Below are 67,654 nucleotides of genomic sequence, written 5' to 3' on the forward strand. Positions count from 1 at the left end.
AACTTTAAATCACAGAAAACTTTCTTCAGTTTTATATTGTCATTAATACATTATTTTACATGTTTATTAAGTTGCATGGCTGGCTGGTCCTCACAGTGTAGCTCTACTCAGTTCTAGATTTCTTAATTTAGTGGTTGTAGGCCTATCTCATTATTCATAAGCACCTGGGACCACCTACACTAAACCCCAAACAAAACAGGCTAGATCTGTGCCTGATACAAATGCTTTGTTATTCAAACATGTCAAAGTGTATGGGAAAACCAGGTCGAAAGAAGCAATGCAACTTATGTTCAAAGCGAAATTATACTGAAGTCGGTCTACATTTGTACAAAATACCACCTGGTATTGATAGACCACAATTGTGAGATATTGACCACAGCAAAAATATATCTCTGTCTAAAACAATATCTTCTAAAATTACGTTTTTCTGAAAAATGGAACTTTCGCCCCTGCTCTCCCCTACACCTTCAGTAGGCTAAAATAATTGAATGTGGTACTACAAATACAAAAATTAGCATAAGATCTTTTCACAATTCCTGTGTGGTCTAGTTTTTCATTCTCGTTCAACACATGCCTTGTGTGTGTTTACTCTTTTTTTTCTTTTCTTTTTCTTAAATCCAGAATGTCACATCTGTCTCCATGGCCGCGGAAAGCTCATCTCTCCTACGCTGATCCGAGACCAGCCTCTCCAGACGAACCCAAACAAGAACCATTGTGAAGGTAATCTCAAAACCAGTCTGAAATCAGGGTGAAAGAGCGATTTCCACCAATACCATCCCCATGGCAGTGGAAACAGGATCAGCACAAGAAAGACCCTTGTCCTGGCATATAAAAACGAGCCTTCTCGGCGCAAAGCAAAAACAAACACTCCCACCCTTTCAACGAGGCATTGAGGCACAGATTATGAGGCAGTGCACAAGACAAACCATGTTCCACGAACAGACAATCACTCAGAGACCACCCTGAGGACATTTCAACTCTGGAGGAGCCCCCGACAAGGCTTCTTTGTCGTGTTCACTCAGCCTCGCCTGATTTGAGCTCTTTTCCAAAACCTAGCGAGCTGCTTCCATTTTGCCGCCTTATGCAGTCTACGTTATGTTCATTAAAAAGTTTTATATGCATATTTTTTTTTTTTTTTTATGTTTTTGTTTTTAACATTTTAAATCAGTCACTTGATGTTCTGTTTATCTCTATATTTAGGCAACAACTGGCAGCTCACTAGGTTTTAGAACCGAATTACTCACTCCTATGTGATGTGTTCCCCCTCAGTCCTAGCGTGACTGACCTTCACCATCATGTGACTCAACCATTGTGGTCTTGTGGGTCCTGGTGTCATGACTAAGCTTGATTGTATGAAAAGAGAGCGGGCATCAGCATTGGTATTAGCAATGCCCTGGGCATCACACAGGAGCAGCTGGCCATGAACGCTCCAGCGAGACTCAGCCAGGCTCTGGAGCACATCACAAATGGACTGATTTGGAATGAATGGTCTGTTGAACATGTGCTAATTTTCCAGCAGTGCTGCTGCATGATCTGAGGCCTGGAGGTGAGGGACGTTGGGGTTTGTTTGGTTCATAAAGGGTGCCGTGAAAGCTAGAGATTCCAGATAAAGTCCACAGTCGAGGCAGACATGGGAACCTACCATACACCTGACGCAATGCAGTGCGGTCATTTTCACGTCCTGCGTCACGTTGTTTTAATAGTAAATGCATTTGTGCCCATCTGTTCGCCCATGGGCGTGCAGGTCCGAAAACAAGGTGTGTTCGGGTGCATTGTTGGCGCCTTGCTATTTTGAGGCAACTAAAATAGACTGCATCATTGACCAACTGACACCAGGTCTAATATTGGCAATTTTTTTATTTTTTTATTTAAAGAGCGTGTTAGTAATATGCGCAGCTATAGGCGGGTCCGCAACGTGCGTACACTTTGTCCCGTAGATGGTTAAGCAAGCAAGCAGATCCGATCCGTTCCGAGCAAGCAGATTTTTGCAAATTCCGCCATGTAAATAGCGTATCCGCCATGGCGCGAGCACAACTGGCTTTTAAAGGTAATGGGAGATGAGACTCTGATTGGTTTATTGCACGTTAAGCCCAAAACATAACCATTACTCATTAAGAGAATAGGGACAACCCTTTTAGACCATACGCTGGGCGTGCCAACCATTTTTCCCGTCGTTAAACTAGCAAAAGTGGATTCGGACACGCCCTAAGTGCACTTTAGACCATGCGCTTAGATCGTTAAAATAGGACCCATAGTGTGGCGTTCTTCTATAGGGATAGTTGACCCAAAAAAACTTTCTTCTGGGGAACATCAAAGAAGATATTTTGAGAAACGTCTCTGTGGACTTTAGTCTATACGGTGTGTCAAAGGTAACCAAAATTGTTTGGTCACCATCATTCTTCAAAATATCTTCTTTTGTTTCTCGCAGAAGAATGACATTCATACAGATTTTGAACGACACGAGGGTGAATAAATGATGACAGAATTTTCATTTTTGGTTGAACTATCCCTTTAAATTTAACATGAAAATTTGCATTTCTGAGTAAAACAGAATATTCAGCCAGAAAAAAAGTATAACATGCTATTATTATAAATTGTGCGCAATAAAAAAAAAAGATTAAAGTCAAATGTTCATAATCATTCATCAAATAATGTAACTTTTTTTTTTTTTGCCTCCGAAACATTATATATCATTTATTTTCTATTGATAAAGTAAAAAGTAAAATAATATTATCCAATAATAACATAGACAACTTTTCAAGAACCAATCAAATCCTGGTAGATAAAAAAGCATACAATCTCTCTCTCTCTCTCTCTCTCTCTCTCTCTCTCTCTCTCTCTCTCTCTCTCTCTCTCTATCTCTCTCTATCTCTCTCTATCTCTCTCTCTATCTCTCTCTCTCTCTCTCTCTCTCTCTCTCTCTCTCTCTCTCTCTCTCTCTCTCTCTCTCTCTCTCTCTCTCTCTCTCTCTCTCTCTCTCTCTCTCTCTCTCTCTCTCTCTCTCTCTCTCTCTCTCTCTCTCTCTCTCTCTCTCTCTCTCTCTCTCTCTCTCCATCCCCACCTTAGTAAAGACAAACTAATTTCCATATAAATGGAGTGTAGGCCTGCAGCCCAGGGACCAGGCAGAATTGCAAATATTTCATCTCTTGCCTGGAGAGCCCGCTGCTGTTTCTTAGTCGCCATCAACCATTGCTTCATTCCCAACTCTCTCTCTCTCTCTCTCTCTCTCTCTCTCATCAAGCTGCTTCATTGTCGTGCTGTTATGCACACCTGACCACATCACCCAAGCACCTGCAGGGGTCAAACCAGGCTCTTTGGCTGTGATCAGCCATCAGTTATTGTAGCCAGGTTTGAATACAGAGGACGCCGGGAGATCTTTGGCTAAAACAGGGGAGTGAGCAAACAAACTCTCTCTCTCTCTTTCTCTCTATCCTTCACCATCCACCCACAATGCTTTTCTGTTTTTATTCTACCCCCTCTACCCAGAGGCACCTGACATACTGATTTAAATCTTTTTAGGCAATATCACACTCGCAATCATGCTTGTAGTACTGAATTTCTGTGCAACTGTGATTCGGCCACAGGTCATTTTGCTTTTATATGACAGTTCAATAAATAAAGTTAATAAGAAATATTCCGGGTTCAACACAAGTTAAGCTCAATAGTAGGTTGAGTACCATGAAAAATACTTCTGAATTTTCCCTTGTTTTCTTTCAAAAAGAAAGAAAGAAAGACGTTGAAGTACTAAAATTACATATTATTTTAATATGTTTGTGGAGGTTCATTTATAATATGAAATAAAGTTTGTTGCATAAAATATATATATATATATATTAGTATGTGGATCATTTACTCAGGTTTCTGATGCTGCTGTCAGATCCAATACAGTTGGCTGCTTCATCTTTCAACAAAAGTTTCTTTACAAACTTTCAATTACATCGCTCACAAAACAAAATGCTCCAAACAAACATATAATTCTCCGACGTGATCCGCAACGCCACGCTGGGATCCTTCTGAAATCTGTACAGAGACACAAACGAGCTGTTTAAACTAGACGCGTCAAAGCTAACATTTATTCACTCTTCCAGTTGTCCTGTTGTTCGACAGATTCAAGTGCCAGTATGTCAGAAACTGAACGCACATCTGTATACTATATCCAGTGTAGACAGTGTCTGTGATTATAATGAGTTCTATTTGCTTTTGACGCAACACTCACATCCAGTATAGGCAAATGTCAGCTGTTAAGTGACTGAATGCCAGTGGGCGGGGCCTATGGTGCGATGATGTGTATTTGTCGCTCTGGAGGCGGGCATATGAAAATGTATTTAATTTGCCCACAGATCCCGCAATATCAAAACGAGCTGTTTTTAGAGCACGATTCAATAAATGCTTTGTTTATAATGAGGGTGACATTTTAAGCTATGAAATTTGCAGGATGTTTTAATGGTACAAAAAACTCTTATATGTCAAAAGATCAATGCAAATTTGACTTCTGATGTCATCATGAACCCTTTAAACTAAATCTGAAATAAAATAAATTAGCTAAATAGAAATATCTAACAAAAACTAATGGAAAACAAACAAAAATATTGACTAAAATTAAAATAAAAACTGAAAATATAAAAATTAAATCTAATTCAAAATATTTATGAATACTATATTAGTATATAAATGATACTAAAATAACACTGGACCCTACTTTATAAATAATCATCCATGGGATGATTTATCCATCATCAAAATGTAATAACTTTCTGTGACAACAAGTCAATATTATTACCGCAAATTTTTGTGGTTATCAACATGCCACAAATGCTGTCGATTGAGCTTGCATTGAATTTATTTATTTATTAATCCTTTATTTAAACAGGATAATTCCATTGAGAGCTTACAATCGCTTTTTCCATGAGAGAATTGAACCCAGAATATTCCTTTATGTTAAGTTGATACCGTTTAGCACTCCTGGAACGCTGCTTTGCCAATCAGATTAGAGGACTGGAACTAACTGTTGTATAATTGTTTTTGCCATAAACCTACTCTTCCAAATAACATTTTCCCCTTTTCTGTTTAGACATTAGTAAAGCGCTACAGATGGCCAGTGTGTAATATGGTTAGTTATAGTTACTCCAGTGCCAGCAGTTCAGATTACATGATCTAATTCCCTTCTCCGTGTGTGGCTCTTTGTCACACTCCATGATTTCCGACGGCACTGTCCACATTTAACCGCCCAGAGGAGAGCTGGATAGCCAGACCGCGGCAGAAAGAGGCAAGATAGCAGGATAGTGGGGGTGGAACACCATCTAATTGAGGAAGCATTATTTTTCCACCAGGAGAGTGCAATAAAAATTGAATGAGGAAATAAATAATTCAGTTTTAGTTTCCAGCAAGAAAACGGCTTTTCTCTGACTGATAGCACAGAAATCAATGCTTTCTTACTCCTCAAGCGCTCGGAGCTGAGGGCTGGTGGTGTGGGGGGCAACTTGAGTGCGGCTTTGAAATGGCGTGTGCGTGAGACAAAGCAAAAGTCTGTTATTAAACAATGTGTGTCCAAGTCGCTACAAGTGATTGATGACTAATCACATGGAGAAATATGATTGACTTGATTTAATATTATGTTTTAAATAATTAATAATATGTTTAAAATTATGTTAAAGGGACTGCATAATGTCGGGACTGTTTTTTATTTGCTTATATATATATATATATATATATATATATATATATATATATATATATATATATATATATATATATATATATAATTTATTACAATTTATTTCATTGCAAATTATTTTAAAAAAAATCCAAAAACTTTACGTTTTTCAAGATGGTCTCAGACAACTGTATTTTGTATATTTCAATAGCATTTAATTCTCCTTTATTGAAGTGGGCAGTTTGATAAAAATAATATTTATAATATTCATTTTTATCTAATTTCTTTTTTATCTAAACTCTTAAATCTTAATTCTAAAATTCTGATTTTCAATACAGTGTTAAAATTGACATTTGGGTACAAAATGTAAATACTTGCATTATACTTCATTTAATACTTACAAATATACTACATACATTTTTCATGACATCTTAGTTTTTGCATGGGATGCTGGTTGATGGTTTGATGTTCCCCATCATGGAATGCTGGTTGATGGTTTGATGTTCCCCATCATGGAATGCTGGTTGATGGTTACTGGTCCCCATCATGGGATGCTGGTTGATGGTTTGATGTTCCCCATCATGGAATGCTGGTTGATGGTTTGATGTTCCCCATCATGGGATGCTGGTTGATGGTTACTGGTCCCCATCATGGGATGCTGGTTGATGGTTTGATGTTCCCCATCATGGAATGCTGGTTGATGGTTTGATGTTCCCCATCATGGAATGCTGGTTGATGGTTTGATGTTCCCCATCATGGGATACTGGTTGAAGGTTTGATGTTCCCCATCATGGGATGCTGGTTGATGGTTACTGGTCCCCATCATGGGATGCTGGTTGATGGTTTGATGTTCCCCATCATGGGATGCTGGTTGATGGTTTGATGTTCCCCATCATGAGATGCTGGTTGATGGTTTGATGTTCCCCATCATGGGATACTGGTTGAAAGTTTGATGTTCCCCATCATGGGATGCTGGTTGATGGTTTGATGTTCCCCATCATGGAATGCTGGTTGATGGTTTGATGTTCCCCATCATGGAATGCTGGTTGATGGTTTGATGTTCCCCATCATGGGATACTGGTTGAAGGTTTGATGTTCCCCATCATGGGATGCTGGTTGATGGTTACTGGTCCCCATCATGGGATGCTGGTTGATGGTTTGATGTTCCCCATCATGGGATGCTGGTTGATGGTTTGATGTTCCCCATCATGAGATGCTGGTTGATGGTTTGATGTTCCCCATCATGGGATACTGGTTGAAAGTTTGATGTTCCCCATCATGGGATGCTGGTTGATGGTTACTGGTCCCCATCATGGGATGCTGGTTGATGGTTTGATGTTCCCCATCATGGGATGCTGGTTGATGGTTTGATGTTCCCCATCATGGGATGCTGGTTGATGGTTTGATGTTCCCCATCATGGGATACTGGTTGAAGGTTTGATGTTCCCCATCATGGGATGCTGGTTGATGGTTACTGGTTCCCATCATGGGATGCTGGTTGATGGTTACTGGTCCCCATCATGGGATGCTGGTTGATGGTTTGATGTTCCCCATCATAGGATGCTGGTTGATGGTTTGATGTTCCCCATCATGGGATGCTGGTTGATGGTTTGATGTTCCCCATCATGGGATGCTGGTTGATGGTTTGATGTTCCCCATCATGGGATGCTGGTTGATGGTTTGATGTTCCCCATCATGGGATGCTGGTTGATGGTTTGCTGGTTCCCATCATGGGATGCTGGTTGATGGTTTGCGGGTTCCCGTCATGGGATACTGGTTGCTAGTAGACCAGCATATGTTGTCTTCTGGGTGCTGGTATGATCCCAGAAAGACCGCAACAAAACTTATGTATGTGTTACGTCACGTTTCTTAGTGTGTGTTAATTAATCGTTAAATAAAGTCAATTAATTTGAATAGATTTTTTTATAAAGAAAACACATGATTCAGGTTACATGTTCATTGGCAGATCAAAACCCTCAATGTTAAACTAACACTGCTCAGTTTTCATATGGTCCCAATAAAAGTAACTGAAGCAGTGTTGCAGTTAGCAAAATAAAATAGATTAATTTTCTTTCAGCAATTGATGAAAGTGCATGCTATCACTATTGTCTGTAATATTTAATGCTCCTGACTGCAGTGACATACCTTTTTATATGTACACTTTTAAACATACCTTTTACTATGTCAGCTGGATTTTGACGCATGAGTTTCCAAATGAGTATGAAAGTATTTTTAAAAAACAGGACATTTTAAACTTTTATTATCTAGTTTCTATTAACTGCTTTTAACTTAACTCACACTCAACCCTGCAAGTATGCTGGTGAACCAGCTTCACCTGCTTCAGTTTGCATGACTATGCTGGTCCACCAGCTAGACCAGCACAAACCAGCCTGGACCAGCATAGAGAACATGCTGGATTTTTCATCAGGGTTGCTTTCAGTTCCTTAGGTAGGAGGTTATGGAATAGAGTTGTGTACAGTTAAATGAGCTGTGGTGGATTTCTTTTAGCTTACAGTTGGTATTCTCATGGGTGTTTCGTTATTTGTCAGATGTCATGCTCATAGAGTTACCCATGCAGGAGGATACACACGATAGACTGCCTAAAAATGGATTTTTAACCTCCTACATGGAAACAGCAATATCAATCTGTGTGTGGCACAAACATCAGTCAAATCAATTAAAATGACACTTCAATGAACAATTTTCAAACCAAACCAAAAATATGGCATGAATCAGTTAATTATAATGAAACAAAAAGTAGAATGAAGAAATATATAGAATAGTTCTCTCCTAACTTGCCTTTTCTGTTTAACATTTTACTGTAATATTTTTGTATTTTCTGTCAAATCTGTCAATTCTTGTTTGGAAAGGGCTCTTGGAAGTGGTAAATATTTGGTCTGGAATGGTGTAGTTTTAACATGAATCATGAGAAACCCACTGGAATGTTATTGAATTAACGAACGGCCTAAAAGATCATTCATAATGATATTACAGCCTCTTTTTACCACATCGATGTTCTGTGGTCCATGGTTTGAGTTGAATTATAGCTTTGGTTTACACCTACGAAGAAACATTAGTTGAAGCCATTTGATCCTACACCGTTTTGAGTGTGTGTTTGTGTAATCTGTCAACGCAGGGTTCGGTTTACCATTTGCAGACATCTACGATGTTGTTTAATAGCCTGTCTGTGTAACCCATGCAGGGAAAGACAATGCAAGGTTAATGAAGCGCTACTCCATCTCGCTGGCAGACGTAAACGCTAACTTCTGTTTATTTGGAAAATCCTAATTCCCCTAAGATAGACAATGCCGGACAGGCATATGGGAAAAAGAGGGGGAAGGATGGATAGCGAGCAAAAACACAAAAGAGAACAAATGGATGATGCTCTAATCCCACTCTGACACCCACTCATCCTGCTGAGGCATCATTCCATGCGCCGAGGGAAGCCGAGTCTGTTGTCCTTCCTCTGTCAACAGTTCCTTTCCTCCATCCCTCACTCTTGTCTCTCTCTCTCTCCCCCACTTTCCTTCCTACTCAACGGCTCAAAGCTCACACCTAAGCAACGTACCACAATGTTGTAAGATTTGCCCTTTATGGTGACCATGTGAAGAAAAAAAACCTTTCCAAATCAAACCTCAAACGTTATGAAAAAAGGGATATGCACAGAAAGCCACAGAGAACCACTTCCCCCAATCCACATAACTACTTCCACCAACTCACTGATAGTTTCGCAAAGCCAGGCTTTCGACTATTTGCATTAAGCTTTGTCAGCATTACATAATTTTGGCCAAGAACTGCCCATTTAGGAGCCGTTTACACGACACCATTTTCAACTAAAAACAAAACTTTTTATGCATTTCGGCCTAAAATGTTTTGCGGGCATGAAAACGCAAGCTTTTGAAAATGGGTTTCAAAGTGCAAGTTTTTGAAAATGATAACGTTATCGTCCCCTGAAAACTTGGGAAAACGGTGACGTCATATGCATGCATATTACATGTTCAGTCTATAGGCATGTAGAGTTTCTTTACAAAGGGGCATCACCAACACTGGCCTGGCATGAATAATAAAAATAATTTTAAAAAGTCACTTTTCTGGGTATTGATACAGATTTCATGATTAGATTCAGTTTAGAGGATGATTCAGATCTTGATTCGATTTTTCTGATTCAATTTTGATTATACTATTTAATTTTGGGATTTTTTTATTGTATTATTATTTTCATTTTTTATTTCCCCCTAAAAAAACCCCATTAAAACTCAGATTATCAATGTGGTCTCCGAATTTTTGGACCAAGCTATATTTTATATAAATTAATATTTAAATAATATTTAAATCTCCTTTGGATGTATACATTTGAATACAATTGCTTAAAGGTGACCTATAATTCAAAATTGAATTTACCTTGGTATAGTCAAATAACAAGAGTTTAGTGCATGGACATGACATAGAGTGAATCTCAAACTGGACTGTTTTCGCGTTCTCATTTAATTCACGTTTATGAAAAACACCCCTGAAAAACGGTCGGTTCTCCACACAATACCGACTGTGACGCAATAGTCGGGATCATTAATATGTACGCCTCCAAATAGTTGCATAATGCCAGCCCTCAATGCCAGGCGGAACTGCGCAGCCGAAGCTGTTTCCTCAACTTGGGCCAATACAGAGCTGGCCTCGGATCGAGCTACCAAGCAACACTTTCTGATGTGTAATTGTTCAAGTTCAGACAGGTAATCTTTCTCTCAAAATCGTTCAATACTGTTTATGCATCAGTAAGTCAAGCCAGTGACTAAAATATCAGCTTCACATCGTTTCTTTTAGTAGGATGAAAATAATCGTATTTAAATTGTGAACAAATTAAATACAGAAAGCGATCAAAGAACAATCTTTCCACACAGCGTGAGTTTATCTGGACACTTGCCAAACTCGTTATGAAATCAATGACGCACGTTACTGCACAACGAAGCTCTTACTGTATTTACATCATCGTGTTTGCATTGGTGAAAGCAGAGAGAGTGCAGAAACTGCTTTGCAATGATAAGATCTTCATTCTCGCGATCAACACACTGTCATCTGCTCAATGCTCATCACGGCAACATTTTATGTGATGGGAATAGATCTAAATACTTTAAAAACATCTCACGATTCGTTAATCTCGATAGCTGTTATAGTAAAAACGTATAATAGCAGTAGTAAAAGTATTGGGGAGAGAGTTTCACATGTAATGCGTTGCTTTTTCATATGCAAGCATGTCAGCCAATCACAGCAGTGGCCGCGGTTACACTGAATCCCACAGCAGACACGCCCCTTCAAACAGAGTGTTCAAATCAGAGGCTAAAAGCAGGCTAGGAAAAATGCCATTTATTTCAAAATTATGATTATTTTTTATCTAAAAAACATACTAACATTATAAGGGTAACCCAGGAAACATTATAAAATAATTTAAAAAAAAACATTCTAGGGCACCTTTAATTATACTATTGGATTTTTGGGTCATTTATTTATTTATTTTCCCCCAAAAAACTTTAAATCTCAGATTTTCAATGTGGTCTCCGACTGTTTAGACCCAACTGTATCGTTCAATATTGTTTATATTCAAACAGAATGTTAAATCAAACAGTCGTCACTCTTGAGTTTGTGAGTCTTTTTGCATGATTCATTAAAAAAAATTGGTTCTTACGAGTCATTTGTTTGTGAATCAGATATTAGTCTGAATAAAAACTGAATAGAAAAAGGTGCTTTCTTGCCATTATCTTATGATAACATGGCCCTTATATCTTGTCACATTCAATCCAGTTTACAGAAAGTACAAGATCGATTGATAAATCAGTATTTTTACCCAAACTCTGAGAACAAAACATACGTGGACACAATATATGAATCTACAAATGTTTACAATTCTAAAAATTGAGTTGTTTTCTGTGTTCCAGAGAATCATTGCTCATATGAGTAACTCCCATGATGCATCAGGATGAATCATGCCCACACTGGTGATTGGCTTTGGCTTAGTGTCTTGCTTCTGTTTCCACTATAGGCTCTTGTGGTTTCAGATGATCTCGGTAAAAGACGATTGGACTAACACCGTTAGCCGTAGCACGTGGAGGGTGCTGCGAACTCGCACCATTATTCACTCTTGGAGACCCATAATTAATCTACTGATCTGTGGCTAATTGCCGTTTCAGGGTTGAAAGAATCCGCTGAGCTGCAGCTTTTTCCCTAAAAAGAGTGTCAACCACAGCAGAAAGGAAGCTGTGCAATCTTGGACTTCACAGAGAGTTGAGAAAAGTTGTGTTATCCAGAAAAAATAAAGAAAAAAAAAAACCCGTCAAAATAATTGGGAATCATCTGCAACATTGAGAAGAACTGTGAAAAAAAAAAAAATGTTTGTGTCACTAAATCTCAGCACAAGGAAACCGAAGAAAGTAAATTGTTGCGCATTCAGTAACAATGACATCATATTCCAAGTAAATTTCTGGGAAACTTATCAGTGTTGTTTTTTCCCCCCCATTTCTTTCCAAGGTGTAAACGGGGTGAGCGTGTCGGAGCATGCTCTACATGCAAAGAACATGGGAAGCAGGAAGCGCTGCATTCAGACCACCCTGTGGTTGATGTGACTCAAAGGAAGAACATGTTCCTCTCAAAATGAAGCTATACCCTACGATGACCAAACCCTTTAGAACTGGCCCTCTCATGCCCCTTATACAGCAAGTCCTGTCATGAGCAAGCATTTTTCCTGGAACACTTCACCACAGGGACGCACTGAATCCAGAGCAGTTAGGAAATAAACATTCTGGATCCTAAAAAAAATAGAGCGTGAACTATAAGGAATTCATTTAGCCAGCTGTTACGTGATTGTGAATTCTCAAAGGGTGGCAAATTATGCTCAAAATACACACATGCATGCAGAGACATATTCCGTATGATAAACTAGCGACTTAAATAAAGCGAGACAACTGCCATTTTTTTGGCGACACAAAGGAAAAAGCAATTTGCTGCAGAAACGAGCCTTCATTAAGGTCAAAACAGGGTCTTTGGGATGTTTGTTTATGCCTCACAGCTTTAAATACGGATGCATTTATGGGCAGAAATAGACTCTGGTAGGTGTGGTCGCATTTGTCCTTTGACATTTGTCGACGTAACTGCTTTTTCACAGGCAACATGAACATGCAGCAAATGACGATATTCAAGCTTGTTGAGTAACTAAACAATAAACCCATACGTGCAACACATTAGCTCTATTACGAAACCTGGTGAGCTGCCTGTCTGAACAAATTTTGGTCGAAGTATTAGGCAGCATCACACGTGTCCTTTGCGGTACAGTAAATCTCAGTTTGCACTGTGGAAAGTTTATTGATGAGAAAAAAATCCATTTAAGATGGCAGACAAAGCAAAAGTATTGTCAAAATGTAGAATAAAGTTGAAAAAAATATATAAATTAAATTAAACAATGCACCATTTTACAAGATATTCGTGTAAGTGTAGTACTCCCAGATTATTTATTTTTATGAATTTATTTATTAAATTGAATATAGTAAATTTATTAGCAGCTGGAATACACTTTTATTTGTTGCTAAAAGCATTATGCAAATTTGGTTAATTAAATGTATTAAATGAGAGTACTACAGTCTTACTTGTAGCATTAAAACCATTTAACACATTTGTTTAATTTATTTAAATGAGAACACTAAACTCTTATTATTAGCCAAAATCATTGATAAAATGTACTTTTGTTTTGTAATGGAATGTATTTAAAGCTGCTGTCCGTAGCTTTTTTTGGGTTAAAAATTATCCAAAATACATATTTGATAAAATACATAACCAGCCAGTGTTCAAAACTATCTGCTTGCCTTAGCTCGATGCAAAACGGTAAGCTTGTAATAATGTTTTTAATTTTAGTGGTACTGGTGGATTTCCGCGGGAGATTCGAGCATGTCTTTGCGTCATTACGTCACATCTGTACACATAAAGTAGGAGTCTCGGCTAGTCGGCTATATTGCGTGTGAGGATGTTGGAGGTAGAGATTTATAGCCTTTTCTCACAGCACTTGATATAATTAAACTTATCAATTTGATGGCGGATCCAGAAAGGTTCAAACGACGATCATCATCAGTGACAACTGGAGATTCACGCGCTGTAAAATGCAAAAGACTTCGTTCGGACTTCGGAGTGGCTACAGAAAAAAAGAGACTGCAACCGGACCCATGCGAAAACAAGGATAATATCGGAAGGACATTACATGATGTAGTCACGCAATGCTTGCTGACGTTGTTAACATTAACAATTAGAGAACATAGTATAGCTACTTTGCACGGTTTTGCGTGAAATGATAACTTATAAGCAATTGTTAGATTTAATCAGCGCGATTTACTGCAATGTCAGAACCAGAACAAAAGTGAATGTTTCTTACTAGTTCAGATGACATTTCCCGGTGAAAATTCTTATGTTGGTCATACTTCCAAAAAGAATAATCTGTGATTCTGAATGACAATATCCACATCGGCGCGGTGACTGACAGCCGCACACTCTCCTCAAACACTGTGTTCCTCCGCGCTGTGAGGTGTCGAGGGTGTTGAACTACAACCCACGTAAAGTTGATAATTCCGCGAATGACTGCAATTGCAGATTTCGAACAGAGATGGCGACAAAGAGGAAAAATGCCGGACTGCAGCTTTAACAAATAAGAGTGCTGTATGCTCACCTAATAAATGTAAATAAATAAATTGGATTAATGCTTTCAGATAGAGTGTAATACTCTCGCAAGTGTAATACATTCACGTTCTCTGTCTGGGCCTACTTTTTTAGATTATTGTGTTATTTGCTTATTAACATGCTAGCTTCCAATGCGAGTCGAGTGTCATGCAGAGCGCTATATGCATTGTCGCATGAATTTGCTGCCTGTATAGAGCAAGCAGCAGGCGAGTGCTCAATAAGGGTTTACGCGATAACGATGTACTAAAAACGGACAAGTTTTTCCTTAGCTTTTTCCGCGTACAGACGACAACGCTGTCAAAAGATCCCCATTCACACGGATCTACAAAAAACGACTAAAAATACTATATTACGCTGCCAGGCCAGTGGTTGGCGATGTCACTTTGTAAAGAAACACCACGCCCCTATAGACTGAACGCATAATAAACATTCACATGACGTCACCGTTTTCAAAAACTTGCACTTGAAGCCGTTTTCAAAAGCTTGCGTTTTCAGGCCCACAAAACGCCGTTGCCGTGTAAATGAACGGCCAAAACGCATAGAAAGTTTTAACAGCTAGAATCAAAGCAAAAGCTTCTCACAGATTAAATCTAGACAAATTTTATTGCTTCACACTAATGACGTGGTAAGAGTCTCTCATGCAGTGTCTATATATGAAGAGTCAAGCACTTCCTGTCTATTTAATGCTGTATGTCCTAAAGAAGGTGTTTCAGTGTGGGAGTGCTCCATGACTAAAAGCTTTATATGGGGAATTCACAATGGCGGACGCCTCGAATCAGGCATTTTCCACAGTGGATCACTTAAACACGACTCATATCTGAGTTAGCACTCATTAACATATGAACTATCATGAATGAGGCAATTAAAATGATGTGCATGTGAGGTCCGTTCCTATCAGTCTGCTGCGCGTCGGTTTGTTGCTGTTGTGTCAGACTGAAGTGCTGTGAGTTCTTGGCACGAGATGCCTATAATCACAACCCACACCCATAACCCACACAGTACAGAGTAACACCCACCCACACACACACAGCAGTCACATGAACATCCTGTCATCCCCCTGAACAGGACTGGACAGACCACAGGCATTTACACCCTCTCACACAGTGAAATTCTCGCAAACAAAGTGTGCCTGTCCTAAACACACAATGGACACGGAAACACACATGGATGTGAGACATCCAACCCACTCACACAATGCTACACCACCTACTTAAACGGATAGTTCACCTAAAAATGAAAATTATGTCATTATGTATTAATACATTAATTTTCATTCTTGGGTGAACTTTTCCTTTAAGCTCTTGTTTTTATTCCTCTTTGACTGTTACAAAACTTCCTCCCCATCTTCCTGTCGCGGGACTGCAGGAGGAAAAGGGAATGAGTTAATTTTTTTTCTTTCCCTCTAAGTTAATCACGTTCACTCCCCGACAATGACTAAACAGCTCAACAACTTTCACAACGCATGACTCACAAACGCACAATCAAATCTGTTGCCGCCGAGGGCGCTCTGATACTCTCGCACACTTTTAGTCCTTACACGTTTGAGGCCTCGCTCACATTTTCCTGATTTTCTTTTTATGAGCTGGCCGACTCGGTTTATGACTCGCCACTGCCAATCATGCTTCCCATAGTTTGGAAAATAGCTGTCTGCCTGACAGTGAACTCAACTTATGATATACAGATAAGCTGATAAATGGCTGAGATTAAAATTCTTAGTCTGATTTTTTTTTACAGGCAAAAAAAGAAACTGAGGAGACAAAACAACAGAAACAACAAACAACTGGAGACACAACAATAATAGAACGATTGTTTAACTCATTCCCCACCAGCGTTTTTATTCAAAAATTGCCAGCCACCACCAGCATTTTTGATCATTTTCACAAACTTTCATGGCCCTCAGAATATTTTGTTGTATAAATACCTGAACATGCAATATATCAAAAGAAATAACAGAGTCTCTGCTTTTAAAACAGAAGAAAAAAAAACATTTTATTCTATCTTCATGCATTCTTTTTTTTATCAACACTTGAATGTGGGTAGGTTTCATGAAAAAAGAAACATTTTAATCAAAAAGCTGAGAAAATCGTGTTTTTATCAAAGACTACAATGTGTATAATGCTTCTCGCTTGTTTCTGCTTCTCCTTCGCCTGTGTTTTGATCTGGAGATTCTGTTCTCTTTCAGAAGATGCGTTCTAGCGCCCCCTACCGCATAACAGTGAAAACATGGATTGCTGGAAAATTCTGTAAATAGCGGTTAAAGAGCAAAGACAATTTTATTGTCCATAACTTCTGGAGAGAAATAGCAGAGACACTGGGCAAGGACCGAATTTTCTAGTTCACAAAAAGTATCCTTTAAAGATTATTTGTTCAGCTGTATGCATACGCTAAGCATTTGTTTCTAAACTGAGGAATACTTTGGCTTCTAGTTGCTCCACAGGAACTGAGTGGCCTTCATATTCGAAAATTGGCACAGAATCTTGACTGCCAAAGTTCATGATCCTAACAAACCTTCCCATGAAGATCTAACTATTTTGTCCGTATGGTCTGACGCTAAACCACTGCTTATGGAATGGACCAACAGGCAGTTTCGTGCAAAAGGTCATGTTCTTTTGCTGGATGCATTTCCCAGGCTCCTGCATCCCGGGCATGTCACCGTGATTTTGCCAAGTAGGACATGTTCCTGGATCAACAAAATACATTCCTGTCTGGAATGTTAAGGCCTGTACACACCAGGACGAATATCGGCTTGCGTTATTCGTCAGCGTTTTTCAACGCGTTTTTTGTGTTCACACCCAAGCGATTTTCGCTGACGATGAGCCGAGTGAACAGGCAAATTCATTCCCTGACATTAGATGGCGCTTAATGTAAAACAGAAATACCCCGGTCCACAAAGTGGCGCTGCGCAACTACGCTTCTGACACTCGCTTGTCACTCAGAAGAAGAGAGCAAGTTTGTCGCGTTTGTCATATAGTTCTTTATTGTCGTTGGTGTCTCTTTATAAAGACACCAACAAGACCAGCAGCTCTACATTCATCTAGACTTGCATCTTCGTCTTATTTCTTCCCGCCAGAGTGTAGACGCTGTATATCTTCTTCGCCATTACGTATGTGTGCTCGGCAAGACCGTTTTGTGTTTGAGCGCCCCCAAGTTGTGTTTTACTGTAACTTCAGAAGCTCCAGACACGTGAGCAAAAGCGCCAATCTCATTGGTCGGATAGTTTTTGACGCGGCGCGTCAAACCAAAAAAACGAACCCGAGGCGTTTTTTAAAAAATGACGCTTTTACGCGTGGCGTTTTACGCGTCGGTGTGCACACTCACATAGGCGCCCTTTGTTTAGTCACGAGGCGTTAAACGTCGGTGAATAACGCGCGCGAAATTCGTCCCGGTGTGAACAGGCCTTTAGTCCTAACCCTATCCCTACCCCAAAACATAACAATATCCATAACTTATCCCTAAAATCAGAGGGAAATTATAGGTGAATAAAACTTGACAAACTGTAAACTTGTCCCTTAAATTTGATTGGTTGATTGGAATGTTGTTCCAGGATCAACAGAGATTTTGATTCGGGAACATGTTGTACTTTATCCATCATGGGCAACACAAGGCCTGACCTGGGATTTGCTGAAGGTCTCCTTTAATTGTTTTCAGCAGGCCACAGAAACTAAATAATTAAAGCGGCCCTATACCTCTCCTGGCGTTTGAAGTTTAGGGCCTCTTCCTCAACCTTCACTTGGAATCTTTTTTCCTCTCGTTTCTTTTTTCTTTCTTTCGAGGCTACCTCTTCACTCCTCCGCGTTCCTCCCCATTCGCTCTCTCTTTTTCTGCCCACAGGCGCTACACCCCCTCTTCTGTTTGACAGACTTCCTCCTACTCCTTTGCCCCCTGGCCTCGTCCCCAGGGCCTCGTGCACCCCCTACATTCTTCCACACTGACGTGCCGTGTTTACACGGACGTCGTACTGGAAATGCGCACTCACCAAGCTCAAGAATGACATTCAAGCATGCAAAAATTCCTTTTTACTGCAATTTTGCCATTTAAGGTTTCAAATTTGCTAATTAAAGTCAGGGAGTTAAAGATAGAAAGGACACTTTGACTTTATAAGTGCACAACACAATAGCAGCCTTTGTGAAATGACATTTTGGAGCTCGTTTTATTCCTTCTTATTGTTCATTCATGGCAAGTCGTTCAGAGCATCATTGGCTGTTTTTTTGTGAAGTTTTGAGTGATAACAGACTTTCAAAAAAGCAGGTTTTAGTTTTTAAGACATTTGTGACTAATTAAAATGCTTAAAAAGGCACGTTTTGGCAGCTAGCAGGATTGCAGAACATGCATTAGCAGTGCTCCTATCGAGAAGGTCATCTTTTTCCATCGCATGCACGTGCGTGCTACCTCCTAGACAGTCAGCACATTCAAATGTCATTGTCTGCAGACCTGTTGCATAATTCACACTTCGAAAAAAAGGGTCATAGAGTTCTAACTGCTCCTGGCCTCTGTTTGCTTCCCATTGTGCAATGTCTCCCAAACTTGTTTCTTTAAAAACTGTCATTGGGGTATAATTTGTAAGGAACACTGATTTGGAAACCAAAAACTATATATTAGAAGGTCATTGGGCCACCTTTAAATATGCAGAAACCACACCATGACCTTCTCAAGTGTGTAACCACACTTATACGCACGTGAGTTTCACACTTGGTTCAATTGGTTGGTCCAAACAAGCGTTCACTTTCGCCTCACTCCCTCTGCCCTCGCAGATCTCCAAGCCGCCATAGCATGAATATCGCTGTTAGACTATAGGCATTGAAGACCGTATTTGTACCTTTTGACCACCAAAACTTTACACTGAAGAGCAGTTGACATTCTTTCTTGTTGCACTAAATTCGCAAAGGCAATTTATCCAGAGACAAGCTGCTTTGAGAATGCGTTAAAGTTGCCCGAAGGATTGCGACCGAGCAAATTGTATGTCATCACTAGCGGTTCACTTCCGCAAAAGTTTGTACGAATTGCTTTCATACCAATTGCAAACCGTATTGGAGTTCAGATGAACCGAACCTTGGGTGTTTGCTTAAAGTGTTTAAAAACCAAGTCTAGTGTGTGAAAGCGGCCTAAAGCACAAATGCACCAACAATTACAGCAATTGTAAAGCGACTCGATTTCAATCAGACGTTCAGTTTTCTCTCGCCCAGCCAGACATGCATTCTGATTCCAGCAGCCTCTCTGGGGGCGGTTAAGTACAGACACACACATTCATTGCCCGAGTTGGAGTGTGAAAACAGGGGGTTTGCGAATGAGGAGTGGGAGGCAGCCACAGTGAGCGTCCGGCTCAAAGGTGACAAGGCTCAGGGCCGCTGAATCGGCTCTGCACAGACGTTGCCCTTTGCACAGAAACGCCCATGCACCACCATCCCGCCTACACCCAGCGCTCTCCGCTCTAAACGGAGCGCTTCTCCCTCTCTCTCCCCTCGTTAACCGGCGTCGCCTGTTTTTTGAAAGCCAGCGTCTGGCTGAGGCGTCCGGCCTCCGCCAAAGAGACGCGCGCAGTCCTTAAAGGCACTTTCGGTTTGAGTAGGCATGAAGTAAGTGGGAAATATAGGCTCTCTCGAAACATGGATTTATGTGCTTGATGTTAATCAAGGGCTCAGCGTGTGTTTTGCCAGCTTAGCTTTGACTCATCGTTATGTCGTATTAAAGCAGCCGTAAAAATCCAACTTGGCAGAGGGAAGGAGGAGGATAAAGATACCGAAGACAGTGAACTTACACTTGCTCCGATATTAACTCATATTATCGTAGTAACAGTGCAAAGTTCATTTTGCCTTTTTCTCATTTAACACTATTTTTATTACAAATTATATGAGCATAACTGTTGAGTTACAAGTTAAAAATTAATATGAATTTGAGAATGACTTGGTATTTGTTGCTGATTATTTGATAAGTCCCCTAGAAATAGTGCAAAATCTTATTTTTATAATCTTCCTTTATTAGAATATTTTATAAAAAGCTAAAATCTTGTTTAATTCCAATTATATTTTGAACTCCATATTTTCAATGTGGACTCAGACTTCTAGATCCCATTGTTTCAAATATACCTACCTTCAACTGTGGAACATATGTCTTATGCTAAATATGCTAAATGCTAAAGGTTCTTTAATACGACTCTTTCCCATTAAGAGGCGTTAACACTGACAACGATTTGCATAAGACAATAAAAATAAGTCATTTTAATGACAGCTAGCAATTTGTATATAGATAAGTGACAGAGACTGTTAGAGTTTAGCAGAGTTCAATGTTATGTTATGTAAGTGCAATGACATAATGAACAGCTGTTTTTTAAAGATTCCTTTAAAGTCGGCGTGAAGTTGCAACAGTCTTTTCTTCTCTATATTGTGACGTATATCTGAGTAAATTGACTTCTCGAAAAAGAGCAAATGTGGGGTGGGACTTTGGAATGACAAGATTGTGAGTAAATAATGACTTAAATGTTTTGGTTGAATGCTCATTGCTGACTTATAGGGCTAAATTACTTGTTGACTGACTCACAGGCTGGAATGTGGGGACAAAAAATTGGTGGGCTACCCTTCCCACTGAATGGATTACTGGCAGTATGGAACGTCCTAGAGTGGTCAGTACTAAACTTGAAATAGCAATGCTTGCGTGTTCCACCTCTATTTCGTAGGATACCTCAGAGAGGAGAGGCCTTGCTCCAGGCCACCTGTGCCTAAAGAGAGGTCATTATGTCCTCTGTCAACACCACCTGCCCTGGCTTGTGTGGACTGAGTTCAAACGACTCCCACACAGAGCCGAACCCTTATACCTCATACTGTGTGTAGGTTAGTTAAGTGTGTGTGTGATTCCCATTTGCAAATCACCAGCATTGCATACCAAATATGGCCATTCCTTAGTATTTCTTGCATGAAAATAATTTACACCCAGCGCCAGCAGGACACAAATTATTACAGATATTCCCAGAGATCCTTGAGCTTTAGGGTTGTACTGCATGTCAATGAAGACTGAATTTCAATAATTACAATAAGGCTGCAAAAAATGACTTTGTGAAAATAATATTTCGTGAGGTTTATGCTTGAAACAAGTGCTTGAAAACTCCCAGTGGAACACGAAAAATATTCAAATATTCACAAATCTTAATCTCTTATGGTAAACTCAGTCATTTTTGCATGTATAAGGATGCAGAGTGCTTAAATCTCACTGTAAAACAATGGCTCTTTTTCTGCCAAAGTATCTTAATGTATTTTTCCGATTAATTTTCTTCTAGACATTTAAAAAATTGTTCATTATAGAGTTTTCATCCCGAGATGAATCCCAACATTTATTTCTAATTAAAAAAAAGAAGGGTAAGTGACAATATTGTGTGGGGAGTGAATGAACAACAAACAAAAGAAAAAAACAACAAAATGTTATTTTAAATACAAAAGCTTTGCATATTTGCTTGACATTGTGGGTAGACAGCTCTGTTTATGTCATTTTCAATGCTTTAGGTGAATATGTGGGGTATTCAGGGTTCATGAACAATTTGAGGGTTTGAAAATGTTTCAGTCACCCTTATACAACTTTCAAATGCTGTACCACAATAAAGCAAAAGCTAAAGTGACAAGGAAGAACACGTATATTTTTAAAGTGCTTTTTATGATTGTGAATTATCATCCAAAACTAAAACTAAATCAACCATTTTCTGTTTAGGAAGTTTGATCAAGGTGAAACGTTCAGCTGAGGCGTAATACAATACTTGGTTTTGAAATGATTCACGGCTCACTTGACATCAAAGGAATGTTCTGAATGCACATATCGCTTGGCCTTCGAGAACATATATTGTTCACAATGAACTCTCCTTGCAGATAGTGAGAGCCCTGATGCTGTTTTCCATCTGCAGACAAAAGCATGTGTGTGCGCTGTGAAGGCATGCAGCATGACCTGAGGGTCCGTTTCAGCGCATGACAAAACAAGCTCGAGTGCTGGATGAGGCACAGAATGGGGATCTAGCGCTTGTTCCATGACTTCAAACTCTATCCTTTCCCCTCTTCTTTTTTCCCCTCCTTTCTGGTCCCATCTTTATTTTTGTTGCATCGTGAGTTTCTTCCAGCATTTTTGCTTGGTTTTCCCGGTCCCCCCTCTCCGAGCATTCCTTTGTGAGTGGGTGGAAGGTTGAATGGGCATGTGTGAGTCCAAAGGGGGCAGATGAAGGAATGACTAACACACGGTGAAGGGGGTTGAGGGGGGAGGGCAGCTGCTCGGCCTTTCCGCGAAAGAGGGATGCCGTGCAAGGTACCCGAGGTGGAGTGAAGGCCCAACCACGGTGGGGGGGGGGGGGGGGGGGGGGGGATAAAGAGGAAACGTGCCTTAGACGGCTGTCCTCCGCTAGATCAGCTACTCTATCCAAGAGGCCGTCATCCTTTCCTCTTGCCCTAGAGGTGAGCTGATCAGTGGGAGACCCCTACTGGTGTGTTTATGCCACTGCAATGTCTTTACAGCACTTTCGTGCTCCAACGCACAGTACAGTATCATGTGTTGATGGATATATTAAATCAAGGCCGTAACCCTATCTTGAACACTGGGTTGACCAAACCAATGGCCACTCCAATGTTCATGGTCATTTTATTTAAAGAAAGATTTAAGGGGATAAAGTGAAAGAAAAATGTCAAAAAGCACTAAAAATTGATTGTAATCTATTTGAACTATTTGCATATGTAAACATTTTATGTAACATTAATGTTGCATTTTATAAAACATTCAATTAATAATAACATGAAAATGTAAATGGTAGCCTACATTTCCAATTAAAAACACAAGATATGACATAAAAGCCAAGTAGTTTGCATCACTGTCGGTCGATTAATTTCTATTGTCATTTCTATTGTCAAATAATAAATGTTTAGCTATACTTTCATCATAATGGTGTGTTTATGTGTGTGTGTGTATATATATATATATATATATAATTTTTTATATATATATATATATTATTATTAACATGATAGGCTAAGAATTTGAAAATGTATAAATTCAAGGTTTGATTTACACCTGAGGTCATATTTTATTTTATTTTACTTTGCATTATATATATGGTTTTCGATTATGAGGGCATGTCACGCAACCTGTTCATGTGGCATCTGTCTACTCCGGCTAGATAAATACCAAATAAATATATATATAGTAAAAAATACACCACCATTTTGATGTTGATTTCACACCAACAGCAACAAATAGGTGGCATCTCAAGTTAAATCTTGCACAATTATATGATAAGTTGCATTAGTTCCATTTTTGCACCATGACCCACCAGTTCAGAGCCTCTGACATAGTGATTTCCTCAAAAGAGTTCCTTCCACTAATATGTATTGGCTTTCTCCGAAGTCATGATAACTATATCAGGTCAAACATGCAGAACTCATATGTTGCGCAAATGAAATTCACGGCAGACGTTTGGCACGGGCTCAGGGTGCTGACTCAAGTGCATTATCTTATTGTGCGCAGAACAATGGCAGTGAATCAGAAGCCGAAATGAATTCTGGTTTGTTAAGCAATTCAGGAGGGTTAGCAAACAAGGCGGTGTTGTTGTACCAAGGTGTCAGTGTGTGTGTGTCACCCAGCATTTCCCATCAAACCTTCTTTATTTACGGCTAATTTGCACCCCTCCATTTCATCGCATGTTTGTTTGGTTTCATGTCCTCTCCCCAATCAAACAGGTTTTTTCGAGGCCGAGCTGGTCTGTGGGCTGCTGGTGAGGGGGCGGGACAGGAAGAGGTGGGCGACCAGAGAATTGCATTTCCTTGTGCGTCTCCACTCCCTGCCCTCAGGTTATCGATTCAGCTCCTACTAAAACAGCACACACCCACGTGGGCTGGCGCAATACACACACGTTTGTTTGGCCGTGGACTCACACATGTACAAGAAATACACATGTACGTAATGCACTTGATCCGCCGAGCTCTACAAATAAAAAGCTTTTTGCGTTTTTGGCTTGTTTGCGGTTGTTCATTTTACACCATTTTCTCTCCCCCAGCTCACACATTAGAGCCCACACAGATATGATACATGCACACACACACACACCTCTACATGCCTCTTCACTCAGACAGCTCATCCAAAGGGACAGTACTGAAACATTATGACTCACACAGCCTAATTATCTAAATCAGCGAAAAGGTGTTGGATCAAATCAGGACAGGGTCTATTTATAACTCTGTGCCCTTTTATTTTTCTCTCAAAATGTCTTGAGTGCGTTTAAACATTTCCAGAGGACTGTTGCACAATGTCTTTGTTCATGCTGTTTGCCAAACATGGTCAGCAAGTCAGGTGTGTTATGTGGTAAACACTGTGTAACTGCTTGAAGAGATAATTGCATATTTGTGTGAATGACCGTGCAAGTGTGAATCTCACATAAACACAAAACCAGGTCATGATGACATTTCATAAATGGCACCATGGGGGGGGAAAAAAGGAAATATTTTTCATTAACCCCAAAAAAGGGGCCTATTTTTTTGGACCACTAATCTTTTTTTTTGTTGCTTTGTGACATTTCATGACAATTAAGCACATTTACCCCTCCAATTCTGAGTTCATGGTTTATAGTTTTTTTTTTTTTTTTTTTTTTTTGGTTGCTGTATTACAGTAAAAAGGCTTTAATACAAAGATTGTATTATTTATGAACACATGCATTTATACTCATTTATATAATTATATATTATTTGTATTATGGTAATGACATTACAATAGTTTACAATTTAAGCAATGTATTATTATTATTATGTGCATTATGTTAATGAGAAATTGAGAATTTTTTTCTTTTGCATTACGGTAATGAGTTTAACAAATACTAACATGATTTGTAAATACTTTACAATTTAAGCAATATATGTTTCTTTGCATTACAGTAATGATAATGAGATTAACAAATACTGACATGATTTATGAGTACTTCATAATTTAACTCAGGCATGTTCTTGACAGGTTTCATGAAATTCAGTATAGGTGAGAAATGAATTTTTAAACCTCTCTGGCAGGATTTTAATGTTTTCTTTTCTCCACCCCCAGGTAAATTATCAACCATCTCCTGTCATCAAAGCAGCTTTCATCATATTATCATTCTCTGAGGCGCACACATCTTGAAAGCCTTTCGGTAAATACTTGATTAATATCGCGTCCATCAACGTGATGATCAGCAACTCTCTGAGCGCTGAGAGAGAGGAGGGCAGACACGAAAACAGTAATGTTTCATTGGCACCAGCTAGTGTATAATTGGCTTGTAAAAGTCTAATTAGTCTTACAACCTGCAGGAAGGCAGAGAGCACAAACAAAATTATAATAAGCAATGCACTATAGCTGATGGGCAAAGTTGATTTTCCATCAGCATCTGTCAGTCATGTACTGCAAGTTACATATGCTTCGATTCGCTCAAAGGAAATTGTGTTTGACAAGGGATTCCGAATGTTTAATCTGTCCCTCTATTGTTTCATATTTGTTTTTACACTGTTTTTTTTTTTTTTTGTGTAAATAATGATTTGGGAAGTTTGTAATTCCAGTCAGAGCCATCATTATTCCTCATGTACGATGACAACGCACAATGTCTGTTGGTTGCCAAGGCAGCGGCATGTTCTGTCAGCCGCGCGCTCACCTTGTATGAATGGAGACCTGTGGGATTCGCGTAACAGCCTTTAGAGACTGCAAAAGGAGGGTGGAGTGGAAGTGCGTCAATCACCAAGTGTCGGTACACCCCCACGGCAACGAGCGTTGTTTGTGTACGGCCCAGGATACAGAAAGACACAGCAGCTGCCTCTTTCCCAGGTCTCACATCAGCGACAGCTCACAACAAACCAGCAACCTTCTTTTCAGAGCGTATTCTTATTAAGGATGACATGTTCTCGTTTAGTTTATGTCCTACATATCGTATTCCAAGTGCCTCATTTGGGGTAAGGCCCGTTTACACCATAGATAGCCTATATAAACCAGAGATTCCTCATTAGTGGCCGTCCGCCATATTGGAACAGTCAAAACTCTATATCTGCAATAGACTTCAGCAGATGATTTTGCTAAACTAAAACAATAGAGTGGTGAAGGTATGACATCACTTTGTAGGCCAACCGGCAGTTAGCATCACACTTGTTCCCTCGAGAAAACCCCAATAGGATTTTCCCATAGGCTTTTGGATTAGGCTATCCCAAAAAAAAAAACTCTGTGATCAAAAAAAGTTTATGATACCTGCACGTTTTGTCCATCAAGATAATTATCACAGATGATATGAACACAACTTTTATGCATTTTGATGCCTAAATGCAGTTGCCAGAAGTAAAAAGCTTAAGGTAGGCTATAAACAAACTACACCACGGTCGCTCGACCTCAACGTCACCATCACTAAGCTTCGACAACTCTTTCAGTTTTTATCTAAAAACATTTTCACATAACATTTGAGTTAGAATAGTTTATAAGAGCACAATTATAAGCATACCAAGGCTGTAAAAGCGGAATGTGTTTACCTGTTCAGCGTGATGATGTTTAATCTCCTCGACTGCCTCCGTAGTCCCATTTAGCCACTTGTTAGCAACCACCTTTTTCAAGACACATAACAGCTTCAAAAAATCACGAGTGGGGTAATATTGAGTTTATGTCATAGAATAGAAAGTAAAAGTGTCTTTTTTACCACAGACCTTTTCACCCCATTCAAAAACCCATGGACATCTGGACAATGAAACCGGAAGTGCTAAAATGCTAACTCGATTCCGCGTTTTGGCCTACAAAGTGATGTCATACCTGCACCACTCTATACAACAAGATGTTGGCGTCAGCTAACACGACATTAAAACGTTACGACGGTATAAAAACCTGTAATAATGAGTTATACATTTAAAAACAAACACATTCTCACCTGTAGAAGGTTATCCCATTTCTTCAGGAATTTAATTCTCGACAGTTTCACAAGCAGAAGCTACGCAATGTTGTGGCATCATTGATTCTTACTGTGAGTGACGACACGCTGATCGTTCCATGATGGCAGGCGGGCGCACCTACCTTTTTAGCGGTCGTGAAGTAATTACTTATTCAAAATAAGTACCTATTCAAGAGATTATAATTTCGGACGCAGCCAATGACTTGGTGTCCACACCAACTTTTTATAATAAGCGTGCGCCATAGTTATCATCTGCCGCTTTAAATGCTTGCGCTCTTTAAAGTTGGGTGGATTCTGATTGGCCAGCAATGTTTTTATTGTTTCATATACATATATATATATATATATATATATATATATATATATATATATATATATATATATATATATATATATAAAATCGTCCTGAAAGTGATTTGAACGACATTGTTCCTCTGTGGCGTATGGTTTCCTAAAACGATTATCAAAACTTTATGGTTATCGTTATAGTTATCGTCCTTGGTGTGACTGTGAATAGGCAGGTTTGATCAGTTGCTATGACAACAGCATGTACTTCTCTTCGGTGGTGTTAGAAAAGGTCTCTCGTAGCCGGGTAGGGGAATCGGGTTGACATGATGTTCAGCTGGACAGGGAAACAGCTTGTCGCACAGAACAGCTTGTCCTCTCCATGGATGGGAGGATATTTAGAGCTTGGCTGCGAGACTGACGCACAACTGCTGCGTTACACCTGCACAAGAGAGTAATCATGGACAAATATGCCCTATCAAGGCATTGTCCATCAAGGACATTTTTCTGAGGCGGATATGATTGCTAATAGTTTCCATCCAACTACTTATCAAAGAGAAAGTGGTTACATCATGATTAAGCAATCGTGTGAATGTGAAACAAGGTCACTTCTTTAAAGTAATACCAGCTTTTACAATGCTAGATATGAGGTTGAATTGATACAATAAACCTGGATCTGGATTGTTTTGGACTTTCGTGGTAGCATCTAACATAAAAGTTTGTGTTAATATATATATATTGTGTTTGTGTGTGTGTGTGTGTGTGTGTGTGTGTGTGTGTGTGTGTGTGTGTGTGTGTGTGTGTGTGTGTGTGTGTGTGTGTGTGTGTGTGTGTGTGTGTGTGTGTGTTTATGTAGTAATAGGCTATTTGTTTATTTTGAAGGGTTGGTCAAAATCCCTTGCCTCTTCAAATACATATATAATCATATATCATTTTGAATGGTTATATACTTCCTTAATAAAAATCAATAATCAAATATATTCATTATCACATAATAATTTTTATATTCTTGTGCTTGTGAAATTATATTTTCTTAAATGCATGGATGTAAGTAACCAGTTTCTTTTAGGTGCATTCCAATCTTACTTTGAGATTGCACGTAGTACACGCAGGACACGAAGGCCACGTGACCCACAAGGCCGTTTGTCTCTTTCTCTGGGATCAGTAGAAAGGTTAGAGGGTCCTAAAGGCAGCGTGGGCACATATGATCCTTCGCTGGACATATGGTCAAGCTATATTGAGCGTTACTATCAAACTTTAATTGTTGTATTAAAATGTATTCTTTCCAGTATATTTCCTTCCTTGGGAGTAAATGCCAGTGATCTGTTTTTCTCTTAAATGAGTGAATGTTTTAGCAGTATGTTTTGGTATACTTAACTGATAATAAGGAGCTCAGACTCTCTTCAGCCTTGATGGGAGCTGTTATTTGCTAGTGTCTGTTATTTGTGTGTGTGCGTATGACATTCTATGTAGGTTCTGGACGGTCGGACCAGACACCCCGGCGCCCTTCTCTAACCTGCGAGGCCACCACAGACCTAAATCTAATGAGTGGACGACAACTATCTTGACTAATGGCGATAGGCACCCCTATCTCCTCACATGTGTTAAATTGTTTAGGCTTTCATGTTTCTTAGCCAATGAGAATCATTCAACCTGTAAGCAATGACGTAGCTTAGACCTTGGAAATGGTATAACTGCTGTGATCTTTGTAACTGTAAGCGGGGCGGCCTACGAACTCCTGTGTGAGTCTTGAAGCTGACTTCTGCTGATGAAAATGCAAACTATCTTCAGTAAAACTTTTCTTTAATTTTTTATAATTCTGACTCCGGGTCTTCATTCTTCATATCTGGTTCTGGGTCTTTGACTGTTTACCCCTTACAGTTATGGTGGAGGATGCGCTGGCAATTATTCTCGGTGACACCCCTGGCAAATCAACAAACAAGGTAGTAAGCTTTTGTTAATTGTTAGGGCTGTCTGACTGGAAGAGATTTTGAAGGAGAGCGGGAGAGCTTCACTCCGATGAGGCGAGTGAAGCTTCACTCCGATGAGGCGAGTGAAGGAGTAAGTTAATTATACTGCTGACAGTATAAGAAGTCGCTGAGAGCGTCGTTAAGGGTAACGGCAGCAGACAGCGCAAGCGAAGCGTGCTCTGTGGGGGCCCCGCTGGGCATTACTGGTGTAGCACCACCCCAGCAGGGCACGTCCCTGGGCTAGAGGTCCAGTGGCACCGTAAACCTGCTCAATCTCTTCCATCTCAGATAGGGGATCCCCGAACTTAGTGAAGTGAATCAGGCAGTTAGGGATACTAACAATAATAGGGTTGTTTGCCAGGGATGCATCAGGAACAATTCCGAGAGAAAATTAAAAAAAAGTTGTGACCCAAATTGGCATGGACCAGTATATGTAACTGTGATTTTGGAGTATACTTTGCAGTTTCATCACGCAGAAGCCAAGCTGTGTTGTTCAAAGATCGCCGCCTCCATTTCTGCAATAACTTCAGGTGAGTATGAACCATGATTAAGATATGGCAGAAAAATGTAATAACTTAATCAGTAACCTGAAGAGTCCTGAAACAAATAGTGAGACAGGAAAAGCAAACGCTGTAAGCAGCTGTGCTCTAAAGCCCTCACTTTAAATAAATTTGCAGAAATGATTAAGTAAATGGTAGTCAGGATTTTGATTCTGATTGGAAATTTAAAAAACTTGACTGGCTACAAACAAACTGAAAAATTAAAATGTTTAGCCTCGTATTGCTTACGATGATTACAAGAAGCAAGTGAAAGAAATTCTGGGTCAGGGATAATTTCCCTCGACAAGCGACTAAAGTTAAACAGACACTTTGTGAAAACAATATTTTGCAGCTTATGAAAATTAATGTTCTGCCAATAATAATGATGAAGATTATGATTGGGCTATTATGATTAAATCCGCCACTGGTGGACTGTAAAAGAATACAGAGAACTGCTTAATCAGTAGCTCTGTTTACATTCCTGAATGGGACACACACTGCTTCAAGGGCGTGCACTAAGTTGGAGCCGTTGAGGCTGACACATGAATCCTTTTGAAGAAAAGATCTATAATACAAATTTTTATAAGTGAATTGATGAATACAGGTTGATGTAAAATTAATGACTCCAACAAATGTGAGTTGCAAAATATATCAAAGTAACTAAAAGGATGATTTTGTTGTAATTAAACATGTTAAAAAGGTTTTAGATGATATAGAGAGACTAATCTCACAGATGATTTACCATAACTGCAAAAGTATCACAAGCAGAGAGTGCTTGCCTCGTCAAACTTAGTGTGAATCCTAATTGGAGATTGATAAACTCCAAGAGAAAACTTAAGTCAAATATTAAACTATGGTTGAGAACTTGACAATTAAAATTGAGATTGAGAAATGTGAAACGTTATTGAGAACTAGAATAATTATTTTTATGTAAAACAAATAAGCAGAAGCCGTACTGGATTAACAGTTGCTAAATGCTGATTAAACAAACAGCTTGAAAAGTTGACCATGAAAGAACTAGAAGCTGATGTTTTGCTTTCAAAAGATAAGTTTGTTATTGGCTGTAATGAAACAGTTTGCTTATCTGAATCTGATGTGTGCTGTGGCTGAAACTGCCAGTGCAACAGACTCAATCTGAGTGGAAATTTGAAATGCCTAAATTTCCTGATGTGTGGGCAAAAGACAAATATAAATAATATGTTTATTTGAAACCGTATGTAATATCTGGCAAAGATGCCTTAAGCTGGGATAGAGTTAAAAGATGATAGATAAATGTTTGATGTTAGAAGTATATGAGAGAGCAGTGTACCATCCAATAGAGTCTCAGAGTCTCTCTCATTCAATGAGTCAGCTAAAAGCTGGTATCTGTGATAATGTGTAAAGCACAGTGTGTCAGTTGAAGAATCATAGACACAGAGATGGTAAAAGAAACCATTTAGAGAGCAATTTGTTTTAGAAGTAAAACTGAATGACTTTTTAAAGAAGTATTTAAAACAATAATACAGATAGAGATGACATTTTGATTAGCTTATTTTAGGACAGTAACTTCTCTGTCTCATTTAGTCTCCACCATTCAGGACCGATGGCTCCGGCTACAGATGAAGTACACTGAATGTACGGTTGTGATCTAAATTCACTGAGTATAATCCAAGTAGCTAGGTTGCTGCTTTTAAGATAGTTAATGGATTTAAGTGATTAAATACTGTTGTTATTGAACTGTCTCCCCATGTGAACACTATTAGGCAATCCGAATGGCTCTGGATGACTCTTGAACGTGCCTTTCCTAAGCTCCAGAAAACAGCTGAGTTCTGTTGAAGAGAACTGATTGTGTGATTGGAAAGAGCGGTCACCAGTGGGCACGAGTGGCTACTCAATGACGGGTAAGACCTTCTATTGGCCTGACAGGGGGCAACCCAAGCCAGAGTGGATCACGTAAAGTCATTGGGCATCTCCTGAATGGAGGTGTGTTATGTGAGACAGGTATGAGGGTTGAGCAGGAGCTGTGAGGCCAGCAGCGTCCTTATGGCGTTAAGGGGAGATGACGCGGTGACGAGTCACGGCATGTCTCCCCAATAAAGCAAAGCTCCTCGATATATACCACTCGCCAGAAGAAACCGCATTAGTTGTATGGCTTGTTTTTTATTGTGACAAGCGTCTGCAAATATGCCAGGGGAAAACACCCTGATGGAGATTATAGATAAAGGGCGAACAGGAGTGGGCTTTCAAGAGCCAGCTGAGGCCATGAAGTGATTCCCATTAGTTGTTGTGGAGACAGTAATACATTTTTTTTATGTACTGGTTGCCTTATGGGCAAGGAAAATCATAGTGTTGATTTTGAACTAATATGTTATAACATAGTTTTAACTCTTGAAGGTCGTTAGACATGGTGGTGGCTAAAGATGAAGACAGCTTTTGATTTAAGGAAAGTCTGGATGACAAAGGTGAATGGTCAAAGGTTATTGTAATGAATACAAATTTTGACTAAGTTACAGCCTTAGGAGGCTGGTGAAAAATATTATTTGTTTATAGTGAGAGAGACTGCCTGAGTTGGAGGAAGGGATGGTAACTGTGTCTGTCTTTCTGTTATCGGCCTGCTAGAGCAAGCTGAAGCAAAATAATGATAATGAAACAAAACAACCCAGCTGACCTTGTTAAATTCTAATGAATAATGAACAAGACATGCTTTGAAACTGGTTGGGAGACCATGTAAAATTAGGTAGAAGCTACCGGAAAATGGGAAGTTTAAAATCTTATTTAAAATTTAAATCTTTTAGCAATAATATAAAGAAAAATGAATATTGAAAATGAGCAGTTAACATATGTGTGTCTAATATGAGTGCGTGTGATGGTGACAGCACTTTATGTCTTGTATGTATTAGTTTGGGGTACTATTATTTCCTGATTTTGAGGATATTGTGTCATTAACCTCTGGAATTAGTGTTTTATCATTACAGATGGGTTAAGTTAAATGACCAACTTTAAAAAAAAAGTTGATAATTCTAAGACAATCTGATGAAAAGACAATGCAGAACATGGGACGAGCTTTAATTGGAGTGGTTTTCCAGCTCTGTCTGCTATTGGTAATTATGAATGCTTTTGTCATTTATGATATTGAACTGAATTACTCTCTGGATTAGTATTTTATATAAATTGGAATTGTAAAGAAGATTGCCGTCCATTCTGGGGTAAAACTCTTGTCTAAATTCAACTGAGGGTCTAAATTTAAATAGACAACTAGGTGGGATCATAAGGTTAAACGTAGGAAAAAAAAAATATATATATATAGACTTGACGGCAGAGAGACAAAGTGGCACATTGGCTAAGTCACTATCCAAATTATCCAGAGTGAGCTCCCTCATTTTATTGAAAGGCCGGAGGGTGAATAAAGGAGGAGTGAATATAACTTCTAAAAAGAAAAGGTTTTATTTCTCAATCCATTAAATGTATGTATGACATTAGATGTCTAAGAAAACTACAATTTAATAAAGGTAAAAAGAGAAAGCAGCTATATGGCTGTGGGCTGGGATCTGAGTAACATAATATTTTGGTTTCTGTAAAACTGTAAAGATAAGCGGAACTGAGACAAATACTGTGAGAAGTAGTTATAATGAAAAATAAAGTTGAAGTTAATGATAAGAAAACAAGAGTATTGAAGAATTAATAAAATACCATGATTCCCCTAACGAGGGAACTTTAAGTGTCACTAGGCTGACAGTGGTGAGAGACTCGGATGCAGAAGGAACTGGCATGTAGGGCAAGATGGAAGAAATATAGTAGAAGAAAATGTATGTTATGAAAATACAATTTCTGATAGGATTTATGGAAGTCAAATTAAGTTTAAATGGTATGAAAAAGGTTAGGGTTAGACATTGTATGATTGACAGGGATTCAAGTGATATAAGGATAAGGAATGAACAAAAGCTTTATTAAGCAGAATGGGGAACGATCCTATATTTTAGTGGTAAAGTAATGACTGAAATGATGATGTGAATTTGTTTTATTTTATTTCTATTTTTGAAACAAACAAAAAAGGGTATAAGATGTTATACAATTAAAATGGTACATGCTATGTGACCGTAAACTGAAGGATGATTTCAGTAAAGACTTAAAGTGCTTACATCGATTATTATGGGCCTTAATTATTAATATTCTATTGTTTGTTGTTTATTTTTAGTTAGACAACCATTGTGTTTTAAACCTAAAGGGTCTATAAAAGGGGTAGTGAAAATAATGGATTAACCATCCAACTTTGTTTATAATAAAAGGATTTGGAAATCATAATTTTATAAATAAAAAAAACTAGTGCATATATTCTGGTACTCATGATTATAGACAATGTCTTTATTTAGGATCTGAGTAGTGACTGTGGATCTAGCCCATGCTAGGAATACAGCAATAGTGCTTGCTTATTTAGCCTGGCTTCCAGAGAACAAATATGTACTTGTTTCGTAATCAGTTATGTGTTTTATAAAAATTTTAACCTGACTGATAAACTGAGGAAGAATGACATTGATGTCCTGTTGTGAGTGGAAGGTGGGAGAGCCTCTTAATGGGGACTGGAATTTTTAGTATCCAGCATGTCCGTGACGAGGTGAAGAGACAAGTGTGACCCGGCAGGGGAGCATGCGTCACCACTCCTCCCTTCCGTAGTGACCTCACTGGTTAGACCAGACGTGGCGGTATTGGACCCCACATTGGTCTAAAATGGGGGACTGAAGGGTTGGTCAAAATCCCTTGCCTCTTCAAATACATATATAATCATATATCATTTTGAATGGTTATATACTTCCTTAATAAAAATCAATAATCAAATATATTCATTATCACATAATAATTTTTATATTCTTGTGCTTGTGAAATTATATTTTCTTAAATGCATGGATGTAAGTAACCAGTTTCTTTTAGGTGCATTCCAATCTTACTTTGAGATTGCACGTAGTACACGCAGGACACGAAGGCCACGTGACCCACAAGGCCGTTTGTCTCTTTCTCTGGGATCAGTAGAAAGGTTAGAGGGTCCTAAAGGCAGCGTGGGCACATATGATCCTTCGCTGGACATATGGTCAAGCTATATTGAGCGTTACTATCAAACTTTAATTGTTGTATTAAAATGTATTCTTTCCAGTATATTTCCTTCCTTGGGAGTAAATGCCAGTGATCTGTTTTTCTCTTAAATGAGTGAATGTTTTAGCAGTATGTTTTGGTATACTTAACTGATAATAAGGAGCTCAGACTCTCTTCAGCCTTGATGGGAGCTGTTATTTGCTAGTGTCTGTTATTTGTGTGTGTGCGTATGACATTCTATGTAGGTTCTGGACGGTCGGACCAGACACCCCGGCGCCCTTCTCTAACCTGCGAGGCCACCACAGACCTAAATCTAATGAGTGGACGACAACTATCTTGACTAATGGCGATAGGCACCCCTATCTCCTCACATGTGTTAAATTGTTTAGGCTTTCATGTTTCTTAGCCAATGAGAATCATTCAACCTGTAAGCAATGACGTAGCTTAGACCTTGGAAATGGTATAACTGCTGTGATCTTTGTAACTGTAAGCGGGGCGGCCTACGAACTCCTGTGTGAGTCTTGAAGCTGACTTCTGCTGATGAAAATGCAAACTATCTTCAGTAAAACTTTTCTTTAATTTTTTATAATTCTGACTCCGGGTCTTCATTCTTCATATCTGGTTCTGGGTCTTTGACTGTTTACCCCTTACAATTTTTTGATTGACTTTTTTCTGTCAAGAAATAAAGAAATGCTGGTTATGTTGACTAGCATAGCTGGTTGATCAGGAAAGTGATCTGCCGGGAACTCACCAGTTCACCAGCATCCAAAACACAACATATGCTGCTGACAGCAAGAAGGGAGGACTTTCACGGCTTTAGAACATATAGACTGAAAACAAGTGGTGAGTCATAGGTGTGTGTCTGAATATATACAAGCACACATTGCATGAGTCATACGCATCCAATAATAATGTGTGAGAATTATGTTTTTCTTCTTTTGCAGGTGGTGTTCAGGGCATAAACTTGACAGTATCAAAATGTCCTATTTGAAATATAGCCTCACCTAACTGAGCTATGAGTCATCCTCCACCAACACTGATAAATCTGTGCAATGAACCTGCTGTAAAAGTTGCAATGTCCTCGCTTTTTCCCAGAAATGGCACAATAGCAGCAATCACTTATGATTTAATGATTTTGAGGATGTAAAATGTAAGTCAGAGCCAGGAGTGTGAAGCTCGGAAATGCTCATAAATTTCATTCTCAGAATGTTATGTAACCCAACTTTTCAATGTGAATGAAGATAGCTTGTGCTCATACGCTAACACGCCATGGTCTTGCTGTGCAACCAACAAAGGCAGTAACCACCGTCAATCCACCCCCACAGTAAGCTTGTAAACAAAACATGAGCTCATGCCTTACAAGCTGCAAAATGTGTGCTTACACAAATGTCAGACAAAATCTTACCAGTACAGTCAATATATAACTGTGTAAGGAATTCATATTTCATAAAGGATATTTAGTGTTATATATGTAACACTAAGTATATATATATATATAACCTATTTAGGAACTATGAATTCCTTACACAATGTTATATATTGACTGATATGTTTATAGTACACACACACATGTGTGTGTGCGTGCGTGCGTGTATATATATATATAATACTTAATATACAGGATTGATCAACATGTTGACAGGATCAGCATGTTGAGTGTCTGACTACAGTGGTAGAATTTTTATTATGGTAGTGGGGTTGTAATAGATGTATAGCCTATACGTCAACAAACAATAGGCCTATATTTTGAATATAGGCATGTATATATTAAACACATACAGTCAATACATCTCTTCTGTTCCATATATAGCTATAGACATACAGTCAACCGGCTGATCTAAGACATGCAATTACTGCCCTCCACTGGTCAAATAGCTAAATGCGATTAAAACAACAAATTTCTGATATCTGCGATGGCAGCCCCTGTATCCAATATTATCATTGTAATACAATGCATGATGTTTTTATCTCTGTGTGTGTGTGTGTGTGTGTCTGTGTGTGTGTGATTCTTGTCATTTAAGGTAGTAAGCTATATTTTGATATTGTTTTATGTATGTAACCATGTCATATCCTCATATTGACCGTGCTGATTGGCTGGGGAAGGGCTTATTCGAGAAATGGAAAGTTGTGGTAAGGTGCAGGAAGCGCATGCGTGGGTGTTTGAAGCGGAGGACAGTTCTCAAGGTCCCAAGGCTACGATATTTATAACTCAGCTTGTTCACCCTTGCTCTTGCTTTCTCTTGCCTTATGAAGGAACATCTTTATCCAGGTCACTGCACAATTCTGAGAGAAGTTATTTTTAGCTTCTTGGCGTTCTTGCATGAGCAGTTAAGGTGCTGTGCATTTTGCGTGTGTAAGTTGGGCCTACCTCAAAGGCTGATTTGCAATTTTTCCATGACCACGAGAAACCTGATATAGGGATGTGTTTTATAATTGTTGTACTTCACTGTATGTTTGCTATAATTTCTTTTCATTATAATGTGTAAAAAAAAAAAAATGCGGTAGGGTTGCCACCCGTCCCTTAAAGTAGGCTACGGAATTGTCCCTAGATAGCCTAAAATCCGTCCCATATCAAATGAAAACGGGACGGGACCTCTTTTACTGTCTATGGACGGGGCGCGATTTGTCCAGTATTTTACATAGGTCCATAGTTGAATAAAAACATAAGGATTTTGCAGTGTTAATAGCAAATATAAAGAAATCAAGTAGGCTAGCCTAGTGGAAAAGCTCATTTTCGCGTGATGTTGTTTCCATAGCGACGGAGTCTCGTGAACATGCGCTGTAAACCTGCTCGGTTTTTAATCCCTTGAGCGTAAAAAAAGTTATCTTTGTCCAAAAGATACAACAAAATGTAAAAAAAAAAAAAAAAATTAAACAAATGTAATTTTACTCCGTTTATTAATGTGTTGTGTTGTGCAGGTCTCCACATTTTAATTTTATATAAATAAATATATAACAAAACAAATATTTTTCTGTAAAATTCACTTTATAAAAGACACATTTCTATCTTTCATTCGTGGGGATAACATGGATAATTTGACATGGTTTAATGTACGAGTGTCGCCCACCTTTTGGAAAATGGCGTTTTAAAAGTAAAAAATTATCATTTCAACCAGTAGATGCAGCCACTATTTGACTACTGAAAGACATCTTTTCACAAGTTTTTCTTGTTGGATTCATATCTACATTTTATGAAATCACAATTATAACAATAAAAAATACTTTTTGTCAAAGTTTAGCATTTTTCGTGCTAAAAAAAATAATATTGTTTTTCAATAATATCATTATGATTAGAATCAACTGAATTGTGCCTGACCCCGCTTCTCAAAATCAGAAACAACACAGAATACACATAGACATAAATTAAGTGGCACACTTTAAATTTGTAGAATTGTATGAAAAACAGATGTTTGAAATAAATGATAAACTGTAAAGACTCCAACTTTTCTCTTTGTAACATCTTGTTCAATTTTGATTCTAACAAGGGGGGATGGGGTTTGGAATTGGGAGCCGTGAATGGGTGTCCCTTATTTTGGCAATCCTAGTTCGGGGGCAGGGTGTCCCCCGGTAAAAAAAAAAGGGTCTCTGGCCGGTACAAACCTTGTTCCATGGGGACTTAAAATACCACGGCAACAGTAGCCCAATTCCGTGTGAAAATTTAAAAAGTAGTCTACTAATAATAATTTTGCAAACAAAAAAGTAAGAATGCGTTTTGACTATTCTTGAGCCAGCACATTCTGTTGTAGGCTACTTGATTGTCACACATTAGCACACGCAGAACTATTTCATTGTCCTACCGAAAGAACCGTGAGTAGCAACACTTCACTATCATTCTGCCAATCTGCACCCAACTGTTTCTGGGTGGGGTCATCGCCGCCCTGCAGGGGGCCTCAGTCTGCCGCATTGTTCAGTATGCTAAAGAGGAACATATGGTGATAGCACTGTTGTGCTAATGTACTGAGCACTACTGAAAGCACGTGATATTCTTTGAGGAACCATTAGCAAGTGATACCAAGACCAGTATCTTATTTGCACAATCGTTGCTGAATGCAAAGGTAAAATATTGTATTCAATGCTAATAAATTGAGCACTATTCTAAGTTAAATACTTTTAGACCATAGATCTTATTTTATGGGATTGCATTAAATTTAAAAAGAGAGCAGAATCAGTTGAACCTTTTCAACTTCTCAATAGCACAAGTTAAGCGTGTTTTTCAGCCTTTTGAATTTTTTAAATCAAGAAACAGCCTTTTAAACGTTTTACATTCATTTTACTCATTTACTCACAGTGTTCACCCCTTACAACACTGAAGCAGGATTTCAAGACATTTTAGCAAATCTGCATGTGAACCTAAAGTATGGGGTTTGAGTTCAATAAAGATTCAAAAGTTGCAGTCAGTTCATCAGAAGCATACAATTATAATCGCATGTCTAATTGTATCCTCAAAAGGAAACATGAATTATAAATAGGTTTCAGAATAAATCAACTTGTCTGCTATATTATTGAGAACCAAAGAAATAGTTAAGCCTAAAAAGGAACAGTAGAGTGGATTCAGCATTAAAAAGTAGCCTTGAAAGATAATCCATTTTATTTATTGTGTGTTGTGATTTTTGCAAACAATGCAAACACTACTGAATTAGAAGATGTTCCTCTTATTGACGTAATCAACCTCTAATGTTACCACTATAGGCCTATTGAAAAAAATATATATGATTACCACAGATTGTTCCTTATCAGTTAATAAAATTGCATTTTATCACAAAGAAGTGGCATTGATTCGTTAAGGTTATTTCATTAGGGTTGTTTGTCTGTGGCCTACTAGGATTTTTGATCATACAATGCTATATTTAAACAGATTCTAGGCTACTAGTTCAAATTACAGCAAACATATCATACCAGTAGCCTATAGAATAAACGAGCATTGCAAATTCAGTTTTTTTAAATATTGCAAAACGTTTTTAAACAATATATAAAATGGAAAGGATTAATTTAAGACCTTTACGTAAGATTATATAAATCTCTCTTTGAGATCAAGTAATATATTTTAGTGTAAGAGTGACAAAAGGTTATTCTTTATTCATGTGACCTGTGACGCGCCGAGATTTGACACGCCCCCAGTGATCTGCAGTCACGTGAAGCATTTAAACTGGCGCCATTTTCTGTGCCCGGTCTCATTCTGCCGCAGTCGGCGTCGCGTTCAGCAACCTTCCTGTGTGTTCGAGAAAAACTGTGAGGTAAGGAATACAGCTTCTTCTTTTTTCTTCATCAAACCTTCTTTCTATGGTTAAATGAAGTGTTATATCCTGTTGTTGCATTATATTGGTGTGTAATTTGTTATTCTGGTTTATTTGTCGTATATACACGGTTTTTACGTATTCTTAGTCTTTAAAAATACTTGTTTAAAGTGGTTTATGTTGTAATTGCTGTCTTTACTTATAATGGCTCACATGTTGTATATAAATCGTTTTGGATTAGTCGGATTAGATGGCTTTCTTTGTTCATGTTGTAGCTCAAAAGCTCTTCGTCGTGACCTAGTTCCACTGACCTACTTTTCATAAAGCTAGCGCTTCTAATATTGAATGGTTATTTTCATTTCGGCTTTACAAATGAATTTAGTCGAAAATCTAAAACTTTACAGTTCAAACGGGTTTGAAAAGATTAAGCGTTTCTTTGTGGCAAAATGGCTGCAGCACGCTGTGAGGAAGAGGAGGGGGTGGGTAGAAAATGGCGCTTCCTTGTTGCGCACTTTGAAACACGATGCGTCTGAGCAGCTCGACGAATTTGCTTCCATTTTACTTCCGTTCAGCCCTTATTTTATTATTTTTATGGTTTTGACTTTTTTTCTAACCGTTTTTGCGTGGCAGTATTGTATAAAAATATCTATTTCTCTGCAGAATATTAATCATGTCTGACGAGGGAAAGCTCTTCATTGGTGGTCTGAGTTATGATACCACGGAACAGTCTTTGGAGGAGGCTTTCTCCAAATATGGAACCATTGCCAAAGGTATGTGTTCACTTCTATTTAATTAGTATTGTGTTTTTAAAATAACTGTTACAGCTTTATTCATGATTATGCGCTGCTTTTGTTGTTTTAGTTGATGTCATCAGGGACCGTGAGACCGACCGTTCCAGGGGATTCGGCTTTGTTACGTTTGAAAATCCAGAGGATGCAAAGGATGCCATGGCTGCAATGAATGGAAAGGTGAGGAGATTGATGCATTTAACGACTATAAAACCTGAATTTTAGCCAAATGTTAATTTTTTTTTAACTTTAATGTTTGATTTGTGGCCATTTTGTTGCCTGTTGATTTTAGTCTATTCAACATTAAAGTTGTAGTTCATCCAAAAATGAAAATTAGCATTACCCTCAAGTTGTTTCAAACCTATGTTTCTTCTGAACACAAAATAAATTAACCAGGCAGTTAATTGTAGCCACCGACTGCCATAGTATATTTGTTTTATACTATGGAAGTCGATGGCTACCCTCAACTGTCTGCAGTTACCGACATTCTACAAAATATCCTCTTTTGTGTTCAGCACAAGAAACTCATGCAGGTTTGAAACAATCTGAGGATGAGTAAACTATAACAATCTTAATTTTAGGCCACCTATACCTTAAAGACCAAGTAATAAGTGACATGAAATTCATTAACTGGGCTGGAACCTAAACCGCATTAACCATAAGATGCATCTTTCTTGCAGTCTGTTGATGGCCGCATGATTCGTGTTGATGAAGCCGGCAAATCTGGTGGACGGTCTGGTGGATTCAGAGGCGGTTCTGGAGGTGGCAGGGGATTCTTCAGGGGTGGCAGAGGAAGAGGTTTGTATTAAACTTGGATAAGTTTGCATTTGAAGTGGTCATGGCGCTATGTAAATATCATGACAAAGCTGATGGTCCACCTCAGTGGGTGCATCTTGAATGTCTTGTTCATGTCATGTTTATTTTCTATGCTAATTTTATTTTTTCTTGGTTAAACAGGTGGTGGAGGATACAGTGGAGACAGAAGCTACGGTGGCGACAGGAGCTATGGTGGAGACCGCAGTTATGGCAGTAGTGATAGAGGCTATGGTGGAGGGGAGAGAAGCTATGGCGGAGGTGACCGTTCATACGGTGGTGGTGGTGGAGGAGGATACTCCAACAGGAGTGGAGGATACTCCAGCGGTGGCAGTGGGTACAGGGATAACAGGTGAGGGATCTCTTACGGTTGGAATGGTTGTGCAGGAGGAACAGTTTTTTTGGTCTTGTAACCGTGAACCCCTTAAATATGGCAAATATTACTTTTGGTTTTAGGAGCCAGGGGGGATATGACCGCTCTGGCGGATCCTACAGAGACAGTTACGACAGCTACGGTACGTATTGCTTGATTGATTACTAATTTTACTATTCAACTGCACCAATAGAGTTCAGGCCACTGTGATCTTAGAATAATGTCTAGACCTAAGCAGAATGAGAACTGCCACTTCAACTTTTGAGATCAGTCAACTTGGTTGCTTTATCATGGAATTGCTGACCACAATCCTAGAAGTCATTTTTCAATATTAGCGACTAAAGTCGGTTTTGTGCACTTGATCAGAATAGTCAATAAGACCTTGTTCGAAAAGAATCATATCATGGTGTCAGATCACTTTTTGGAAAGGATGTTCACAATGCTCCAGTGCCTTTACACTCTTGCCTACTTCTTGTCCTCAGCTTCACACGAGTAAAAAAAAATCCTGATTCCAAGATCCATCCCTACTACGCTGGCTGTATTTAAAAAGATGCGCTCTTCGAAGACCTTTTTTATTTTTACTTTTTTCTTTACGTTTTGTGTTCTGGTTCAAATGTTCTATTAAAGACAGACTCCTTTTTTACCGTGTCAAGTATCCGCAGGATGTTCCTCTCATTGAGGAGCTGCCTAAAATCCATGAGCATTCAGTTACTATAAGACTTTCAAGCCTAGTGAGGCTTCCTGTATCTGCCATTTTTTTACCTTGCGATTGTTATAGATGCTCACAGGGGGTTGAAATTGTCTTTGTTTTTCTTTTAGTATGTGTTTAAGAAATTTGTCTCTGAAACCATGCGTGAAAATTGAACTGTCCAACACAGCCTGATAGCTTCTAAGACCAATTTCCTCAAATATCTTTGGACCAATTTCTTAATATCGGCTCACTGAAAGTGCTAGGGGCATTTGCATTTAAACTGAATTTTAAAGCGGCAGCTTCGCCATCAGAAAATATTCTAATCCGATCCTCCAGTAGAAGCTTGATAAGCTGTGATGTGCTCTTTATGGCTCCTTGCCACCTCCATTTTGTGATGCATTCCTTTAGTGAAGCAAGGCAGGCATGTTGCGTTGGAGTTGTCTCCGGCAAACCTCCTTGATGTTGCTAAAGATTTGTAAATATTCATTATCCAAAGAGTAAACCACTTCAGTGGGTCATTGAGCCTCATGTTAGGACTAATGACCCATGGTACTTTGCTCTTTGCACAGTCTAAATTTATTTTTAAAAGTATGCTCTACTGTGGACTGAACTTATCCTCTTAAATGTCAAGGTTTTGTTCCTTCTTGGAAAGAAATGTGCTCTGTTTCTGTATATCAACACCTCAGAATCCTTTTTCTTTTTTGTATTAATCTGGCTTCATGAAGCCCATTAAAAAAAATGGTTGGAAACTGCTCTGATTTCTTTTGCCTCCGATATTAATCTCAATGCAAGCCAGATGAATGTTTTGGAATGGCTAGCTGGGAATTTAGCTTCTGGGATCTTAAGTGTTCATCTAGGAAAATAAAATTTAGTATTTGTTCAGCAAACAAATATGAAGATGAAACGTTGCTGTTATGGTATAGCAAGCAATGGCTCTGTATAATGCTTCATTGGATCCAAGAGTTCTCTGCTAGCAAATTCGGAAATCAACAATGTCCTTGGAGAATGAAGTGTTGTGCCTTCCGACTCAAGAATCCTGAGATGAAAGCTGCTCTCTTGACTAGGTCATTTGTGGAGATAGGCCTGTAATGTGAGGTAAAAACTTTTGCTCTCCTGTACGCATCCTACAACAGTTCTCATTGTCCATGTTTTCTTCGAATATTGCCTCGACCAGTGATCTATTACGTCTGCAGAATCTAGTCAATCCTGTTCCACATCTTCCCCCTTTAAAAGAAAATAACAAGCTGCATGACTAGACTACTTTTTATAGTGCGCTCGTGTTTGGTGGAAAGTACCTCATGCCGCCCTTCAGATGAGATGTTTAAGTCCCTGTTCTGATTGCAATTTTTGTCTGCACCCACTTTAAAGACTCATCTTTTTGTCACTAACGTCAAAACCAGACTTGAAATTTGAGATGTAGCCTTTGCGTCGCCTCATCGTCTTTTGAGTGATTCACTATGGAGTCCCTATAGAATTGCCTGGTCCTTTTTCAACATTAGTTTTGTATGAATTTCTTGCTTGTTTAATCTAGAAATGTAATTAGTTGTTTATTTAAAAATTAAGTGCATGGTTCTTACAATTGTTGTCCCCATCTACTATAGTAAAATATGCTTTTATTTTCCAGACTGATGCATTGGACGTGTTGCATTTGAGAACTAGCGGAGGAAGCTAACCTTTCAGATGAAATGAAGTCATTTTCATGGTGAAAATGAGAGGTATGCAGTTGCTTTTAAAATCCATGTTTGATTTAATAACAACTAGTTTAAGTAATGTCCAGATGTTCCAATAGAAATAGGTGTTTGAGTAACATTAATTTGTTAGTTTCTTCTGTATGCTTATTTTAATTCTTTCTGACACAATGTTTTTATTTTCTTTCTTCCCCAGAGCTCATGGAAAGCTGTTGTGCTGATGAACCCATCTCTCCATAAAGATAGCATGGAAAGCGTCAAAACACTTTCTAGAGATGAACAATCGATCGTCTAGATTGAAGTTTGTGCTGTATTTTGCTGAAAGTGGTTGACAATGGTAACATCAACCAATAAGGCTGATTGTTACAAGGTGATGCAGTAGAAAGGTGTTCATTTTAAAGTCTTGAGTGACAAAGTAGTTCAATAAAGTTTGTTTACACTATTTTGTTCAGTATTTTGCTTTACAAGTTTATTAGCATAGGTTTTTCCCTTGAGGTTAGTTTAGCAATACACACACTTTCACCACAAGGTGGCAGTGGTGGCCAACTACAGTAGTGGTTCTCAACAGTTGACTCCAAGGCACCCCATTTCAATTGTATTTTACCAGAAAGATTTTTATAAACATTTACTCAATCTCCCAGAAGTATTTTAGAGCTTGGGGGAAACTAAATTTCAACACAAATGCCCATGGAGTTTGATGTACACAACTTTCAGATCATTAGGTTATATTATCCAGGTTTAATGACCAATTCAAGTTAGAAATGTCTTAAAATAATAACTTTATTATTTATATAATGCTTGTTTTTAGAGATGAATGGGAAATTTCATGATTGTAGTGACTAAAATGATCATGGTTATCAAAATCATAGTATTATGTTCTGTAATTGTTTAAAGTACTAATACACAACTGAAATTTCCACTAGTTTTATATTGAGAAATAACAATTAGCAGCACTTTGTTTGCATAAGAATTAAAATATTAACAATAGCTGTATTTTTTTTATTATAGCATAACATGTTATCTACCAACATTTTCAAAAAGTTTTGACTAAAGCCATAAAATGATAACCTAATTTCTCAGACTTTAAACTTTTTCTAAAAATACGAGTTAAAATTATAGGTTTTTTTATCTGCACTGTAAGTAATACTAAATACATTAAAAATAGTTTAGATATTTAGAATGTTTTTTTTTTTTACATCAACTGGTTTAAATGAACAGCTTTGCATAATTCAGCCCAGTTTCCATTTTGGTCAGAAAAATGGTAGACAGGCTCACTGCCTTCCACCATGATTTTTTTTAACACTAAATGAAGTCTATACTACATTCTTGAGACTTGCTTTACTTTGCTTAATGCAAATACAGTTTTAATAATTAAAATATGAAACCATAATACTAACCCTTAGGGATTTAATCCTGGGTTATTCAACTGGTAACCGTTTCATTCATACCATTTTGAGCCCGCCTTGGAAGTTTCCTGAGGCCCCCTAATGAGCTCTGGGCCTCTGGTTGAGAACTACTGCATGAATGCTTGGTATATACATTTAAACACAGACAATTAAATGCATATTAGACTTATGTGAAACTGACAAGAATAAGCCTTTATTTTAAAATTGCACATTTAATGTTACAGATGTGCTGAATGTTGTATAAAACCAAACATGGATGATTGAACCAAACAACTTGTTTTGAACTAAATTAGTTTATCCAGGTTGCCCTTCCATGTTTCATGTTGCTTCGGAGGAGGTGGATTCATACTGCAATGAATCCATGGAAGGTATTGGGAAATGTCAGTGTATCTTGTGCGGTGGTCTCCATTTGACTCCGCTGTGTAATAAGATACAATTCCCTGAGCAACATCTCCACAAACAAGTGGACCCCCAGAGTCTCCCTGTAGATGATATCATTTGATTATTAGTATATCTAGAATGCACTAACAATACACCGTAGATAATAATTTGTAAGTGATGCCACTTGAAATACCCCTGCCGGTCCAGTCGTTCCCGCGCTGCACAGAGTGTCATTTGTCCCACAGTTTTTAGAGTCCAACAGAGTTACATTTGCTTCTTTGAGGACTATTGATGGATGGCTATCATGGTAATCCTGCAAGCCCCAACCCATGACCATGCAATCCTTTAAGATTGCATGTTTGAGACTCGCTTTTTTTGGCAAGGCGATAGTCTTCACATTTTTATTCAAAGTTGCTGGGGTTTCAAGCTGAAAGGCAAGGTGCAAAGTTGTACATTTCTTTCTGTTTTTTTTTTGTATTTTAGTGAATGTATTCATTAGATTACATACAAGTTAATTAGATTTAGCCAAATGATATTCTGCAAACATCAGATTTCCTATTATGAAAGAAAGGCCATTTTTCAAAAGCGTGGTTCCAATTATAAATGGTTCAACGTTATATATTACCTTTAAAAGCATGATGTCATGACCTGGTGTATTGCTCTTGAATTCTGGATGTGGAATTGGATCTACAGCTACACCGTCAGGTAAATAGTTGCTGTCACTGACCCCTAAATACACCTTAAGATGGCTAAAGATGACAACAACAAAAGAAACAGATACAGAGGCCATACTTACAAAAACATATACTTCAGGTAACACTTTACAATAAGGTTCATTAGTTAACATTAGTAAATGCATGACCTAACAATGAATGAGCAATACATTTGGTACAGTATTAATCTTTGTTAATATTAGTTAATAAAAAATACAGCTGTTCATTCATGTTAGTTAATACATTTACTAATGTTAACTAATACAACCGTTGATATTAATAATGTATTAGTACATGTTGAAATTAATATTAACTAAGATGAATAAATGCTGAAGAAGTATTGTTCATTCTTAGTTGATGTTAACTAAGGTAGTTAACTAATTAACCTTATTGTAAAGTGTTACCATATTTCAATACAAAGATATTGCCACTTTGGATATGAAAAGTCACTTGTTTATTGTGGAATTTGTTGTATACCCTTTTTAATTCCAAAATATGATAATTAATTTCACCTACCTATGTTTACAGTGGGCGGCTGTCAACACAAAATCGTCTCTTACCAAAAAACCACCACATACTGCTTTGGATTTAGAGTCACGAATGTAGACCATGTAGGGTCGACTGTGTGGAATGGAGACTTTACCGCCAACAATACCATCATGCGTGGAGAAACCTAAGAAAGAGTTTAGTTCTATGAAACAATTCGACAGCATATTATGAGAAACAAACGTTTGTAAATACATAAGTAGATTAGATGCGATCACCTGGAGTGCAGGAACGCAGCAGTAGCAGACTAGTTATATGCCAAAGGATGCTCATTGTTGACAGCTCAGTCACACTCGGTATGCACCACAGAAATGTTGTCTCCTGCTTTTGTACAGAGTCAAGAGACCCGTACCCGGAAGTTAATGGTAGAGGCTGCAGCATGCTCTGTATCCAGATCGGTTTCACTGATGTAACAACATTTAAGCTTGTTATGATCACAAATCAGTGATTATCATCAGCTCTCGCTGTTTGACTACTCAAACTTTGGTGATAACATCAGAAAGTGCACACGATCAGAATTTCAGTATCTGTAATTTAAGCAACTTCTGGTACCTCGTTTACCACACTTTATCAGGTACAACTTTTACAAAGCTCTTTGACCCCAGAACAGCTGTAATGTTTTGTGGCATTGATTCAGCAAGACCCTGCAAACATTCTTTAGAAGTTCAAGTCTCTATTGACATGGTAGCATCATGTAAACTGGACATTTGTGATGTGAATCATAATCTTTCTTCATTGAGATCTTGAGACTGTGGAAGCCATCGGAGTTCACTGAACCTCTTGAGCATGTGTGCATGCTTTTATGCACTGAGTGTTCTTTGTGTTTCCTTGTTGCTCGAGACACAACTCATTCAAGTTTAACCTCTTCACTCTTCACACTGATGTTTTCCAAACTTGCTAATGGTTGGTGTCCTTGCAGAGCTGGAGATTAAAGGTGTTATTTGGTGTGAAATTGTAGAAAGTAGCTGAGAGTTAAAGGCTCCCTCTTTCCTCATTGACCAAAATCTTGACTTCGCCCTTGGATGTTATCCTTGTCTTTAAGTACAGATACACTTGTCCAAAGGGGTTTGTCCATCTAAGTTGTGACATCCACTTTGACAGTTGTTGTCTGGTTTCCCAGATGTACAGCTCTGGCCACTTGGATAAAAGGTGAAACATCTTGACAAACAGAAATTCATTAATCTGGCCAGAATAATCTACCAGAAAATGTGAATCTTCACAGTCAAATGTTATGCATTGAATTCAAAGCTTGCACTGTAAATGCGACTACTGTGAAGTGAAGTTACAGCGATGGAATTACATTTACCTGCCCAAATAAATATGCAAACAGCAATGCTAGAGAGTTTGCGTGATCACCCTTAAAGTTGTTCAGAAACAGAGTTCAGTGGGCCAGAGGTTTTGTAGCTCCTTGTAGAGTCCTCCAAAACAGGAAATCCATTTTCATGGCTTTCATTACACGTCTTTGATGGATGTAATAAAACGCGCATTGAACAAAAACGCTGTTTTGAGTACCTCTGATATTAGCGATGTGGTCACATAGTTCCTAAAGGCTGTAATGCTATATGCTTGCTTTAGCCATGCAAATGCGCCAAGCAGTAGCACAGGAATGCCCATTAAGAAACTTCCTACGTCTAGACTGAGGTATGTTCTTCTCATACCTGAACCACAAGACGTTATTATAATTATTGTGAATGAAGCGCAGCCAAGGTTTCTGTGACCGAGGGATGGTGGGGAATGGGTTGCATGTAAAAGACTGGGTCTTGAACAGTAATGGGAATTACAGGAGGAGGTTTGGAGAGGCCGAGCAGAAGAAAGGGAGGCAGCGGGGGGGTGTCTAAAAGGACGTTTACCGGCAGACTGTCAGCTTTATTAGAACCAGGGGGTTGACTATGGGATGGTTAAGCAATTAGACGTCATGATAGAAGCAGGGAGCGAAACGACAGTTGTAAAAAGTCCATCAATCACCGCGCAAATCACGATTATTAAGAATAAAAGGAAATGACAACAGTGCGCTTCCAAATAAGAAAGTAGCATGACACACTTTGATATCTGGCCACTCTTAAATGAAAAATCATATGAGATCTAGTCAGGTCATGTCACTAGGTTTGTGAAATGCAATAAATCATCAAAATCTTCTGGATTTGAATGGTTTCAGTTGATAACGTCTGAGTGTGGTTCGTGACTTCACAAATGTTCACCGCGATGTTTTACATCGCTTTCAGGCCTAATCAATATCATCGCTATTTGCATCGTCTACTCGCAAACAGAAGCTACGTTTATTTTGCAGTTCTCAGAAGATCACCAGATAAAGCCTCCACATGCAATGTTACGTGCCACAGTGGAAATGTGTAAGAATGTGGTTGTAAGTTTCGACATGTGACTCTCTATATGCCTCCCTGGAGCTCATCTCTGTACCAGTCAAGACTAGAAGAGGATAGGAAAGGAGACATGAATTAAGAGGGGAAGATGAGCAGTGACAATGCGTTCCAGACATGGCTAAATACCTATTTGTCTGAGCACTAAATCCACCCTTTGCTGCTTCCCCATAAAAATTCTACTCTTTGCTCTACATTATTACTCATAAAATGGATCGTCTGTGCTAGTACAAAACAGAGGTGTTTCATTTGAGTGATGAAACAGGGTAGTCTTAAAAGACAAAATAGCTCCATAAAAGTATACGACTTGTGCACTATTGCTAGTTTTCTGAAGACATAGTTGTTGTTTTTTGCGAAGAAAAAGTGCAATTTACGCCATTATTCATTGAAAGTTACCAGAATGTCAGTAAAAACTTTGAAACTGTATGACGAGCTGTTGATTGTAGCGTAACTTGATCTACTGCCTCTGTACATTGAATTGTTTATTACTGTAATTTATATATGTACCTACTATTTATTTTTCATTGTCTTCCTTTTTTTCTTAATGCTGACATCCATTGTTGCTGTATTTGAATGTTCAAGAAAGTTTTGTTTATATCTGTATTTATCTGTTTTGTTCATAAATCATTCAATAAAGTTTATATTTCTATAAAATATAAAATACATATGAGCCTGATTGGCCGATGGATTGTACGTCAACGGCGCCGCCATATTGGTCCAGGCAGCTTGCCGTAACTGGACTGAGAAAAGAACCCTGACTATTTCGAGGTTTTACAAACCGTCGTACAATCTAAACCATTTCTCGGGGAATTACCTTTCACATGTAAGTCTGAAGAGTTGTTTTTGGTTTTATTTGGTCATTTTGACAACTAGTTGGGCACCAGACTATTCATTGCTAGCGATAACGCTAGTTAGCTATGAGAACTGAGGCTTTATAAGAAATAATATAAAGTTTACATGATTCTCTTGAAGTCTGAGTTTATATTATGAATGAATCCAAATCGCAAGTGAGTCTTCCATGCATTGCAGTGAGCCAGATGCCTTTGACAGGATAGCTCAGGCTGTCAGAATTACAGATAGAGCAAAACCGTCTAATCTCACCAAAGAGCAGGTGTTTTGATTGCTTGTCATCTAATCGGCTCATTTATATTTTTTCCCCATTTTAGCCAGTGTCAGCCAGGATAGCGCAAACGTCAAGGAAGACTGAAGAAAGCCTGTCAGTGGACCGTTCTCTGCATTTCCAACAGACTGCACCTCTTTTGCCTATCATGATTATATGACTTAAACAATTAAATGTACTTTTCACTACTGACTATTTTATTTGCAATTTTTTTATAGACTATTATTTTACAGTTTATGATATATATAATATTTGGTGTTTTATTAATAGTTATTATATTACTACTATATTATACTCAAACTCAATTGTATTTTTAGGCTATTATTATTATTATTATTAAGAATAATAATAATAAGCTTTAGGATAAAACTGCGCTATTGAAGAAATACATCTGATGTCAAATTTCACTTACATTGCATACAATTTATATTGTACTGTAGTTGTACTGTAAATGTTATTCCGCTGTAACTTAAATGTTTACTGTATCCATTAAGGATGATCTTATAATTAGGGGTACAAACTGTGATATTAATGTTGCCCACTAGAGGAAACCACAGGATAAGGAATCTTTTAAGTCCAATCCTTTTCTATCTGTTTCCATCCATTTGAATGGAAGTAGTTCATTTAGTTCATTTGTATAACTATGGTGTACTGACAGTAAGTCTGTGAAATGCTTATAGATCATTAAATGTTTAACTTTTTACAACTCAATAAAACACATTTTTTTCAAATTGCCAGAAACAATTCAAAATAATGCTGTCCGTTTAAAAAGAAAATAATTGTATGTCTTTTTTCCTATAGTATAACATTTCTCTAAAGACATTGTTATGGTATGAACAATAAAACAAACATTTGTGTGTTGAACTGCAAGCATAAGGTTAGCAGGCCAATGGGGCATCTATGTATATCCTATGTCCAGAGAGGACAAGAGAGGCTTGTTCTCGCGTGCCAAAGCATTTACGGTTGAGATTTTGTTTATGTTCGCTGATCAATGTTTGTTTGAGAATTAGATTAGTTTAAATTCAATCTGTTCATCATATAAAGTGATCAAGTCTCTTCAGAAAATGTTTACTAAACCGCACGCTTCATTTGGATAAGCTTTACGATCTCTTTAAGAACTTTTTGAAGTGTCAAAGCGGTAGTTGCGTAGACTGTCAATGGAGGGACAGAAATCTCTCAGATTTCATAAAAAATATGTTCATTTGTGTTCCGAAGATGAACGAAAGTATTGCGGGTTTGGAACGACATAAAAGTGAGTAAATACTTTTGGGTGAAATAACACTATGGCTCTTCTTTTTTTTTCTTTTCTTTTTTTTTTCTTTAGAAGAATCCCAATTAAAAGGGACTTTTGTCTAAATCCTCATCTTGTCTCAAATAACACCTGCTGTTGCTGTGCGGTGTAGACTGAGGGTTCTCATGAGATGGATATGCAACGTGGGAATACGCTCCCTGCCAACAAAATTATATCTGTTATTTGATTGAGAATAAAACATGAGCATATTTATTTTTAAATCTAAAAGCCAATGTATGTCTGACTCAAAGCAGAGGTATTGCGCAGTTTGCTACATACCCAAAGTGTGCTGACACTAAGCAACCTTAGATTCAACTAAGCACAAATGACCTTTTGTGTAACATGTACACCAGAATTTGATATCCCTTTCATTTGGTTAGACAGGCAATTAGGTGCCTTTTGAGGATTATAGAGTATTTCATGAGCACAGCGTGCCCTTGACTCATAGTTCAGGGTGACTGTAATTTGCATAAGAGCTTGTGGTTAGCTGCCTCAAATGAAGTCAATCTCATTGCAAAAAAGTCTGTTAAATTGGTTCTGTTTCAGAACCTATTGCACTACTTCTGTACGTTAAACATATTTTTAAAAAATGTAAAAATATATCGGTCCCATATTGGTTGATTCCAAGAGAAACACTCATTATAACTATACTTGTAATTCATTCAATATTGAAAATATTTCAAAATGACTAAAAACGGACTATTTTATCCAAGTCAGGTCTCCAATGAGCTTCTATTTGTATGATTTACAGACTTCCTGCATATAGAGCATTTCAAATCAGTCACTTATGAGGCAGTAGGTGAGACAGCTCACTAGGTTGTGGAACAGAGCTATTAAGTTTATCCGGCACTCCGCCTGCCAGTCCAGTCATACATACCGAACCGGAAAATACGATTTCTTTTAAAGGTTTCTCACTGATACCTGTGATACGTTCAGAGGCTATGACAGAGATGAAGCAATATGTGGGCAGCACTATCAGCCAAAGCACACAGGGACAATTTTTAATGTTTTGTACAGTTTTATTACTTTCCTCTGGACCATGACACACTTTCTCTTATTCACAATCCGTCTCTCTCTCTCTCTCTCTCTTCCTCTCAGAGCGATAAGACATCCATCACAAACTGCGGTTGAAGGTCTGATGTTACAAAATGAGTATATCAAGTGCATTTTTATTATCTCTGGCAAGGATTAAATGTGCAACTGTGCATGATCTCATGTCTTTAATAATGGCGCTGTAAACAGAGAACCTGCTTTATCTGGTTTTTCAAACGGGGACACCAAGGTCCAAAATGAACAGTCACAGGTGCCAAATGCACGAAAAATTGGCTTTTTTGCGAGTTACTCGCCAGTTTTGAGCTGGTAATTTTAAGGAAATGCAACGTAAAATGTGGTTTAAGTCAAACTGCAAGAATCATAGTCTGACCCTCGCTGCTGTAAGTCATGTGAGCGAAAGAAAGTCGTGGCTTTTTCCTTACTGGAAAACTTTCCTTTATAATTTCATCTAGGATGCCTATACACCGTAAAAAACTTACTTTAAAAAAGTGAGGAAACCCATTGCCTTAAAACTAGGGATGCGCCGATATAAACATTTTGGCCATACCGATAACCGATAATTCTTTAAAAGCTGATGAACGATATATTGACCGATAAATCTAAATCCAAATTTTCACCATTAAATCCATGTCCCAAACACAATTATAATGTTCTCATGATAAGTTTATGTAGCCTATATGACAGATTTGCACTGCACATGTTGCACTTAACTGTATTTTTCTTATTTGAAGTGATGCCAATCATATTTTTAGCAATTTAAAACCATCATGGTGAACAGTGCGCATCTGGAGTGTCTCAGCTGAAGGAAATAATCCATTATTTATCGGCTTTAATATATCGGGGAAATTTTCTTATCGGGCCAATAACGATAACATTAAAAATGAACCGATAGCGGCCAATACCGATATGGTGACCGATATATCGTGCATCCCTACTTAAAATTATGAAGTAAATAAACTCAATGCTTAATTGAAAAAAATAAGTTATGTGAACTTGACAATTCCACATAACTTAATTTTTTCAATTATGCATGGTTTATTTACTTCATTTTAAGGCAACTGGTTTCCTCACTTTTTTGAAGTTGTGGTGATGCAAATGTGGAATATTTCTTACAGTAAACCCACAAAATAAAATGAGGAACTGAGCGACGATAGCCTGGGATTAAGCGCAGTGTGAAAAATCAAAGGAATACATACGAAATCACCATATGTAATGTTTTCTCATGAGATTGGGTTGTTCAATTCACATGACATTGGCAGGTGTGGCAAAAAATTAAATAATTTTGGACCCTATACCTGTACTACAGACTTACAAAGCTGGACTGGCATCTGTTACTGCTTGCTTCAACTGTATAGCTAAAAGGATAGGCACTGAACTAATCACATGGTACCAATAATTTTAAACGATGAGGATGTACTTCATGACCTGCATGCGAAACCTGACAGTGGTGTAAGGCAAAGACAAGTGTTACATTCACTGGAAATAAAAGAAACTCCTGGCAAGTGTTTGCCAAAATGAAGCTTTTCTAGAAAGCCCTTGAGACCAAGAACAGAGAGATCAACGACATGTTAGAGAGAAGAGGTATAAATTATGCTGAACATTTGGATGTTCTCCTCTTCCGAATTTGATTTGTAAAACATATGGTGTCTGCCCGCATCAAAGAAGGTCCTCGTTTTAAAAATCAATCCAATGATGACCAAAATGACATAATGCGAAATAATTCACAATCATATAATCCCAAAGCCTATTGAGTTAGCAAGACTCAAAGGCTCCACCGCAAACCCCAACCTCTGCAAAGAGAAGCACACACTCAACTAGAGGAATGTAAAATCGCACTAAAATATCTCCTCATCTTCCCGCAGATGTTGTTCTTCTAGAAGGTGTGGGTTGATTAGAAGCAGGGAGCTCTGAGAGAGAGGAGATAAGAGACAAACTACCAAACATTCAAGCATTGAACTTATGTTTCAGCTTAATGCGATAGACATGGAGATGAAACATACTCATCTTGCAACTAAGATAATGGCTCAAAGTTCAAAGGCAGCGTGCAACTCACATTCATTCCTTTAACAGATATAGAGCAGCCCAAAATGAGCTCTCTTTTGAGTTTACCTTTGTAATTTGTGTAGTTTGTGAAGCCTCGGACCATAATGAGACTGAGTTGCATGAGCCAGGCTGTGGAGAAAAATAGTAGAGATTTATTGTAGGGTTTATTCGAATTACTTATCTATTGACCAGACTGACTGTGGGCATGATCTTGTAACTGGAGGCGTGAGAATCCACTGTTGTATTTTTAGAAAGTCTGCATGGAGTCACTGGCAATTATTTGGTAATGTAAGCCGATATATTTAGACAGTTCTTTCATCATTGTTCGGACCAGGAGTAATTGTTTGTCCAGATGTGGTCTGGACCAAAAGAATGTGATCGGTAACGGATTTATATGTTTGAAGGATAAAGCTGTCACTATGGCAAAGGCTGTTGTAAAGACAGTAGGCCTATACAGTAACCGACTTAAGCACTTCAAATGACACATCTCATAATATATGTTCAAATGCTGGGGAATTCCATTTGATAACAGTTGTGAAAACCCCGTCCCCATATTCCCCTGTGTGTTTCATACACAAATTTGGATAACAGAATACGATTATTAATCTGCTTTTTTGTCTTGTTTTCCAGTACAAATATTTTAAACCAGATAGATTTAATTGAACTGTTTAAGAAAATAAGACATCATAGAAAATATCAAAAATAAAAATAGAGAATCAAACCATATACGTTATTGTAACTTAGTTCTGAAAAAAGCTCTAGCATCTTCAATTCATTAATTAATTTATTTCTATGTATCAAGATTTTGTTGTATTGCTAATATAGGTCTTGTCTTACACAAAATGTACGTTGTTTAGATATTTTTCTATTCTTTCTTTATTCTAATTGCAAATAAGAATATTTCAAGTAAACGACTGCAGGCAAAAGTGGCCCAAATCCGATTTTTTGCTCATATGCGACTCGGATCTATTTTTCTATCGGAATTCATGCGATGTTTACTTCACTTTAGATCAACATTTGTCACAATAGACTAAGTATGACGTCACTTTGTAGTCCAACCGGCAGTTAGCATCACACTAGTTGCCTCGAGAAAAACCCAATATGTTTTTCCCATAGTCTTTTGAATTATCGCAACAACAAAAAAAACAAGCTCTATGATCAACAAAAGTTTATGATTCTTACAAGTTTTGTCCATCAAGATAATTATCACAGATGATATGAACACAACTTGTATGATTTTTGAAGCCTAAATGCAGTCGCCAGAAGTAAAAAGTTAAGGTAGGTTATAAACGAACTACACCACGATCGCACCACGATCGCTCGACTTCAACGTCAACATTACTAAGCTTTCGAAAACAACTCTAAAACCATTTTCCCAGAAAGATTTAGTTAGAATAGTTTACAATTACAAGCAGTAAAAGCAGACAGACACCTGTTCGGCGTGATGACGTTTAATCTTCTCAACAGCCTCTGTAGTCTCATTTAGCTACTTGTTAGCAACCACCTTTTTTAAAACACGTAACAGCTTAAAACATTTTTAAAATGGGGTAATACTGATATATTTTAAGTCGTAGAATAAAACCTGAAAGTGTCTTGAGCTTGTGTTCACCACAGACCTTTTTTCAGCCATTTAACCAAAACCCCATTAAAAAAAACCATTGACTTCATGCTAAAAGGCTAACTCGTTTCTGCGTTTTGGCCTGCACAACTCTATTCTGCGCTGATGGGAGTTACTCTGAAGATTTTACATACCAGTTGTTCTTGGGTCACTCAATGAATATGGAAATTGACAGTGAAGTTAGTAGTCATTAATCAAAGTATTACCGTGACCTCTCTATTTAAGCAAAACTTGTCACCTGCGCACAAATTCTCTTCTACTTCCGCGGCACATCACCTAATAAATAAACATGTAAATGCTGACTTCAGTGACCTCCGTGTTTAATTCCGTGCTGCGTGTTGTTTTTGTTAGGCTACTGTGCTTTTGTGCATGCGGCGGGTCAGTTCAGGATCCTGACCTGTTCACACTCAAATAAATCTGGTATTGGTCACATTGAAAAAAAATTATATGACGAGCCAAACAAATAAATTGAGCACTAAGGCTTGCAGCATGCCCCTAATTGTCTCATTGTAATTGCTTTAGAAAAATCTATTTACTCAACATACCTTTTTTACATTTTTAAATTTCCCAAAGGTATGTTCTCCTCTGAAACAAACAAAATCATATTTTCTTTTACTTAATGGAGTCTTTCATGTCGGAAACCCGGGGAACAGGTATTCTGGGTATTTGGAGAGGAAGAGCAGATATTTGGGAATAAAACACGAATGAGTGAAACAAAGAAGAATGGATTAGGGGGCGGAGGGAGGGGTCAGGCGAAGCAGACAGTCTGCATTGGTCATTAGAAGAAAGAGAGGATGGAGAAAACAGACTGAGGCCTTCAGTGGACAGTCCTCAAAGAATCTGGTGATGAGAAGAACGCTATGTGCTTCAGTTCCTCAGCAGAAATCTCCCAATCACTTCCTCACCCTCCTTATTGTTGCTATGATGGACAAAAACACGCTCTTATGTTTCACTTCATAACACATCAATCAAATCACACATCCTAGACCTTGAAATACTCTTAAAAATAAAGGTTCCAAAAGGGGGGTTTTCGCAGCGATGCCTTAAAAGAACCATTTCCCCAAAGAAGCTTTCAGTGAACAGTTCCTAAAAGAAACATTTAAGAACTTTTTTTCCACTAAAAAGAACCTTTTGCAGAATGGATGTTAAAGGTTCTTTATGAAACCATCAATGGCAGTAAAAAATCTTTATTGTTAAGAGTGAAGGTGTTCAACAAATCATATTTTCAAAGCATTGACAAATACTTGGGAGGATCCTTGTAAATAATATGAATTTTATACCATTGTCAAGGTTAATTGTTCATTTTGGCAATTGCATAAACTAATTGTACTTAATTTTACATGATTACATTATAATTTTAACGTATTATAACATACATTATGCGGTAATCGGCAGAACTTGTTAAGTTGACATTTTGGTAAGGAACTGTCTGCAATAATATCACTATACTTAAAATGAAAAGCAATGGTTAAATTTGAAAAATGACATGGTTCAGTGTAACAATGTTGAGGCTAGACATCGGTCCGACAGGCCGTCACCAGCTGTAAGTGCTTCTGTATTCAGTTTCTGCGGGATACTTTTTGTTCTTAACTTTCTGTCAAGAGCACCCAAACCTGACCAAAATAACAACTCTTGTCCAAATGTAAGGACAGTGGAGAATCCATTATTTTATATTGTACTTAAGAGACCTATTGCCTCAGGACTATGAAGCATTTTGCATAACCTGAAAAAAAATTGTCTATTACAGAGGAGTGGTATGTATTTTCATTAGTGTTATTGTTTTATTTCGCATTTTTACTAAGAAAATGTGTTTTGTCATTTACTGATTCATACCACAGATGTTTGGAATTGCTCAATGCTTTTCATTCCCATGTCGATTGGGGACATTGGTATTGGATTCACACTGTGTTTACACACGACGCGCCAAAACGTCTTGAGGTTTTTAGGCTGATTATAATGGATGTGTCAAAGCAAAACCCGAATAAGTTAAATTCAAATAAGAAATTCAAAGTTTAAGTAAGCAGAACTGACATATTTTTATTTTGTATTTGTACATTTGAATTGTTCTTAACTTGAAATGTTTGAGTACACTAATTCATACATTTAACTTAAAATTTCATGTAATCTCAATGTGAACACTTTTATTAGTATAAACTTAGCTAGCTTTAGCAAGCTAGTTTACTAACATACTATTTTGTTAACATCTTAACAATAGTATGCTATAGAATAACACTTGTGGCAATATAAAGGTTTTATTTGCTCTCAAGTCAAGCTCATGCACCACTTGTCACCATGATGGTAACTATCCTAAAACCAACATTAACAGAAATTCTTCTAAATTAGCATAACGAAACATTAAACATTACTAAATCACCCGCTTAACATTAATCTTGCACAAAAAAACATTGTATTACACTTAAATTTAGCATTTACTCTCCCTTTCGAGTGCCATCGGCAAAGCATGCTGGGAAATATACATCCCAGCCGTTTCAGTTAAACTTAAGTTCGTCTAAATTAAAAGAAATAATTTCATAAAACTCAAAACAATGAAACAGTTCAGTTTACTTAAAATATATCCATTCTGTGAACTTGAAAGAAAAAGAAAGTGCTAAATACTCATAAAAGTTAATTTGACTGAACTAATTAGTTTAATTTAAGTTTTTACTACTCAAACCAATTAAGTATTTTGAGCGCGTGTAGTACGTCAGAAATATAACTGGGTATCTCTTACTGTGGGCAATAGAGTGCAACAGTTCAGCAGTATTCTATATCAGCGGTGTTATAAGCCATGAACCAAAACAACCAGCTACGAGGTGAATCGCATCATTATAAAATTTGATTTGAAGCAAAAAAGTATTTGAAAATCGGACAAAAATACAAAAGACTCTGTACTTAACGGCTTTAGTTATAGGGAAAGAACTGCAATCCCATGAAGCACAGCACTGCGAACAGGATAATCGAATTAAAAAACGATGGAGAAAAATAAAACTACTCATTTAAAAATGTTGAATATATATAAAACAATATATTTTCAAAATATGCAAATATATTAAAATATTTAAGTATTTTGAGAGCATAGGGACGTCATTCGCAGTGCTTCATGGGAGTGGGTGGAGCTGACAAAATATTTTTACTCTCTGTTTGGTGGAATTTTCGGTACAGCATCATGGGTAATGTAGTTTTTCACCACGAATTCTGCTAACTACGATTATTTTAAAAATAAGTTGAAATAATGCGTATTCGTAACCAGTCCTATTCGACCCGTTCCGAACGGGATTCGAAACGGGATCTCCAGCGTGGGAGCTGTACGTCTAGGCCTCTACGGCCTATGTCCATTACACTCACCCCCCTAAAACTCCCATCCGGGTCACAGCACCACGTGTAGCCGGTCCTACTCAATCCACTCCAAGTGGGATTCAAACCGGCGCAGGAGGCGGGTGAGCTAACAATGATGCTAGTGCACCTCTTGAGGCCAGGGTAGTAAAGTTTACACGCACAGCTCTTACTGGCCTATGTCCGTTACATACTGACGGCTTCAACAAAAGCAAATACTATCGAATAACAACCATGTAGCTCACAGTAGTCTTTATTGGTTTGTAAGTTAAAAGTCTATTTCCCTATGGAGAAATTGAATAGAGTTTTTATTTCCAGAACCTGACTGTTGCACTTTGTTCGGTGCTTCATGATGCAACATATCCCATTTTAGACAGCATCAATTGATTATAATGGGTTTTATTTGCTTTTAAAGGTGAACTATGCAGGTTTTCTTACCTCAACCGATCAGCTTCGGAGTCATTGGAATGGTTATATTACTCTTTTCGGGTTGAATGGTGGTCGTTTCGCACCCCCCTATCGCATGTGAGCAGAAAAATCACACTTGCAACTTTGAGCCGGCGGCCCGCCGGCCGCAGCATCAGGAAGTGTCGCGAGATATCAGGTCTCGCGATGTAACGAATTGCTTTACGGCAAAAAACAGATCTGATAAAATTCTGATTAAATGAGCATCAAACAGAAATAACCCGGCGCCGTATACATGTGGTGTTCGAGGCGCACATACAATACAGACTGCCGACAGTTAAACAGGGCGCACGCAGCTCTTAAAGGGTTCATACCTTATTTCCACTCGTTACAGCGTTCATCCTACTGAACAGGTACCGGTGTACAGGGGGAGGGGATCCGGCCGTGAGTACGAGCCATCTCTGCGTGAGTTCTATTCACGACAGTACAAGTACCCCACAGCGACTCTAGGGGTCGCTGTTTGACAAAAACGGAATTCCTACTTAGTGCTGCTTTAATGCAACACGTCCGGTGTAGACCTTACTGGATATATTCGTTAAAAGAACAAGGGTTAGATTGTCAAAGTTTCGGCCAAGAAAAACCTGATTATGCGATTGAATCCTGGCAGAAATCTCTGAAGGCAGTTACCCTGAAAATAGATAGAATACATAATAAAAATGATTGGTAAAATGTTAAATTAACGTGATTGTTAATTATATGAATGAATTAATTAATTAATACATTTAAAACAAAATTAATAAATTGTTGAGATGAAGTCAGCAGTCAAACAAATCATGCCATTAAAAGTGATTCCAATGTTTACCTTTGAAACAGCAACATTTTATTGACATTTTAGTTTAGTCAGCATAATGTGTAGATAAACATCAGTCATTTGATCAAAACAGATTAAGGTTTCGAAACTCTCTTTTCAAAGGAAAAAGCTATCATTCTCGATCTCAACTCATCAGCAAGCTCAGATGCATTCTTATCAGCATCCTGTAATGATGACACTGATTCTGCTCGAAGCACAGAGGAAACGTGCTGTGTAGAAAACAAACTACTGCATTAATCGCTACAAAACGAGTTGTATAAAAGAGTTATATAAAACAATACTTTACAAACAATTGTATTTCTTTAGAATACACAGGCAGATGGTGTAGTTACAATATCTACCAGCAGGGGCTAACCGGACCATGCTAACTAGCAAAACTTGACCCCTTGGCCAAGACAAGAAAACCTTGCCTCATTCAAAAATGATGAATTGCATGAAAACATACATATGTTAATGCTTTTTGGGAATTTAACAGGGTGTAACTGTCTGGAAAGCGGTTAAAATATTTTTCAGGGCATATAAAAATGGTCACGGGGGCTTTGCTTTGTACCCCCAACAGAGACACACTGCCGTCCGGGTGAGAGGAGCTAGGCCTATCTGTCATTTATCCACACATCTGAGAGTTAGTAGAAGCATTTGTCATTCCCTTCATCTTGTGCTGTAATACAACGCTCCTCTTTTAGCCCCCTTAAAGTGTGTGAGTTCCAGGCTGACCACATTGTTCTCTGCATGTCTCTGGGGTTCACTGCGATGAGCTGTGGCGGCATGCAGGTTTAAAATTAACCGAGGCGGGGGAAAAAACCTGCACATGCTTTGGCCGAAAAGTTGTCCCCCCAGAGAAAGACGTGTTTTGACATCTGTCTAAGGACTGAGAAAAATGAGCATGGCAAGACCACTGGAATCAAATGTAGAAGTAAAATAAATGTTTGAGGCTAATGTCCTGTCATTTTCAATTAAGTGCAAACCATCTCATGTCACAATGGAAGATTATTCTGATTGACACACGGCTGTTCGTTTGGGTTTTCTTTGTGCACGGGCCAGAGAGCAACAACACAGGCAGTTTCACTCACCGTTTAAACTGGGAAGTGTTTAGGAGTGTACTTGATTTGTGAGTGGGAAAAGATATTATGGGATTATTAGAGTATGAAGTAGTTTTAGTTCTTTATTGATACCTTGGGGAAAATTGAGGTGATTCCAGAAAAGGAAATAAAATAAAATAAAATAGCATTTAAAAAAAAAACAGTGTTCAAAAAATTATTTAGAAATTAAGTTAAATTATTCATTTTTTACTTTGTTGAAGTACTTAATTTCATTGTAATGGTAATATGAAAACTTAACCCTCTATAGTACAGCGTTACCCTCATGCAACGGAAAGTTTTCTTAAGCCCCATGTTCAGTGCGTTTTTTTTAAATGATTGCAACCAAATAGTATGGTCAAAAAAATATCAAAGAACAGTCCAATAAGGTGTTGGAGTCACTATCAAGCACCATTTGAAAGTGGGACTTCCTTTTCTGATACATGGTTACAGGAGCACATGGTGTGAGAAGAAGGCAAGATTATCTGCTTTAGTAATCTTATTTAAAATAACACAAACTGTGTGAAAAAATATGTGTGTGTGTGTATGAATCCCCCTGTATGAATGGATCAATGTTTATACTGAAAAGCCGTTAGTAGCAAGATGGCGCCGAGACATGGCGCCGTAGCAAGAGCTCTTCTATGTGCTGTCTGTTTTATGTTTGTTTTTGTCTTTGATGCACTTGCCACTTTAAGCTATGGCCGCGAGACACTTCTGAGGATTCGTGAGGAAGTTTGTGGATTGTCATCTATCAATTCTGAGGTGTGCTGATTTCGATGCGTGCCCCACTGTGGGCGTGCGAGGCCAGGAGTCGGGTCGCGGAGGTCGGGAACAGAGCGAAGGGACTGGGCGGAGGTATCGCCACACATGTCGTACATCTGAGCCCCTGAGCGGGGACGCTTCAGGCTACCAGAGGCGGAAGCGCAAACACCGAGGGAAGCGAGGGGGGTTGCTGAGGCTGCGCAGCCGCCAGTCGAGGATCCCGCTGCCGTCTATCTACCTGGCGAATGTCCAATCATTGCCGAACAAGACGGACGACCTGCTGAGCCGCATTAAGACCCAGCGTGAGGCCCGGGACTGCTCCGTATTTTGCCTGACAGAGACGTGGCTACACAGCGGCGTGCCGGATTCTTCTTTCCAGCCACCGGGCTTCTCTGTCCACCGCTCGGACAGGGTGAAGGAGCGCACTGGGAAATCGAAGGGTGGAGGTGTGTGTTTTTTAATTAATGAACTTTGGTGCACGGACTGTGTCATCGTGAACAAAACTTGCAACGTTAACTTGGAATGTCTTATTTTGAAATGCCGCCCCTTTTATCTCCCATGGGAGTTTTCGGTAATATTCCTGTGTGGTGTTTACATACATCCGCGGGCGGACATTTCTGCTGCATTGAGGGAATTAAGTGACATTGTACATAAATTTGAGAACTCCAATGTTAATGCTGTGGCTATAGTAGCTGGTGATTTTAATAAGACTAATTTTAAAACTTGCTTTTCCCAACTACTATCAGCATGTTAAACATCCAACTAGGGGAGCACATATCCTGGATCACTGTTACAGTAATGTCAAATCTGCTTATCAATCTAGTCTCAGACCAGCCTTTGGAAAATCAGATCACTCCTCTGTTACTTCTTCCTAAATATATACAGAGGAGTAAACAATTAAAACCTTCGTCATGTACCGTTCAGTGCTGGACGAAGGAGAGTGAAATGAAATTACAAGGATGCTTTGATGCTACTGATTGGTCTGTGTTCCATTCAGAAAACTTGGATGAGTATTGTGATGCAGTGACTGGGTACATTGACTTCTGCATTGATTGCTGTGTTCCAAAAAAGGTAAAAAAAACGGTATGCTAGTCAGAACCCGTGGTACAATGTGGATGTGAAAAGGAAATTACAACAGAGGGCCGTGGCTTTCAAATCTGGTAACGCTACTGCTTATAAGTTGTCCAGATATTCTTTGGAGCGATCAATTAAAGCTGCTAAACGAGCCTATGGAGCTAAGATAGAGGGACATTTCATGGAGGCGGACCCACGACGTATGTGGCAAGGGTTAAATTCTATCACCGCTTGGAAACCTAAAGGTGGATCCATCATCAATGTTGATCCATCCTTGCCAAATGAACTAAATTAGTTTTTTTGTCGTTTTGAAATTGGAAATGTTGAACCTGCGGTTTTTCCTGCTTGTCATGAGCAGAGTTTTACCATCATTCAGGAGGACGTTCAGAGGATCTTGTCCAGGACGAAGGTTAGGAAGGCACCTGGACCGGACTGTATTCCTCCTCGTGTCCTTAAACTATGCTCCGAGCAACTTAGTCCTGTTTTGACTGATCTTTTCAACATGTCACTTGTGAGGTGCACTGTTCCAGTTAGCTTTAAAAGATCAATCATAATTGAATAAATCGGCCAGTGGCCCTCACATCTGTCCTGATGAAAACCTTTGAGCGGTTGGTGTTGAACTTTATCAAAGATCAAATCCCTGTGTCTGTGGACCCACTGCAATTTGCATATAGGAAAAACAGAAGTGTTGAGGACGCCATTTCCTTTGCTTTGAACTCTGTCTACAAGCATCTAGATGCACATAAATCATATGCTAGAATGCTATTTTTAGACTACAGTTCAGCTTTTAATTCAATGGTCCCAACAAAGCTCTCTCACAAACTGAAATGTCTTGGACTCGATGATGCCATTTGTAAATGGATTTTTAGTTTCCTCACTTGTCGACCACAAAGAGTCAAAATCAATGGTTGTATTTCAGATGAGCTGCATGTCAGCACTGGTTCACCGCAGGGGTGTATCTTGAGCCCCCTACTGTTTACATTGTATACTCATGACCTTGTAGCATCCAATGCCAATAATGTGATAATCAAATATGCCGACGATACAACTATCATTGGGCTGATCAGTTCAAATGATGAATCTCATTATCGCGAGGAGGTGGAGAACGTTGTTCAATGGAGTAAAAAAAACAACAACTTGCTTTTGAACACTTCAAAAACATGTGAACTTGTTATTGATTTTTGCTACAACAGAAATCAGGTGCCTATTACTATCCATGATTCTGATGTGCAGATTATCGAGAAATGTAAATTTTTGGGTGTGACTCTTTCTCATGACTTGAACTGGAGCTCTAATACGACTAATATTGTTAAGAAAGCGAGACAGCGCCTCTTCTTTTTACGTAGGCTTCGAGAGTTCACTCAAAATACTAAGATTCTTTTGAACTTTTATTATTGTGTAATTGAAAGTGTCCTAACCAGTTGTATTACTGTATGGTTTGGTAATCTCACCCTGAAAGAGAAGAAGGCTTTGAACAAAGTGGTTCGCTCAGCTAGCAGGACCATTGGCTGTACTTTGCCGCTCCTGGAGGTCACATATAAAGCTAGACTCTTGAATCGAGCTTTAAAACTTGTAAACGATGCTTCAGGCCATCCTGAAGGGGCCTTCTTTGAGATGCTTCCCTCAGGGAGAAGGTATCGCTCTGTTAAATGTTGTACTGATCGCCATTTAAACAGTTTCTTCCCCCAAGCTGTGATCACTTTAAACAAAGCACTTTAAATTAGGTATTTTAAATTATGTATGGATTTTATTGTACAGCGTTTTATTATTATTGAGTTTTTTATGTGGCACTTGCTTGTCTGTTTTTATGTTATGTCCTCTTATGTGTTGACATCGCACTTTGAGCTTCTTTCACATTTTTTTCCACTGCAAATGGCTAATAAAAGTGAAATGAAAATGAAAAAAAATGAAGGTTTTATGAAGTTTTTTTTATTTTGCATGTACAGAAATTCAGTTTTTCTTTTTGTTGCATCAAGGCAATGTTTTGTGCAATATGGTACTTTTCAAGGTCAACAAAATGCGTTATCAATAAAATGTTCCCAAATGAACCAAGAAATGATGTGGAATCATTTTATCATGTACCATCAAAATGTGTGCAGTATAGAGAGGGTTAAAATATTTTTACAAATCCAAACCTATAACGTCTCGGTTAGGTATGGTAACCCACCTTCCCCGAGGAGGGAACGGAGCCGTAAGTCAGAAGTGATTCTGACGAATGGGGATCGCTTGCGAGAGCTTCAATCTACTTCGAGTGAAATAAAACGAACGAATGCACATTGGCATGCGATAATTGCATCAGCTGCTGTGCATCGCGGCACGAGCATATAATGAGCAGCAGGTGAGGAGCCGGACCTGTGATTCGGCCGTACAGCGGAAGCTCAGCAATTGTAGCGAGGGGACTTACGTCTCCGTTCCCTTCTCGGGGAACAAGGATTACCACGTAACCGAGACGTTCCCCTTTGTCAGCTCACTACTACGTAAGTCAGAAGTGATTATGACGAATGGGGATATCTACCAAAACGCCACGGCTGCTGGCCCTTCCAGCGCTCCGCTTGAGCCTCCTGGCCTGACCGCAGTGTTGGGCAGCATTTCTGGGGAACACAACTGGAGCAAATAGACGAATGTATCCAGCCCATCGGGGCGGGAGTGGCGTTGCAAGCCGACACTAAGAACGGGTCCTTCGCGCTACTGGCAACTGGGGGCGAATATACGGGAAGATACCGGCTCTACACAGAGGCTATAGAATCTAGCGAACGTGTTAGGTGTCGCCCAGCCCACAGCTCTACATATATCTGTCAGCGAGGCGCCTTGAGCAAGCGCCGAGGAGGAAGCAACACTTCTAGTTGAGTGTGCTTGCAACCCGAACGGGCAAGGCACGCCTTGGACTTCGT

General features: G+C 38.5%; 2 protein-coding genes across 5 annotated transcripts; one reads left to right on the plus strand and one right to left on the minus strand.

Annotated features, from left to right (window-relative positions):
- Window positions 1-40,213: 40,213 nt before the first annotated feature.
- On the plus strand, window positions 40,214-45,138 carry cirbpb (cold inducible RNA binding protein b). 4 transcript variants are annotated; one of them, XR_008807545.1, is made up of 8 exons: window positions 40,214-40,343; window positions 41,004-41,113; window positions 41,205-41,311; window positions 41,812-41,929; window positions 42,089-42,296; window positions 42,401-42,459; window positions 44,633-44,723; window positions 44,893-45,138. XR_008807545.1 is itself a non-coding variant. In XM_056256446.1 (7 exons), exons 2-7 carry the CDS (start codon window positions 41,014-41,016, stop codon window positions 42,811-42,813), a joined length of 606 nt encoding a protein of 201 aa, XP_056112421.1. In that variant the 5' UTR covers window positions 40,214-40,343; window positions 41,004-41,013; the 3' UTR covers window positions 42,814-43,766. The 4 variants fall into 4 exon arrangements, 1 of the variants encoding a protein (XP_056112421.1); XR_008807547.1 differs by having other exon boundaries at window positions 42,089-42,295; window positions 42,393-42,459; XR_008807546.1 differs by lacking the exons at window positions 44,633-44,723; window positions 44,893-45,138 and adding an exon at window positions 42,800-43,766 and having other exon boundaries at window positions 42,089-42,295; window positions 42,393-42,459.
- A 1,130-nt stretch (window positions 45,139-46,268) lies between these two features.
- si:ch211-212d10.1 (granzyme E) lies at window positions 46,269-48,103 on the minus strand. Its single transcript, XM_056256444.1, has 5 exons — window positions 47,961-48,103; window positions 47,713-47,869; window positions 47,109-47,232; window positions 46,677-46,910; window positions 46,269-46,584 (listed from the first exon to the last, which is right to left on the minus strand). Exons 1-5 carry the CDS (start codon window positions 48,013-48,015, stop codon window positions 46,387-46,389), a joined length of 768 nt encoding a protein of 255 aa, XP_056112419.1. The 5' UTR covers window positions 48,016-48,103; the 3' UTR covers window positions 46,269-46,386.
- Window positions 48,104-67,654: the final 19,551 nt, after the last annotated feature.

This window comes from Rhinichthys klamathensis, unplaced genomic scaffold (assembly GCF_029890125.1).
Source record: "Rhinichthys klamathensis goyatoka isolate OS25496 unplaced genomic scaffold, OSU_Roscu_1.1 h1tg000127l_1, whole genome shotgun sequence".
Classification (NCBI taxonomy): Eukaryota; Metazoa; Chordata; class Actinopteri; order Cypriniformes; family Leuciscidae; genus Rhinichthys; species Rhinichthys klamathensis.

What these genes read in the sequence shown, in the direction of transcription:
- cirbpb (XM_056256446.1), top strand. Translation starts at nt 41,014, where the DNA reads ATGTCTGACGAGGGAAAGCTCTTCATTGGTGGTCTGAGTTATGATACC. An exon ending in ATATGGAACCATTGCCAAAG is followed by an intron (nt 41,114 to 41,204) that starts GTATGTGTTCAC and finishes TTGTTGTTTTAG; the next exon opens with TTGATGTCATCAGGGACCGT. An exon ending in CAGGGGTGGCAGAGGAAGAG is followed by an intron (nt 41,930 to 42,088) that starts GTTTGTATTAAA and finishes TTGGTTAAACAG; the next exon opens with GTGGTGGAGGATACAGTGGA.
- si:ch211-212d10.1 (XM_056256444.1), bottom strand. Translation starts at nt 48,015, where the DNA reads ATGAGCATCCTTTGGCATATAACTAGTCTGCTACTGCTGCGTTCCTGC. An exon ending in GCTGCGTTCCTGCACTCCAG is followed by an intron (nt 47,870 to 47,960) that starts GTGATCGCATCT and finishes ACTCTTTCTTAG; the next exon opens with GTTTCTCCACGCATGATGGT. An exon ending in ATGACATCATGCTTTTAAAG is followed by an intron (nt 46,911 to 47,108) that starts GTAATATATAAC and finishes CTTGCCTTTCAG; the next exon opens with CTTGAAACCCCAGCAACTTT.